General features: G+C 42.4%; 3 protein-coding genes across 3 annotated transcripts; 2 read left to right on the top strand and 1 right to left on the bottom strand.

The window, feature by feature from the left end:
• Positions 1-3174: 3174 nt before the first annotated feature.
• LOC137783509 (photoreceptor-specific nuclear receptor-like) lies at positions 3175-9312 on the top strand. Its single transcript, XM_068573517.1, has 8 exons — positions 3175-3265; positions 3821-3971; positions 4653-4756; positions 4901-5200; positions 5801-5979; positions 6869-7109; positions 8141-8246; positions 8907-9312. Exons 1-8 carry the CDS (start codon positions 3175-3177, stop codon positions 9037-9039), a joined length of 1305 nt encoding a protein of 434 aa, XP_068429618.1. The 3' UTR covers positions 9040-9312.
• A 2598-nt stretch (positions 9313-11910) lies between these two features.
• On the top strand, positions 11911-23620 carry LOC137784042 (receptor for retinol uptake stra6-like). Its single transcript, XM_068574464.1, has 17 exons — positions 11911-12020; positions 12482-12548; positions 14444-14529; positions 14617-14756; positions 15688-15854; positions 16882-16989; positions 17589-17656; positions 17740-17819; positions 17977-18038; positions 18124-18286; positions 18777-18852; positions 18976-19109; positions 19556-19673; positions 19782-19883; positions 20780-20943; positions 21214-21351; positions 22220-23620. The coding sequence occupies exons 1-17, from the start codon at positions 11923-11925 to the stop codon at positions 22507-22509; spliced, it is 2061 nt and encodes a 686-aa protein (XP_068430565.1). The 5' UTR covers positions 11911-11922; the 3' UTR covers positions 22510-23620.
• Positions 23621-24117: 497 nt separating this feature from the next.
• On the bottom strand, positions 24118-30261 carry LOC137782391 (immunoglobulin superfamily containing leucine-rich repeat protein 2-like). Its single transcript, XM_068571675.1, has 2 exons — positions 29990-30261; positions 24118-28300 (listed from the first exon to the last, which is right to left on the bottom strand). The coding sequence occupies exons 1-2, from the start codon at positions 29993-29995 to the stop codon at positions 26180-26182; spliced, it is 2127 nt and encodes a 708-aa protein (XP_068427776.1). The 5' UTR covers positions 29996-30261; the 3' UTR covers positions 24118-26179.
• Positions 30262-53110: the final 22849 nt, after the last annotated feature.

Here is a 53110-nt window from a genome sequence, read left to right on the forward strand (position 1 = left end):
GGATTTTGTTTATTCATAAAAAACAACGCAGATTTTGTTCGTTCATTAAATCTTTTCTCAGAGATGATAATCTAATCATTTCAGAAAAAAATAGACTTCTCCAATGAATGCATTACGCTTCTGCAGGTTGTCACCACTGTTTTTAAAAGTACTTTTTTGATGCATAAAATCAGATTTCCTGACTTTTTTTTTAGGCAATGCCTCCGTAGCCATCGGTCATGGTCAGTGTGTAATTGGGTGAATCCGCGCAGGAAGCCGGCAGAAACACTGACCCCAGAAGACTAATTAACTGGTAAATCTTACAAAGGTCAACAGTGTGTTGGCCAAGGATGAAGAGAGTAGCCACCATATGGCTAAAGATGCCCACAAGAAGTGTGTCTTCACTGCTCTTTTAATCTTTTGAGCTAATTGTGTTTCTTCCCCCCTCCTCCGTCTTCTGGGGCCCAGGCGGACAAAATGTGGTCAAACTCTAATCTACTTAACTGCTTTCCACTTTGTTTTTCCAATTATGACGGAGTCTTGTTATTCTGGAGCTGGAAGTCGCTGACTTACAACATTCATTTTGCCAAAGAACCAAAATCAAATGACAGTGTGAGCCGGCGCTTAAAGTCGGGATTTAGCCAGGATTTAAAAGGAAAAAGTCAAAAGGAGAACGATCTGATAAATTCATTTTATTCATGGTGATATAGTTATATTTTATATGAATGCATATGTATGCAATATGTATACCAATGTGACTTAATGAGAAGTGCATCACCTGAGCCAGAAATCTTTACATCAGTAGCTCTTCCATACAGACATTACACTTTCATTCATATCTATATTGTGAAGGCTTTGCTCATAAATCTTTTACAGCCTAATTTATAAAAACAAAATGGCTCATATATTTTTTAATGATTTTATTCTGATATATGATGATATAAATAGGGATATCTAAAAAAATCCTCTGGAAAATCGTTGACTTTGACTCCAATGTGTCAACAAAATGCAGAATTTTAAGCTGATATATTTTTCCGTTAACGCTGTGAACTCAAATCTGCATGGTTAGGTTTTTGGAAAAGGTCGTGATTTGGGTTCAAATACATTTTTTTTAAAAATTTTATTGGCACACATGAGTTAAGTAGCCAATGAAAAATAAGTCAATCGTTGACTTTTGGCTTCACACGAAACACAGCGCCCTCTCGGGTGAAAGCCACCGGTTCCTCATCCTCACGTGCACTTCCTCGCTCTTCGTCACCCGACCTGTCCGAGCACGTGCTCTTGAGCGTCTCTCTAGCCGTGGCGTGGAATCAAACACGCGACTTTGTGAGACGAGGCTGAGAGTGAATCATCAGCTGCACAGCTCCACTGCGCTTTTTTGTTGTTGTCTTTGGGCTCATTGTGTTGCTTTTCTGACCCGCAACTGGCAGCTTGTTTTCAGCCAACATTGGCCACCACCTGCCCGGCACCAAACAACAGACAGTGGACTGCTGGAGACCAAACACAAAAAAAGGCCCAAAAGGAGAGTGAATACATTAACGATGCAGCTTCATAAGCCGATGACATGTCAGATGTTGTGGTTCGAGCTCGCTCGGCGCTGAAAACTCAATTAACGCAGCTTAAAAAGCATTCCCATGTCCACTGTCAGATCGGTTATGAGCCAATAGCACGCACAGGACACACGGCAAACTGAAGAAAAAACAAACAACAGTGTGAATGCCAGCGCACAGATGTCAGAAACGTGGCAGCTTGCGTCCTTCTGTGGAATGAGAGGAAAGTTGAGCGAGAGGAGGCCGGCACACTGTCGCTAACAACGGGAGCATTGTTTGACACCTGCTTTGAATTAATGAACTGGAACATTTGATTTTTTTAAACAATCTTTCAGTATTTTTCTTGATTCTTCTCGCGCCAATCGCAGCGATATCGTACGGCGCTTTTCCTTTTGGCCCAAATGGTCTGGCGTTTTTTGTAAACAGCGAGGCGATGTCATCTGAAGATGACTGCGAGGCTGCTTGTTTCATATCCTCTGGTTGTCGTTGATCCGCCAGTGTTGACTGCGGCTTAACGCCGCTGCCTATGTAAATGCCACATGTATGATGATTCTAGCTTCTTAATAATAAACGGGAGACCCTCACGAATGAGCTAAATTAGTGTCGGCTAAAACATCAGCCATTCAAAACTCTATTATTCCCCCTGTGACCTTTTTCGTCTGGCAGCCAGAGAGGGAAGCGGATGATCTCTCGTTTGTACAACAAAAAAAACACAAAAAAAAAGAGTGAAATGGGAGTTAATAAGCAGCTCCTCAGCAAACACTGGGGGTCATTATGAATTGGAGGCAATCACGCAGATCAAATATACAGCGGGCGGAAATGGAGCTGGAATTTCGGAGGGGAAATACAACAAATTGAAGAGGCTGGTAAATATAATAATGTGCGCCTCGTGTAATCGTCCCTTTTAAATGCAGATACCGAAGAGGAGCGTTGACTGACGGATGCCCTCGTGGACAGAGGAGCCGCGAGGAGACGGAGCCGCATGGGAACCGGTCTAAAGTTACAACTCTTCCGGCGAGAGAGTTTCAGGAGCCGTCGTCGCCTCCGCGGGTTCTTCTAACATTTTTCTGTCGTTTTTTACGACGAAGACGACGACGACGACGTGAAGTCCGAGCCGGCACCAATGTTCTGTCAATGTGACTGATTGATCCAGTAGATGAACGGTAAAGATTAAGAGGATGACAAATAGGCACGCTGCTTACACAGCGCGTGGGGCTAATCCTCTCCCTCCACCACCTCCTCCTCCTCCCACCTCCTCCCACCTCCTCCCACCCCCTAGGGCTCCCTTTTGAGGCGCTGCCACCGAGGAAGCACCCACAGACAGTGACGGCCCCCGACAGGAACCTGTTGATCTGCCACGCGGGACCTCGGCCCATCTGCAGCTCCCCTTTACCAGAGGCTCCGACGCAGTAGAGGAACCATCTGCTCGCTGGGGACCGCCGGCGGCCGGGCGGCTACATAATTCATCTTTTTTTTTTTACCCCCCTGCAACAGAAGCCATAAGGAACTTGAACTTTCGGCGTGCGTCGACCCCTGGACATTGTTGTCGTGATATTTCACACACTTCAGAGGAAGAGGGAGTTAATAGTTTCCGTTCGGCGTCACTCCGGGAGACTTTTTTTTTTTTAGTAAAGGAGCAATAATGATGGAGGATCACCTGTTGAAGATCCCCATGGGGCCGTCCTCTTCTCTCAGCGAGTCGTCTGGGAGCGGCGGGACGGACGACAGCAGAGGAGGTGAGAGTTTCACATGACCGCCGGCAGCGACAGGTGTCAGTGAAGCCTCAGCGATGGGGCGATAACCTGGCCTGGAGTCAGGGAAAGAAGGAAAAAGTAGACTTGTGGAGGTTTTTAGATGCTCATCATCTTGTTGTTTCTTTTTAAATTACAAGTTTCCGTTTGAGTTTCTTCGATTGAACGTCTCAGATTACAAGAGTTTTGTTCCTTCTATCTGTTTAAAACTTTCTTTAACACACAAGCATGAAGTAAAGCGAGTTGATAGCTCTGAGTACCCTGCAGCTGTCAGCGATGATATCCGAATGTATGTATAATTAATGGGTTTATTTGGATTAATATCAATATCTCTGACTCGTTTGTGTTAGCTGTTATTCTGCCTCCGGCCATTTTATCGTTTTAATTTCACCATCAAGCACTAAATGAGCTTTTCAGACCCAAGCGGCTGCTGCTCAGTACACTGAGCTGACAGTACAGATGGCAGGCACGAGTGAGAAACAACACGGGACCAGATGAGCGGCACAAACCGACTGTGTGACTGTGTCTTTTGACCCGCAGCCAAGAGTCCGTCCCCGGGCAAAGCCCTGAGCCCGGCTCTGGTGTGCAAAGTGTGCGGAGACACCAGCAGCGGGAAGCACTACGGCATCTACGCCTGCAACGGCTGCAGCGGCTTCTTCAAGCGCAGCGTGAGGAGGAGGCTCATCTACAGGTGAGAGGGAACTGCAAACTCTGCTGCTGAGTTTGAGTCCTTCAGACATTGAAGGCCGGTTCCTATAAGAGGTGCAGTGTGTTGAAAGCTATGCTTTTAAGTGAATTGAGGTTAGGATTAAAGTGTCGGTTATGGTTTGAATGGTTTTTTATTGTCGTACAAAAAGAGTATGAAGATGTACTTATTGTTATTTAACCTTTTGTAAACCGTGCGAAAATCCTCCCACGCCCATTTTAAGTCCCAGCATGCCCCATTCAAACAATCTTTTGAAATAAAATACGTAATTTTTTTCATTTTTGAACCAAACAACACAGTTTTTTGACTGAAACTCCTTCCTAACAGACCAAGACTTTGTTTTATTGTGATTTTGTTACAGATTATGATTCTTTAGGTCCTAATATTTCCGAAAAGATGTCTTATTGACCGCTCCAGGAGGCATTTTTGGGGAATCTGGCTCATAGCTACGATCAAAATACCTTTTAAAAGTGATTTTTTTGCAGATGTATATTTTTTCCCCAAGACTTTGCTGAACAAATACATACAATAAACACAAGTACAGTAATTAATTTGAGGTTCCTACGATGACTCATTAATCGGTTGCACAGTTTTCAACAGGTTAAAGTGTCTGTGATTGTTTTTGAGTTGACCCTCCCTCTTAAAGTCTGGGTTGTGGGTCGACAGGTGCCAGGCCGGTACAGGCATGTGTCCGGTGGACAAAGCTCACCGCAACCAGTGCCAGGCGTGTCGGCTGAAGAAGTGCCTGCAGGCGGGCATGAACAAGGACGGTCAGTGTGTTTACCACGCAGCGTCGCACTCAGACACTCACGTGGGACCCACAGATGTATCTCATGGTCGTTTCCTCCCTCCTTCCTCCCTCCTCGCTCCTCCCCCCCCCCCCCCCGGTCCCGCCCTCCTCTTCCTCTCTGCAGCAGTACAGAACGAGCGGCAGCCTCGCAGCACGGCGCAGGTGCGCCTGGACTCCATCGACGTGGACCCTGACAAGGAACACTTGGCCACCACGCGGGAGCCCACCTCTTCTTCCTCCTCCTCTTCCTCTTCCTCCTCCTCCTCCTCCTCCTCTTCCGTCATCACGTGGCCCCACATCACCTCCTCCATGTCCAACACCTCCTCCGCGGCCCCGCAGCGCTGCATCAGTCCCCAGAACAACCACCGCTTCATGGCCAGCCTCATGACGGCCGAGACCTGCGCCAAGCTGGAGCCGGAGGACGGTGAGGAGGGTTTGGGGATCTGGGATCTGGGGTCAGAGGAGACGGAAGGGTTGCGTAAAGTTTAAAGGTTCTTTACGGCAGTTGTTGCATTCAATCCTGTGATAATTGGTCATTAAATCCACAGGAAAAGACAGTTTTAAGAGCATGTTGTCCTCGTAGATTTAAATATGTGTGGATGAAAGTGGGGGTATTGTGGTAAAACATCTTTTATATTAATTAAATATACAAGATGCAACATGCCTCCTGTAGTTAGAATACATATTAATACTTTTAGGATGCTTATAGGATGCTAACTCCCTTGTGCGTCTTAATCACAAGTTTATTGTAGTTATTGTGTTTTAGAGTGGATTTGTACTGTTTAGTGTTCTGATAAATACTCTAAAACAACCAATTATACCGTTGATGATAGAGCACAATAAATACAATCAAAATATGATAGAATATATCATTTTTAACCATTTTGCATGTGTTGTTCAGCATGCATCAGAACAGTGGTCGCATGCTAACAAGCTAAAGGACCAAAGTTAAATGTTAACGTGCATAATTAATGTGGTTCAAGGTCCGCACGAGCCTGACCGACCTCGTCTTCTCTGGTTTCAGTCGACGAGAACATCGACGTGACGAGCAACGAGCCGGAGCGCGCGTCCTCGGAGTACCACATGGCTCTGTACCCGTCCAGCTCCGAGAACGTGTACGAGACCTCAGCGAGGCTGCTCTTCATGTCAGTGAAGTGGGCCAAGAACCTGCCGGTGTTCTCCAACCTGCCCTTCAGAGACCAGGTGAGACCATGTGTGTGTGGGTGTGTGTGTGTGTGTGTGTGTGTGTGTGTGTGTGTGTGTGTGTTCGTGTGTGTGTGTGATATATATATATATATATATATATATATATATATATATATATATATATATATATATATATATATATATATATATATATTTTCGTCATTGCACATAATATATTTTTAAAAATATTTGTAATATATGTATCTATATAATATTATATATATCATAAAATATATATGATATATAAAATATGAAAAGAAAAAAAAAATACATATATATATATAATTATATATATATAATTTATTTTATTTTTTCATATATTTTTCTTTCAGAAAAAAGAATTAAAAAAATGCTGAGAAGATTGATATTTGACATTTTGAACTGTAATCACACTCAGGCTTTTAACACTATGGAATTTCATTCAAGTTAAGAAAATTAATTGTTAATTAAAATGAATGTTTTATTTAATAGTCCATTTCTAGATTTTCCATCTCATCATTCACTTTTTGACAACAAGCTTTGCATTTTTTTTTCGTGTATATTTTGTCTTTTTTTTTTCAAACGTTGCAACTATAATGAATAATTAATTGAAACACATTTTCTTAATACATTTAATTCAATGGATTTTAAATCGTTTAATGGAATAGAATTGACTTTATTCCATAAACATTTTAATTTAATTATTTTGAAATACTGTTATCCATAACTGTGCAATATTAATGACTACTGTTGTGTTCCTGCTTAATATATTTATTATTATTATGATATATTATCAGGATCGGGCTTCCATACAGCCGCTCTGGCCCCCCTGTGGCTAACCAGTGAAGCTAAACAAAGCGTCATGTCCTTCACGGTTTAACCTCCGGCCTCTCGCCCGTCCCGCCAGGTGATCCTGCTGGAGGAGGCGTGGAGCGAGCTCTTCCTGCTCTGTGCCATCCAGTGGTCTCTGCCTCTGGACAGCTGCCCTCTGCTCTCTCTGCCTGACCTCTGCCCCGGCATGCAGGGAAAGACCAGCTACACCAGCCTGGACCTGCGCCTCCTGCAGGAGGTCTTCAGCCGCTTCAAGGCCCTCGCCGTCGACCCCACGGAGTTCGCCTGCCTCAAGGCCATCGTGCTCTTCAAGCCAGGTGAGGACGACGGGATCGTGAAAGGTTGGCACTATGAATAATACAGAAATATTTCAGGTTGAACAATTACATTGTTGCCCTGCAGTATAAACTGTTCCCATGCACTGGCTGTACCACTATAACTACTATGTGACCCATTTGTATGTATCCACGTAATAACGTGCGTACAAAGAGCGATAAAGTCTGTAAAGAGAGGAGGTCGATGTTAACGGAGCTTCAGAATTTCATCCAGGAGAACGTTGATCTTGTCCCAAGTTGACGTAGTTATTTTAACCCGAACTTTTCATTATTTGTGACATAACTTCCAAACTTAAATCGTTATTTTAACCCGAATCAAGATCTTTTCCTCAACCTCACAAATTAGTTGTGTCGACTGAACACTACAGGGACTCGCGTTGCCTTTTCAGGCATGAAAAACAACCTAGAACTTTAATAAGATTTCACACGATTCATTGAATTATATGATTTTTAGAGCCAAAGGGACCTGGTTAGATCAATAAATCTGACCGCACCTCAGCAGATTAACTTTAGGATCCCGATCATTTCAGTTAACCCCGACCTTCCCTCTAGTCACTGTCCAACAAAATGATGAAATATAGAATTGGAAACAATTACTGAGCATATTCAGTCTCCACGGAGGAAGACCCTGCTACATATTGGATGTCTATAAACATCAGCACCGCAACTGAGCTGACTCTCAACATGTCGGCATTGCACACAAAATATCAACTAAAAGTACATTTGCCTCGAACAAGTTTCACACAGATGTGAACCTGAGAAACATCAAATACATGCCACCACACAAAAGATAACTTAAAACACACCACAGGTTGTTATGCTGAGGACATTTTTTGCGCTCATCAAACTGTTTACTTCATTTCTCGATCAATAATTCAGCTGTAAATGGGTGTAGTTATGTTTAGCGTGTGACTGACGCCAGCTCCCGTTACACAGATATTCTTTCAGGATCTGTTTCACAGCATTCGTCTGCGTTGGTGTGACTCAGGCTGGTGTTTTTCTCTCCTCCGCAGAGACTCGAGGTTTGAAGGATCCAGAGCAAGTGGAGAACCTGCAGGATCAGTCTCAGGTGATGCTGGGACAACACATCCGCTCACACTACCCCAGTCAACCAGCCAGGTACGCCGTCTACGTCACCTGCCTGATAACGTGGCCGCCGCAGTGCTGCGTAAACACCTTTAAACACTTTTCATCTGTTAAATCTCATTCTAATTGTTTTCTCTTCTTCGTTACTGGAGTTCATTTGGGATTGAAATGAACTTTGAGGTGTTGACCTGCTTCAGGTGTTACAGTAGAAACTGGTTTCTGTATCAAATTTCTCCTTTTTAATCTCGAAAAGGACATATTCCAAAAAAGATTGAATCAAAATGTTTTCTATTCAGAATAAATACATACAAGGACATTTTAAATTTGATTTGGGAGCACGACAACAAAAAGAATGAAGCGTACCTTTGCATTTTAATCGTAGTTACGCAAATGTGCACATGGCAAATTAGGTAAAAAAACACACCTTACAGGGGATAAAATAATATATATAATAATTAAAAATACAAATAAAAGTATCTGATTACAGAGGTGTCCAGCTATTCTCAAAAAAAAGCAGTTTTAAAATGAAACTTTAAGATCTGAAAGACATGCACGTTGACTGGCACTTCGCTCATTCGAGTGTTTGAAGTGAATTAAATCATTATTGTAATTAATAAATCATGAATGCATGCTTTACTGTTCCCCGTCATACGCATAAGTTGAACATATCTTTTGTTTCTTTTGTGTATTCAGGTTCGGAAAGCTGCTTCTTCTTCTTCCCTCGCTGCGTTTCGTGAACTCGGAGCGGATCGAGCTGCTGTTCTTCCACCGCACCATCGGAAACACTCCCATGGAGAAACTGCTGTGTGACATGTTTAAAAACTAACAAGTCATCCATGACCTCCGTGTCTGGAGGGATGATATCTGCTTTGTACATATCTGCGTGCTGTTATTGTTTCTTAAAGGACACTTTATATGTCGTGTTTGTTGTTTCCACATCAGGTCGTTCTGAAAATGCAATCCTCTTCCTGTCATCATGCTTGCTGTCTATTTGTATGATATTTAGATTTTGGTTTGTGTCTGAAGTGATCACACTTCATGATCACGTTTCATCCTTAGTGTTTCATTATGTTTGTGTTATTTTTTTGTGACATTTACAATGCAGATCTTTATTTGTTTGGTGATAGATGGACCGTGTATCCCTGCTGTCAATAATGTGATTGTTATATTCATGTTTTCATGCCTTGATAAAGTACACAAAAAAAGCTTGAAAATGTATCTGATCTGTTTTTCAGTGTCACAGAGATGATTTAGCCTTCAGCCTTTCACCAATGAGGGGAAATATTCCTTATGAATAAAGAAATACACGACACAGGACATATAGATGAAAAGTGAGTTAACTGAAGCCTGAACCCTCTGTAACACAGAGAATCAACCAAACAGCGCCCTCTGCTGTCCCTAAACACACACACACACACACACACACACACACACACACAGTTTTCTCAGTTCAGATAAAATCTGCTCAGTTTGCAGAAGGCCAATTTTCTCTTACGCTGAGAGTATATTCCAATTACTGGACAGACATGTTGAGTTATAGGTTCTTATTGTTAAAGGTTCTTATTGTTAAAGGTTTTTATTGTTAAAGGTTCTTACTGTTAAAGGTTGTTATTGGAGACAAACAGGACTTTTGTCTTTGGGTAATAAACCTGTCAAAAGAGGCTATTTTTAAGAGATGGATGGATACAGTGAAAGACAGTGGCTTTAAATAATAAACATAAATGAAGTTGTGTGGGTTTTTTTCCCGTTTCCACAGACATGCTGTCATGTTAAAATTCATGAATAATTCAAGAAATGGAAAGAGTCACCAGTTTAAGTCTTAACCTAACTCCTATTTGACCTGCGGATGGCGCTAGAGGGAAAGGCGAGAGATTACCAAAGCCATGAGGACGCTTCCTCTGCAGAGGTGGACTGACACTGTGCTGGAGGAAGAGTCAGAAACAGTCAAGTTAAACAGAAGCATCACACAGTAAAGGACCGCCTCGCTCTTGTCTTCTTACCTGAGTCTTGCAGCCCGTGTAAAGACAGAATTATGGACACATGAGATGTGGAAGCAGACGGTTGAAGCTCTTCCTCCTTTAAAAGTCAGTCTGATAAGAGGCGTCACTCAGTATTACTTTACCTTCTGATTCAATCATCAGAGGAGCGGCGCTGGACGCGTATAGTGGACACAACACACACTTCTTTTAGCTTCTTAGCAAGTGAAACTGCAATAGATGACTCTGGGAATTTAGCTTGAAGTGCAGTTATTTATCATTTTTAGAGCCTAGAGAGCTTTCTGCACATACATCTTTACATTATTTACATTATTTATGGCCTTTTTTATGTTGAAACAGCAGCAGTAAAGCACTGAAGGTCCTCTGTGAGGCCTTCCTTTGAGAAAATCCTGATCAGCTGGTCCTCTGTGGCCTCATATGTCATATGAGCGAGCTCACACATCCAGATTAAGAAACTTTGAACTCTCGAAGGAGATTCGTCTGATTTCACAGAAAAAGTGTGCCGCGGGAAGCAAAAAAAATGTGTCCAAGGCTTTAAATATTCTTTGCGATGCACACAATGAAGATTTAACTGGACCAGCGAGTCCTTCTTCATGCCCCAGTTCGGGGAAGTTGAAGGTTTGTGATCGATGTTCTGCTGCTGCAGCGAGACACACTTATTATATATTTCCTCTTCAGCTCTTATTTTCATAATTAAAGAAATAAAACGGGCTCTTACACGGAGAGGCGTGTCACGTGTCAAATGATCCACATTCTCATTTTGGCCTTTCCTAAGCTCTTTTCACACAAAGGTTGTTCCTGTTTAAAATGAGAGATTTTCATCTTATTATGAGATTAGTCTCTTAAGTAACAGGCAGAGGGAGGCAAACGGGTTGTGAGTCCCACAAAGTGCTTTCCTTCCATCAACTTTATTTGGGTGAAAGAGTTTAATTTAAGGCTGCATCTACTAATTATTATCATTATGGAACAATCTGCTGATTATTTTCTGGAGAAATTGATTGTTATAACATAGTTTTTTTTAAATAATTGCAATTAAGAAGCAAAAAAATCTGTATGAGACAACAAAAAATGTGACACTTGAGCATGAGATTTTTCTTTCCAACAATTTTCACAAATAAAAAAAAATAATAATAAAAAATAATTCTTACCAATTACAACACACCTAAATATTATAATTGATTTGTTCTTTATTTAAAATATGAAGACACCGTTTATTTGGTCAAATAGTTGTTAAATAAATGTAGTGGAATAAAAAGAAAATGTGTACACTACTCTGAGTAAATGTACTTAGTTACATCCACCGCTGTAAAAAATGTCCACATTACAAACATCCGCTGACAAATAATACACATCCATGCCTAAATGAATTATAATATTGAAGGTGAATAATGAAACCAGGTTTAGAAATTGAACGGTCACATTAAAGATAATTCACATCAGAGGTCACTGAAAGACATCTCTCTCTCTCTCTCTCTCTCTCTCTCTCTCTCTCTCTCTCTCTCTCTCTCTCTCTCTCTCTCTCTCTCTCTCTCTCTCTCTCTCTCTCTCTCCTGGTGTTAATCTGCTGCGTTGAGCTCTCAGTAAACTGGAATGTGTTCGGGCCAAACTGTTCCAGCACCGGCAGGTCACTGACTCCACTTGAAGGAGGAAGAGTCCTCTGGACCTTTTTAACAAACCGGCCTCGTCCTGTTGGACTCGACTGAACCGCTGCGATGAATCAGAGCCAGGCCGAATATGAGCCTTTTGAATATTCCTACGATTATTCAGACTGGTACTCGAACAACGCAGAGCCGACCAATCCCCCCAAAGAGTGAGTACCAAAACCCATGAGAACAAACAGGTGTCAGAGGGGCGTCTGTCTGTGAAATAATTATGATTCCTGTTTTAAATTATGTATTGATTCTATGTTATGTATTAATTAACGGAGCTCTGATGATTCATGATCGCTGGAAGGTGGTTGTCTTTGTTATTGTGCTTCGTTTGAACAATCTCAGACATGAAAGCAGCTCTGGTTAACTTCAGCAGCTTGAAACTTTGATATTCGTATGAACACAAAGAACCAATCAAATCTCTTGGATCAATAATGAATTAGCAATCTGAGTTATCAGCTGTGCAAATCTTAAAATGAGTGTAAAATGTTTGTGGTAGCCGTTCTCCAAAACAACTAAAACATGTTTTCGTCATTTCTTGTTTTACAGCATTTTTTGTGTTCTAACTTTCGCTAAGAGCGACGTTTTATTTATTTAAATGTGCGTCGCCTTTTCGTCACAGGGTCATTCTGCCATGTGACCCCACAGCGGACGACAGGATCTTCCACATATGCATGCTGTCGATATCTGTAAGTATACACGCGTTTTAAACAAAAGGGACTGTGCATCGTTGTTTTAAATATAAAAGAGACAAAACAGACGAGAAGAAGTAGTTTTACATTGTCTCTTTTTAGAATAAAAAATCAAGTGAAACATGGAGAGAAAAATACAAACCTAGAGAAAAGTATGAGTAGGAGTATACAGCTCCAATAAGGGCATCTGGGAGTAGATAGAAGATAATTTAATATTTATCAGAGTCACAGATCAGATAAAATGGCTGACAGACCCGGCTCAGGCCAATTCCATAGTGGCCAAATTGTTGTATTACAACTTTGGTTTGAAGTTGCACATTGACCTTGAATGGTTGACGTTGGGATGGGTCATTGAGCGACGAGTCTTGCAAGAGTTTTGGAAAGTCTTTGCAAATCTGGCCTTACCATTTAAACCACAACTGGAACCTTGAGGAGTAAACAGGCCCCGCCTCCAACACCAGTGTATCCAGTTCTATTTTTAGATCCATTGTCAGACAACACAATGAACTGGGGTTTCAATCCAATATGTAAAGATGTCCGCAGGAGCAGTATCTGGACAGTGGTGTTGGGTCATTGATCCCATTGATCAATCATTGATGAAGGAGAACTGAAGGGATATGAGGACCGGTTGATCCACCAAATATTATCGTGAACGCTAAGGTTCATTCAAAGCTGCGAAATAATTATTAAACATGCCTATTAACCTGTTAAACTGTTAACTGTTAATGTCAGATTACAAACAATTCAGGGTTCCAGATTATTAAAAGCTATAAATATATATATACATATATATATATATATCAGATGACCCCCAAACACAACAGTATGAGTGGAACACAGCCAGCATTTCATGATGTTAGCCAACATCTCGTTTTCCACCCAATTACTCGTGAGGGCCACTTCACCCGGTCAGAGAACTCTTCGTACGGTACACAGAATGGACACGGAGCGATTTTCCCGCTCAGTAAATAATGTGGATCATAAACTGGGACAGCCGGGTCACTGCAGCAGGTCAGAAATAACGAGACGCTGCGGTCTGAAGAATCTCTCGCTGTCGTTAAAACGAGCTTCTTATGCAATCAGCTCATGACTGATTGGTCGCTCGATCCCAACTTCCAACTTAAATCTGCTTTGCTTTTCGTGAAGTTTTATTGTAAAACTCGCATTCATTCAACATATTGTGCCATTAGGAGATGCAGTATAGTATTTCTTTTAAGTGATAGTGACACATGGACGTTTTTCTGAAGCCACGAGTTATAAATGCAGATATGCGGCAGTCAGCTGATGACTTATCGGACAAAAATGAAGATTAGGTAAGAGGCTAAACGGCATTTTAGTTTAGCACATGTTTTGTTGTGTTCTTTTTTCGTCACAATAAAATACCCCAAAACTCTTATTTTACACAGTGCCATGTGCCCTCTCCTCACACCTAAAAGCTTTCCAGACAGAGAATGTTTAAGGAGGTCGCGTCAATGACACACGACATGAATCAAGCAGGTGGCTAACTCCGTTAGCACCAACTGATAACCTCAGCAAATGCATCTCCAGCCATGCTATTTCTATGCTAATTTTTCGGACAAAAATCTGTGCTTGGTTTGAATCAATTCGAAACAACCACAACTTTATTTACACAACATGAACGTGAAGAAAATGTATTTCAAGGCCTTCTTTCTGGCGCTTGATCCTACAGCTTTAAACCACGTCACAGTCTGTCCTCGTTAAGATGTGAACACATGTCTGAACATGTTCAGGCAGCAGCTGAACGGAAAAATAAAGGATAAAACATTGATAATATTAATTTCACGTTTCAATCCAATATGTGCACAGATATACAGTTAATGTGGAAGTGGTGTTCAAGAGGCGTCCTGATGACTTTGCATCTTTCTTTGCAGCTGGTGGTCGTGTTAATCCTGGCAGTTCTCACCAGGAAACACAAACTGTGCCAAGGATTTGCAAGAGGATCCTCCAGTATCTTCAGGTGGGATGGCTCTAGATTAACAAAAAGGACCTTAGACTGCCGGTTTTGACGCATATCATATCAACCTTTCTGCTCGTGCTCTCACAGTCCGGCCAACTTCCTGGACCAGACTCAGAAAAAAGGCCTCGTCATGGCTGTTTTCGGTCTGGTGTTCAGCAAGCTGGCGATGCTGGTGATCACCCCGGACCCGCTGCCTTTCTCCAGAGACACTCCAGAGAACATCAAAGGTGAACAGTTATACAGTTTATTCTGTAATGATGACTGCAGCTGCATCCATGTTGTCTAGATTTGTTGTTTGAGATTGCTGTTAAAGTGAAGCCTTAAATGTTGCTTCTGGTTGTAGGACCGACACTACAGTATTGAATTATTAGGATGTTGCACTTAAAGCCACTTTGCATTTGATTTGTGATTTTAGAGCCCCAAGCAGTACAAAAAAAGACAATATTTTGGAGCTCTAATCAGAAATAATAAACAATTAAGTGATTTGAAGTGACCCTGAATAATGTCATTTTCTTTAGAAATTACTAAAATAATCATGTTACATTGGTACAACAGAGGTAGTTTGTAGTATAGCACTCTTTACAGACAAGGGTCACAAAGTGCTGGACAGAGGTCAGGAAAAATACATAAATGAATAAATAAGAGTGTTAAAACCAGATTGACAATTACAGGGCCAAACATTTCAACAGAAAATAGATAAGAAGATAAAAAAAGATAAAAAGCAGCAAATAAGGAAGAACTCCAGTTTTCTCTTTTTGTTAAACTGCTAAAAATGAACTCCCATTCGACGAAACTGCATTGACAAATAATTACATTTGTATGTGTTGTATCACAAACACATTGTATCACCTCACATGAGTCCACACAGGACTTTCACCCACGAAGCCACGTTTGTGTCACACGTGAAACCAAAAGTAATTTATCTTTTTCAACCCAAAACATGATCTTTTACTCAACATTTCCAATTAGCTTTGTCGCCTGAATCACAATGTAAACGAGAATGCAGTTTGAAATGGATAAAAAAAAAAAAAAAGCACCACACGCAGTTAAAACAAGTTGTTACACAAGTCTGTAGAAATGTAAAATAGGAAACATATTTGATGTGAGGTCACACATCGGGGACTGATGCGCTCGTTTCTTTTATCCCTTGTGTTTCAGAGTACATGAAGATAATTGCCATCTTCTACTACCCTGTCCTGTATTATCCTCTGTTGGTGTGTTGCACTCTGCAGCACAAAGCAGGCTACGTGTTCGGGACGCTGCTCTCCTTCGGTCACTTCGCCGTCCTCGCGTGGCAGAAGTTCGACTGCCCACAGACTCCAGAGGTGATGCGCCGACAGCTTGTTGATGTTTCCATCGTGGTGAATGAAGTTTTAGAATACAATATTGTGGCTAAGCCCCACCCCCTTCTGCTTTGGCGTCAAGCTGTCAGTGCTCACGAACTGCACACTCTCAACCCTTGAACACTAACGATTGTCGTCACGCTATTTTCATTGTGTTGCTTTTGTCTGAGATGCGTGGGTCTTTAGCTTCATGCTGCTCACAGACATGATTGAAGGTGGGCGTGTCTTATTGATGGTGGGCGTGTCATACTGAAGGTGGGTGTGTGTTATTGAAGGTGAGTGTGTTTTATTGAAGGTGGGCGTGTCTTATTGAAGGTGGGCATGTCATACTGAAGGTGGGCGTGTCTTATTGAAGGTGGGCGTGTCTTCCTGCTCTGATCACCGTTTTTTTTCGACAGGTACGTGTTTGGGTGATTTTCACCCGACGTTAGTGATAGTGTGACTATTTTTTTCCGGATGGGTTTTAACATTGAAGGGAGACTTTTCCTTCACAGAACAAGACTCACGTCTCAGGAACATGTGGACAAAATAACAAGTTCCTTTATTTATATTTTAAATCATTTTTTATTGACGATTCCCTTATTTTTCACTGGATTTTGAGCCTTTTTTCAGGGTCTCCCTGTGATACCTATTTTTCGTTTTATGAGAAGTACTTTAACTTGCCTTGTCTTGTTGTATTTGAATATATTCACCAGACGTTAGCGATTTTGTGACTATTTTTAACGTTAGTGTTCTGGGGTTAATGAATGACACATTTTTAGAGAAAGACAAAAACACACAATTCAGAGAGCAGCAGACAGAAGGGTCTACAATGTGTGTCTTACATCCACGATCCTTCAAACAGTTTAAAGAGATAACGAGAGAAGTGACAGGCTACAGATCACACTGGAGAAGTGAGCCAGCACAAAGACAATGATCTCTGGGGATAAAGTAATGAAAACTGATCCAGACATTTCCTCTTGTGAAACACTCGAAATGCAAACTTTTTCTCTCCATTTTCCTTCCGCAGATCTACAAGTACTACGCTCTGCTTGCTAGTCTTCCTCAGTTGGCCTGCCTCGCATATCTCTGTGTCCAGTTTTCTCTGCTGTTTGTGAAAGGCCCAAATACTGACGAGGTGAGACAAGTCAGAAGAATCGTTTTCTGCCTTCTGACGTGTGCAAACGCTAACATTCAAAGTAATCCCGGGCCGTCTAAGACACATGAATTTCAACTATGTAAAACATAACCGTGATTACTGTAAGCAGCTTGTGCAGAACAGAGTGGGTTTAGCTCAGCGTCCTCAAGCAGATTATGACGAGGGAGGTGAGATTTTTTTCCCCTTTCAAAACATATTAATACAACAGCGTTTTTGTTTTAACAGCAGGTTTTAAATCTGTTTGTGCCGATAATGATTTAGAGGAGAAATCTTTGTGGGGAGCAGGAAAAATACTCACTTTCAGTCATGAATCTTTTACTTTCCCTTCAGGTTTTTCTTGTATTTTCTTATTTATTCTTGTTAATTATTCTAGCTCATCCACTGAGAATGATGGTTTTCTTTTCATATCAGGATGTTTTTAACCAAACAGAACACTCAGAATAGTAAAAGAGTCACTCTGGAAAACTTATCCACTGTTAATTGTGACGGAAATCCAATCCATAAACCTTCTACTAATAAATATATTACTATAATACTATGTGGTGACTCATCACAAGTCTAATTTGTATTGCTCTTAGGACCTGGACAGCAGCTACTACACCAACTATGTGAAGTTGCTTCTCAAGAAGAAGTCCTCGTCTGCCAGGTGAATGGAGACAAAGTGATTTTATGTGTTTTTCTTCATGCTGTATGTGGCTGACATCATTTGACATCTATGTTCTATTGTAGCCCTTCATCTACAGACAAGCCAACGCTGGCAGAGAGGATACTGGAGGTGCCCAAGAGTTACGTTTATATACCAGAAAAAGGTGCGTGAACCCAATAGCGGCAGTTTTGAATTCATGTCACATTCAATGGAAATCTGAAAGAAGCTTTGAAGGGATGCAGTTATGTTGAGTCCTCAACTGCTGTGACTGAAGTAAACTCCATTGTAAGAGAAGTGACCTTAGTTATTTTGTCTTGCAGTGTTTCGTTTCCCACTAAAACTGGCTGTATCAGCGTTTGTTGCCCTTGTGGCGATCTATCATGTAAGTCTTTCCGCAGACCTCTTGAATCGGACGTAATGAAGTTACTCCTCTTCGTGAAATGACGTGCTATTCGTCTGCGTTCCAGACGGCGTTGCTGCTCGTCGTCCTGGTGGTCCCCACGCTCCACATCGTCCGCGCTGGTATCGATGAAAACATCGCCTTCCTGCTCCTGGGGTTCGGGATCGTCCTGTCAGACGACAGGATGGAGGTCGTCCAAATTGTGACCTTCTATACTTGGTTACTGGAGGGTATGTGGGGTTTCTTACTTACTTTCAACAGAAACCTGTTTCTCAATCCCAACTCCTCAAATACAGACGCTTTGTGAGTGCGCCTTGGCGTCTGCCTCCTCTCGTGGTTAATAAGACACCTTTTTTGGAAAGGTCACAATAAAACAAAGCCTTGGCCTCTTAGGAAGGAGTTTCAGTCAAAAGACTGTCGTTCGGTTAAAAAATTACGTATTTTAAGCCGAAAAGATTGAATAAATGGGGCATGCTGGGACTTAAAATTGGCGCTGGAGGATTTTCGCGCACGGTTTTCAAAAGGTTAAAGTTGTCTTCCTGGCTGGTGACTAGTTTTCTTGACTAAACCTAAACTTCCTGCAAAGATAGGAGTTTCTTTTAAGCATCGGTTGATTCATAAGTTAGATTTGAGAATGCGTTGAAATCTCGGTGCGCGTTATTATTATAAGATAAATGTCTCATTTGTTGTTTTTTTCTTTTCCACCATGTTGTTTCGCAGTGTGCTACCTCTGTGCTATGACCCTGTCTTGTTTGGTCAGTCTCGTCATGCTCATGAGGTCCATGGTACTTCACAGGTGAGTGCATTAAACCCTGGAGGTTGATCCTCAAGCTGTATCGACCCATTTAAACAGTTAGGCTTTAGGTTAGATTCCTACGTCTTCCTGTGTGAACCTCATGCATCACTGTTTATGTTTCAGGTCAAACCTGAGAGGACTGTACAAGGGAGACGTTTACAGCATTTATAACAGCCAGAAGACCATCCGTCCATCTAAACCTGGCATCGTCTGTTGGATGGGTTTGACAGGATACCAGGCGGCGATCGTCTGTCTCGGTAAAGCTCAAATACTCAAGAAAACCTTCACCGATTTGTACCTTATTGAAGGAAAATGCTGGTTTATATTGAGTGCAAAGAAGCCAAACAAGAGGCCTGAAGGAGCAGAGGAACAGATGAAGGCAGCTGTGCAATGAAAAAATGAGCCAATAGGCAAAAATAATTATAACTTTTAATTATAAAGAAAATACTTTTTTGTAGGATAATAAATTAGACAGGATGCAGAGACAGATTTTTTTTGACTATATATATATATATATACCCTGATTAATTATAGATATTTAGATTAGAAATCTGTAATAATATCCTAGTGGGGAAACTCCCTCACAGATTTAATGAGTGAAGATGAAGAAACCACTCTAGCTTTAATTATTTGAAGGAAAAAAATGATAAAACCTTTTGTCAATGTGTTTTAAAAATGTCCTGTTTCTGTGTTGTGTTTGCAGGCATGGCCGTTCAGACTGTCGTGTTCTTCATCTGCTTCTTGTTCCTGGTGTTTTTAATCATCATCCCTATTTTCTACGGTCGTAACGTCATCGCCTTCACGATCGCGGGGAAGGCGTGGTGAGTCAGCAACTTCTCATGGCTACATTAGCTCTTCATTTCATTTTGTGATTATTAACAGATCAAAACAGAGACATATATATTCAATCGTTTCTCTCGTTGCCTCAGGCCGGGCTGGGTCACGCTGACCCTGGCTACAGTGCTTCAACATGTGACGGCTAAGTTTGCTTTCATTAAAAAGGATACCAACACGAGAGACTTGAACAACAGGTTTGTAAAGCTCATTACGTATGCAACCAAACGAGTGGAAGAAACAATGCATTTCATCCATTTGTACTGTTGATCGTGGTTGTTGGGCGTTGCATGGGGTTGTGTCTACCTTTGAGGATACTGAGGTCACATATTTATTTATTTTTCCGCTATTATGAGAGACCTGAGAGATTTTATTAATGAATAAACTACTGGGTCATTTTTAGACTCCAAAATGTTCTTTTTGGCCCTTTGTGATATTTCTTAAAACACTGTGAAAGCTTTCTCTTTTGGGAAATAAGAAATACAGAACTCAACTCAAGTGAAAAGTTAAAAATGTGCCATATTGCAGTTTTTAAAGTGGGGGAACTCACAAGGGACATATTCCAAAATAAAGTTACGCCACAGTGGCCAAGGCCTGACTTCTAGTCCCTACGGGGTCACGCTCCAAAAATACTTCATAATGCAACTTGAAATCTTCTTTTATTAGATCCCCTCTGTATGGTAAAAACCAACACTATCTCAGCTTGAAAGCCACACCGACACATTGGTGCTGCTATAATATACAATATATTTCATATTTTTGCATTTGACTGCTCACATCTGTGGTGTGATGAGGTTGATCCAACATGAAGTGAACGATGGGGTTTATTAGCAAAATAAAAATCTTTTTTTTTCTCATCAACTTCTGACTTTAATCACAGAAAAGTTTTACCATTTATTAATGGTCTTAATATGCACTTGGAGAAAGCGAGGATTTAGCAAAAAAAAATCCAACCAGGGGACATTATCTCAGACATGACATCTCCTCCAGAGCCACAAAAGACAATACACAATTTATTTTTGCAGACTGAGTGGAACGAACCATGCCAGGAATACTTTTTTTTCTGAAATCTGTCACGGTGTTTTTTTCCCAGAGAGAGTCTGTTCCTCCTGACGTACCTGCTGTTCCTGATTAACATCGCCGTGGGACTGATAGTCGCAATATGGAGAATGGTGATAACAGCTCTGTACAACATCGTCCATCTTGGCCGGATTGACGTCAGTCTGCTGCATCGCACCGCAGAGTCCTACGACCCAGGTATATTTATTTAAGCAATAAGGTACTCAAAGCAGTACTGTATTGTCAATAATGTACTGTTCAAGGCCCGACACACAGCATTGAGGAAATATATTTATGAAGCGTTAAGTACGCATATAAGACTTGTAAGAGACTTATTTACTAGTTTTACTTTGCAAGTGATTTGTTTATGATAATACAAATATTATAAAAAGATCACCTGAAGATATTTTAAACAGCGGTCTCAGGCTGACAATCGCCGTGCTCTCTGTGACCTTTGACCCCCTCCAGCCTACCGACACTACGCCCACTCTCTGAAGGTGGAGGTCAGCCAGTCACACCCGGTGATGAAGGCGTTCTGCGGGCTGCTGCTGGACATGATGATCGAGGGCGGCAGAGCCGGGCAGAAAATAAGAGACGCGGAGGAAGGTACAGACTGAGCTGCGGACACGCGTACGCCATACATATACCCTCACATACGTGTAGCCCGGCCTCATGTGACCTGTCATGTGACCCGTGCTTTATAGATTTCAGTGAATATAGAAATCTCGAGCCGCCGTCATGCAATCCCCTGAGAAAATCTAACTGTCAGACAGACTTTAGACAAATTAAAATATAGATCAGATGATGGCACGAGATAAAGGGAATTTCTGCACCACATTTCTTGACAATGAAACTGGCAACTGTCTGACCACAAATTTGAACCTCTCAGTGTCAAGATGTGTCAAAATCATTCAATAGGTACAGGGTTGTGACGCCAGATGAAGGAAATATGTTTCAATTCAACATTCATACATACAGGTACATTAACGTGGCAGTGTTTAAACCACTTATGTTCACTATAGCCGTTTAAAACACAGATTGTCAGTTACGTTTATGTAACACAACTACTTGGTTGGGTTTAGGTAAGGATCAAAATAAGTACATTGTTTTCCATCGGACACAAACACTGGTGTCCTGAGTGAAAGTCATCCTCCCCCCAAACTCCTCCCTACAAAGACAATTCATATATGTGACACGTCAAGAACCAACTTCATCTTGACTCGGATGGCTATTTCTCAAAAAACGTGTTAACTAGTGAGATATTTAAACCCAATTGTCTGCATTGTCAATTATGTTCAGGCAACAAAACTTGAGAGGAACAATGAAACAATGGAAAGGATTGTTTCTCCAACATATGAATACACAACTCCACATGGTTTTTATGGGTTTCCCAAGTGTCAAAACATACTGTGCCTACGCAGCGATTTAATATTTTCATCATCCCCCCGTGTGGTGTCTCATTCTGCCCTGACAGCCTGCTCCTCCGTGCTTTCAGGGACTCAGGACAACGGGCCGAGCAAGCCGACGAGCCGTCAGAGGGTTCGCGCTCGCTGGCTGCTGCTGTACACGCTGATCAACAACCCGTCCCTGCGCGGCTCCAGGAAGCACTTCCAGACCCAGCAGACCTCGGAAACCGCCCTGAACGGGACCCCCAAACGCAGCCCCAAGAGGGGCAGCGAGAAGGAACCCGTCGAGCCCGCCGCCGCCGCCGCCGTGCCGGTCCAGCCCACCGAGACCCCGACAAACCAAGATAAAACCGATTGAGATCCCTAATATGCTGTCTTATTGGGTCCTTTTTTTTTTTTTTTTTTTTACATCTGTCAACGTTTGAAATCACTTTTTTTGCACTATCTGCACATGGCAACTATTCCTCATGGTTCAGGTTATGGGAATATGATGGTAATGACACATGAACGACAGTTAAAGGTCCAGTGTGTCGGATTAACGGGGAGGAAACACAAAGTGGAGTATAATCACTTGAAATGAAGAGTCATTGGGTTTTTGTTATCGTAGAATGAGCCGTATATTCAAGTGTGGCGGCGGCCATGTTGTCCCGCCTTGTTTCTACAGCACGGCTCAGAATGGACTAACAAACACTGACACTGGCTCCAGATGAGGGCTTTTTATGCATAGGCCATCATAGATTTTCATGCGCTTGGAACGCGGGAGAAGTTTCAGTTGGTTGCAATCTGCAACCTCACCAGTAGATGGCACTAAATCCTATACAGTGGATTATGAATTGAAAGTGTGGTTAGAATTAGGTTTAAGGTTAGGGAAAGATAGTGATAATGGGCTCAGGAAATTTAAAATGTCCGCAATACAAGACCTCTCAAAGCTACCAGGGGCACAACTTTCAAAAAAACAGACAGGAAATGTTACAACTAACATTAGATCCCTGAAGCTTCCTGACAATCATATTCATGACGATAGGACTGAGTTGAAAGTTAAACGTTCTGCTTTTGCAGGACCGCTGAGGCCTTTTAGTAATTGCATATTGACGTGCACAGTGCCAGTGCTGATCAATGGCAGGCAGTCAATAATGGTCCCATGGTCCCATTCTGCCTCTGGTTAATGCAGTTACGTCGACCCACGCCGGTTCTCTGTGTGTTCTCAGTCCGCCCTGCTGCCCGTGACGTTCAAGGGAGTTTGTAAATTGATCAACTAAGATAGAACCACGTAATCTCCCATTCAATGAAAAGCTCCAAAACTGGAGTCAAAATGATGTCAGACAAGAACAACAAGATGCTCCATTTTAACCTTTAAATTAAAGCTACTAATTTATGTTAATGTAACATTTTCATTATATTTGTTTCTGCTTATATTTCAGCTTCATAATTATTATTGGATAAATCCTATGATAAAAAAGGTAGATGAATCATACTGCATATTTTCAATTATACATTATTCGTACATGGTATTTTAATGAATATATACAAATACACTGTTTTCATAACATTTAACAAGAAAGTATTTATGTTGCTAAATTCATGACTTTATCCCTATCGTATTTTTAAAATGATAATAAAATGTATAAATGCATCAAAGTGTATAAGTCTATTTTTGAACAGTGTTAAGTGTGCATTATTCAGTTACTAAATACCAATATATCAAATTAATATATTTTCAATTGTTCTGTACTTGAAATTAATACATAGTTTATGTTTTTTATGCCTCTGCATAACATAAACATAATATCTCAACGCCATATTCTAGTTGTATCATTGAATTGGGTCAAATTGAAAGTTTTGAAAGTACATTTGTCTCCATTTGTCTTGATGTTACAAATATAATGATACTCTAATTACACTAAAAATCAACTATTGTGAATCTAAAGGTGTGAAAAAGAGACGGAGCGATCATTCAGTATCCCTTTGTCAAAACTTTATTGAGGCACATAGGATAAGGAGAGTTAGTCAATATATTCAAACACTTTGGTAAAGACCTATTGCTTCCTTTAATACAGGGGTATAAAACTGAAAGTAACATACTTTTTAAGTCAAGGATATGTACACGAGACACAGTACTCTGCGGCTCGCAGCCGCAGGCAGCATGCAGGTCTTCTACCACTGAACTCTGGGGAACGCGACGGGACGGACACACGACCCAGATACAACGAGGCGGTAACTTCACACACGCACTCAGAGGTGCTTGTACTGCTACACACAGTACGCAGTCGACTCTGTTGATAATACTGAACTAACAGTTTTAACTGGCGAGCAATATTGCAGTGTATAGTGTATAGTTTTCTTCAACAACAGTTATCCTCATATGTTTTTCTCCTTGAAACACAGTTTTTTCTAAACATTTAAACTCGTATGAGAGCATTACGTTTCTGTATTTTCAAGCTACTGCACTTCTAATACAACAGCACAATTATAGTATATTTGAGTAACAGTCAGCCCAGTTATACGTCCTACATCTAGTGTCACTTATCCTAATCATTTTGCAACGCAAGTCACATGACACAAGCTTTGTTACACATCTTTTCACTCATTAGCTTCTTATTAGGAACAGGTTTTTGACAAATAGGATCTTAATACATACACAGCGGCAATTGGTGTACAGTGATACTTTTTGTATGATTGTTTTTGGGCAGACAACTTTTACTACTACAAAAATAAACACATTTATTGTTTATTTCAGGTTTTAATTCATTCAAGCCAGCAAATTAAACTCAATGTCGCTACACAATAATTGTGCAGCTGTGAGATCGATATCTCACTGACAAACTCGACCAAAGGCTCAAATAAACAAAACAGACTTCATGTTTACTGAGTTGATTTTTTTTACTTTCAGCGTGATGATATTACATTTATTTTGTTACGCCCCAAGCCTGGATATTTCAATATTATTACTGACATTGTGCACTTTTAAAATTCTTTCCATCTTATATCATTAAAATAAAATAGAATGGTGCAGCTGTGGTAAAGCTGTGCACTTTCTGTGTGTTAACACAACTAATGCTGTAAGCTAGCTGTTTACCCGTTTCTATTCTTTGTGCTAAGCTAAGCTAACTAGCTGGAGCTGCATATTTACTTCACAAACGTAAGAGTTGTATTTATGTTCTCGTCTAATGCTTGATTTCCAAAGCAAATATTTATTTTACTTTATTTTATGAAGTTGCACAGACATTGAATGATTTGATGTTGTGCCACTTGTTTCTACTTTGATAGCCAGACCCCGTTTCTCTCTCTTGAACACAAGCTGGTCGTCGCAGTGATGTTGATGGAAGTTGTTTTTCAGAAGGGGACACGAATGCAGCCAATTGTCTATTTTGATCGGAGGAAAACAAGCTGTGATACTTCAAGCTCCCAGAAGATGTATGTAACAAGGTTAACGTGGACAGGCCTGCAGCTTTCACTGAAACGCTTCTCTGGAAAACATCCACTGACAATCGATGCAGCCGAGCTGCCGCTAGCCTGTCTAGTGACTGACTGAATAATGCAGCTCTGCAAAGAAAAAGCAAGTCAGTGTATTTCGAGTCTGATAAAGGTGGAACAAGACAATACGTCTGGGCTGCCTATGAAAGAATAAAGACAACCCAAACCTACAATTCTGTTTTACCCGAGTCTGAAGAGTGAAACCAATGCAGAAGTGCCTTAAACTTGCAGTCTTTCAAAGGACCACCAGGGGGCGGTTCCTCTGGTTGCCAAAATAAGTCTGATTGTATAGAAGTCTATGGGGAAATGACTCAGCTTCTTGCTGCATTTATTAACTCAGACGGCATTGAAAATATGAGTTTCTGGTATCAATCGCTTGTGTCAAGACTTCTTCAATACAGCATGGCGTTAATTTAGTAAAGTATGGTCCCATTTAGAGTAAAATAGACAATAAAGCAGAGTATGCTTAAGCGCCTGGCGATCTTGCGTCCCTAACAAACACAAGGCTTTGAAACCATATGCAAAAAGTAAACAGCAAATTATGTTAAAAACTACTAGTTTGGATATGTGTAGCTGCTTGTAATATTCACTGCTTCCGCTCCCAAAGGTAACCGGTCACTATACTCTGATCCGACCTCACAGTTGTCTAAATTCCCCCGACACTGAGACAAAGAGAAGGACTCAGTCATGATACTCTCTTCTGTATCCGCCTCTTTCTCTCCGTCCCCGCTCTCCGTCTCCCCCTCCTCCTCGTCCAGCTGGCTGCCATTAATCTTCCTCCGGGACTCGGTGTGCGGCGCGCGGATGTTGAAGTTGGCGGTGAGGTTCCTCTCCATGTGGTACTGGCCTTTGGCCTTCAGGATCAGCTTGTAGGTCTTGCTGCGGTACTTGTACACCAGGTGGAAGCATGTGGCGCCGAGGAGAGGCACGGTGGACACGGTGAGGAGGCAGATGCTGACGGAGATGATGATGAGCAGGTTGGGTACCCTCCTCCTGGTGGTGAACAGCACCTGGACCTCGCAGTCCTCCCCTCTGTAGGTCAGACACAGCGAGTAGTTAGTGCCGGGGCGCAAACCGCTGAACAGATACGTGTTGACTCCCTGCGTGATCCTCGACCACTGCACCGCCGAGTGTTTGCGGTCGCCAGTGACGCACAGGTACAAGCCATTCGAATTGACTTTCTCAGAGACGTCTGAAAGGCCGTCGCGCTCTTCACTGTCAGTGTTGGAGCGCTCATCCGATGAGGCGGCGTTGGGTATGAGATAAGGGTTCAGCCGGACGGTTGCCTCCGTTTCGGACACCGCCAATGCAATGACGCCAAAGTCAAACGTGTACTGCTTGATATCATCCAAACTCCCGTTAGAGATGCGGCTAGAAATGTACCTCGTGTTAGCCGTCAAGCCGCACGTGCTAGGTCGCGACGGATATGTTTTTGCCGTCTCGAAAGACTTGATCTCCTCAGTGGGCGGGATAGTGGGTCCAATTTTCATCATGTCTTTTCTCTTTAAATCATGGAGACGCACGGTGTCCAAAATAGCTGTTCTGTGTGTTGTTCGCTGTACAAATGATTTCATGAAAGTAGGCGTTGTGGTCTTTTGCTTGGTGGGTGTTGGTTTAGTTGACGCCACCACCTCCACTGACACTGAATCCTCTGCTCTTCCAAACTCGTTGGTGGCGGAGCAGCTGTAGTTGCCGCCGTCTTCCTTCCTGAGGTGTGAAATGATAAGAGTCCCATTATTAAAGACTTTGATGGGATTATAAGACGGTAAGTCCTCATTTGATTCTGCCGAGTCATCCTCCGTGAAGGACAAAACCAGCTCTTGCTTCTGACTCTTGCTGCGGATGCTCCACATGACCAGAGGGTTTGGGTTTCCTGTGAATCCACAGGTCAAGACCAGCGCGCTCCCTTCGTAGAAAGCCGTGCCGTGAACATCCGACTCGGTTCGTATCGTCGCATTTGCGCCTGTGCACTTTGACTCGGGCAATTTCCCGATCACTTCCCCTCTCAATTTCTGCGGAGTTGAACAGACGATCAGATGCTGCTCGGGGACTGAGATGGTAGTCATTGAGATCCAGTCTCTGAGCCAATCAAGGGAGCAGGTGCACGCAAAAGGATTCTTATAAATCTGCAAGTGGGACAAAGACACCAAACTGTCAAACGTCCCTTCGGCGATCGTTATGAATTTGTTATTGTTGAGTCGGAGGGACCTCAGGTCTTTGAGGTTGCAGAAGGCGTCCTTCGGCAGGTGGACCATCTCGTTGTGGTTCATCTTCAACAGCTGCAGGCGCGTGAGGTTCTGCAGATCCTCCCAAGGAAAGTCCACAATGAGGTTGTGGCTGATGTCGAAGTTACGCAGATGAACCAAAGGCGTGAGGGTCCCTTCTTCGATGGAGACGATCTCATTGTGGGCCATCCACAGCGACGTCACCCGGGTGACGTTGTCGAAGCTCCCCGTTGGTATCAAAGCAATCTTGTTAGCGGAGAGACTCACGGTCGTCACTCGAGGAGGCAAACCGTCCGGGACTTCCACTAAGTCCTTGTAGGAGCATTCAGCAAAATGGCGTCCGTCTCTATCTGAGCAGGTGCAGAGCTCCGGGCATCCGAGTCCGCTGGTGAAGACTGAGGCGAGCCACAGAGAGAGGCAGAGGACGTCTGCGGCCGCCATTTTCTGCTCCTGTAAAACAGAGTCACAGACCAGCGACCAATTAGTGGATTCAACTATACGCAAATAGAAAAGGAAAGGAATTGCAATTTACAATAAACAGTATCACACAGGTTTTGGCTGAAGAAAAATAAGCACAGATGCAAAATAAAGAACTTACAGAAGTGTCAGAACTAGTAATTTTAGACCTCTATCAGTCCAAGTGTCTTGTATTAAAGGAGACAAATCATTTTTAGATTCATACTTGGCTTATATTTTAGTTACTTAATGATTAGCTGGTCCCAGGGAGTTAAAACCATTATATACTCTCACAAATAATCAAACCAAGGAGCTTATGAATTGATTCATAGTCTTGCACCAGGAGCATTTACACAATGTGTAACATTCTGCAGGTACGTTGCGAGGCAGACTCGAGCATCAGCCAGACGTGGCCGCTCAGCTAAATTCAGAGAAACCAGCATTTTCAGTCAGAGCAGGAGAGAAATGGCACTCAATTCCCAAACATATCTGAGTATGAGTATCTCCAGTGTTTATAGGACAACATACAAATTACTGATCATGCTGTGAATGAACTCCTACTGACGAATCTTTGAAGGAAATTCTTGATTTCTTTGAGCCCAGGAAACCAAAATGCATCCCCTTCCACCACACTGAGGAATCTCCAACACAGATATCACAATACAAAGATACCTAGAACCAAACCTGGATGGCAAGTGGGAAGTGAGTTTTTTTAAAAACACTTTAGTCCATTTGATCTTTTCTCTGCATGATAAGTCTGACCTACTTACTGGAGAAGAAAGAGATATACAGCTATACTCTTTGTGGATGTAAAGGATGCAGAAGCTCCGCTGCAGCTTTTCACCTGTTTGACGTCTCCCCAGATCTTTAAATTTATCATACATGTTTGCATCTTTCCACTTAATATTATCATCCTGATTATGTTACTGTAGTTTTTTCTCCTTTGGACTGTCTGTCCTGAAAATAAATAATCTATTCTTGATGTTTTTTTAAAGTATAAAGATAGAAAATGTTATAAAATGCACAGATTATTAAACCTTTTTAGGCAATTTGGGCTACATGATTAAAGGATTGACTTCCAGTAATTCTTCTGTCTCTTCTACTGGCAACGTGTGCTTCTTGTCTGTCAGAAAGAGGAATACACCCACATACCCTGTGGTGTCTGGGGAAAGAGGGAAAACATCGGCACATAGATTCAGATTTGAGTTCAGCTGAAGCTCTGATGAAGCACTGGGTTGATGAATTCATACGAGTGCGTGTGTAATTCACAGGGTGTGTGCGTGTGTGTGTGTGTGTGTGTGTGTCATTGGGAGAAGCTTCTGGCATCACACTACGCAGCTGCCTCCGGTGCTGTGTCCTTGGTGCTGAAAGGCAGCCGCATGTCTGCTGTTTCTTTACAGTCTGCTGCGTGGCATGCAAACCGCTGGAACCCACTCTTTCTTTCTTTCTTTCTTTCTTTCCATCCATCCATCCATCCATCCATCCATCCATCCATCCAACAAACGCAAACATCACCGCCGGCAACGCAATCTGACGCGATGGCACCAAAGTTCAAACCCCCCCGACAACAAGAAGAAGGAAAAAGATCGACGCAGGAAATCATTGCGTGAATAATTGATGCGGAAAGGAAAGAAGATCCCTCACCTCCGCGTCAGGAGACTCACGCTGGGTGACGGAGCTTACCTGCATGTGTGTGTTGAAATCTCTGCAGAGAATATACGTGTGTTTCCAGTCAGAGCCGCTCAGGATACATGCTGGTTTCAAGTTTGAAGACGCAGAGTCCGTTGTCCTGCTCGTGTGTATGTGTGTGTGTGTATGTGTGTGTGTGTGTGTGTGCGTGTGTGTGTGTGTGTGTGTGTCCGCCGCTACATACTGAAGATGTGTGTCCTCTGCGGAGTTTCTGCTGTCGGTGATTGTTTGTCTTCCTGAGTTATCTCCCTCTCTCCTCTCCTCATCACAGCTCTGGACTGAACAACGTTGACGTTTCAAAAAAAAAAAAAAAAAAAAAAAAAATGAATTAAAGGGGAAACGACCATTAACTTCACATGTTTACTGTGATTAATAACGCCGATGATAATTTTAATAATAATGCTAACTTCAAATAGAAATATAACTCATACAACATAACAACAGCACCATGGATTACAAAGTAAAAATACAACATATATAAGAGTTAAGTCAGTTGGTTTAACCTGCTTCTTGGTAAAAACCTGTTACTCCCCATATGGATGCTAAAATGCTGCAACACATGGCATATTTATACATATTTCATGATTTCTGCACAAGAGCAGAACTGTCTTAAAGGGAACATGTCATGCAGAACTTGTTGAGAACTTATATTTGAGTGTTTGGAGTGACAACCAACCCACACATTGTGAAATAAGACTTTTATTTTGTGTGCACCCACAACTTGGGTACTATACATTTGCAAAGGTGCACCATGTTGTGTCCTTGCAAGCTAATCAGAGCAGACTGAGCTGATTCAGGGAGGGAGCTTAAAGAGACACTACAACTAAGAGAGTGACTATAAGGACATTTAGACAGACAGTAAAACATAATGTTGCTTTAATGTTTTTCGTTTAACATTAAAACATGTAAACACTTTCAAGTAGAAACCCCAAATACAAAATGTTGACACTGGGACCGCACTGAAAAATACAATTATTCATCTGTCTGCAGTACAAAAGGCTAAACTGTCCTTTCTTTGAACTGATGTGCGATGCAGCGGCAGGCGGTTTGACTCGAGATGATGGATTACAGGACATGACATTCTACGTCACGGTGAGCACATATTTGTGGATAAGTATCTTTCTGTTCGCAGGACGAGAGGCTCTCTAAGCTTGAGACATGGTTGATGGTTGACTGTGCCCGTTTGCTAATGACATCATTAAACTCTTTGCATGTGAGCTCTTTATTGCCTCAAGAAGGGTCCGATGTAAAGTCCGTATCCCTCAGCAGATGTTGTGCTTCAGTTGTGCATATGAACAAACAATTTAGCTTAATAAAGCTAGAAAACAAGACTGAGTTAAGGCCTATTTGCATTTGTATTACATTTTGAAGGCGTTCATGTTATTGTGTCCTCGTTTGACCAACAATCTTCATTTTCTGCAATCTGACAAAAGATGAAACAGGTTCATCAAAGTGTGAGAGTTCTGCAGGAGAACATACGGAGCAGAAGAAACAAACAAGAAACACACACATTTAGCCTTATGAGGCCAGTGTGTGTGTGTGTGTGTGTGTGTGTATGTGTCGTACTAGATTAGATAAGAGAAACCTCTGTAGAAATCTGGATTTATTTAGTTTAGATATAGTCGTCTTCATCATCCAATAAATATTCTTCTCCTTCATTCCTCGACTCAGATGTGAATTTTTTTTTACACAATGAATCATGAATGTTATTTCACAAGATCTATTGGCAGAAACTGAAAGGATAATCATAACCATTTCCATTAGTGTAATACCAGTTGAAACTAAAAACTGTTGTTGTTTTGTTCTCTTAGATTAACCCCTTCATATCTACACATGGGAGCATCATGTCTACATTGCAGCTTCTTCTACAGAGGCCCAGAACGGACAAACATACGTACACAATACATAGGCCGCATGTACAGTAGCAGTGTGTCCCTCAGGGGGCAGCAAAGCACCAGTGAGATCCAGAGAGAAATGTGAAATACGTAAAATAACAAAACATGTCGGGTGATGAGGCCACTGATGTTGTGCACCTCTTCATCTTAACTTGCAGCCTGTTTACCGGCTGAAACAGCTGTATCCTTCATGCCGAGGCTTCAGTACAATATGAGGAGCAACGTTTATGGTGGAGCCAGACTTTGTCAAATCATTCAGAGCTCAGCCGAAACCTCGAGGGTCTGGGTGAAGGGAGAGGAGGGGCAGCGACCTTTTTCACGACATGACCACCTTAAAGAGCTGTACATCTTTTTAATCGACGCCACGCTGTTGGAGGCCCGGGACGTATTTCTGGGCTCGCTGGCGGGAAGGGAAACACCGAGAACCAGGAATGTGTGAGTCAGACTGTTACACAATGCTGCAGTAGAAATATGAGTTTTTCCAAAGGACAGGGAGACTTTTCCACTTTCATTCACAATAACCACTAAAATCAACACAATTTTAACATTCCTTGGAATAACTTTAAGTTACATATCATAGGTATCATTATAGGTATGAACATATGTACATATGACGTATGTACATTACATACATACTATATGTATATACATACAATACATACATAGGTATTAACTTAGGCATATGTACAACATATTAACATATGTACTTACAATACATAATTATAGTTATTATTATAGGTATTATAGTATTATCATGTTTTATCATATCATAGCAATACTATTATCATATTTCTGTGCAATACTGTTATTTCTTTTATATTTTGTGCCTTATTTTTCATTTATTTATTTTGTACCTTAAGTTTATAGCAATTCTGTGTTAGGACCGAGCAAAATAAGCTTTCCATTGAATAGAAGAACTGTCTGTTATCTGTGCATATGACAGCAAAAACCTCTTGAATCTTGAGTAGGTAGGATGTGAATTCAGTCCAAAAAACATCACTAATCTATTAAAGTACTTTTGTTTCACTCTGCTGGAGGAAGAGTTCACATAATGAATGCTTACGTTTAGTTGAGAGATCTGGAATATTTAAAAAATGAAGTCTCCAACAACGCCAAGTAAATGGTCTTCAATACTCTGAGGTGAATATGAAGCTATCAGAGGAGGATTGACTCCATTACGCTAGATTTCGTGAGGAAATGACCGAGGCGGAGCAGCATTGGAATAACACGCCTGATGAAAATGTTAAAGCCGACGTAGCTGGCAGCACACGAGGCGTCTCATTTCCTAAGCAGAGAGGCTCTGGCTGCAAATCTGACGTGGCACCCGAAATCAAAGCGGAGGCATGTTTCCAATCAGCAGTCCGGATCCGGAGGATCATCAGACGCTCGGGTCCTTTCTCCGGGCACGTCTCACTCCACCCGGGCCCGTCACGCTGTTCCTCTTAATTGTTCAGGCTTGCCACTATTCCCGATCTATTCTCCAGATGCCCTCAGACTTTTAAACCGGTCCCTCCCTCATTCACCTGCTCATTGTCCAGTTTGTTTTCACGGTTTCGCACTGCCACCGCCTTATTAAATGTTCCTTCATCCTCCAGGAACTGCTGTGTATTTACCTGTAAGTGGGATCCTCAACACTCCTTTGACCCCGTGTTTCATTTTCATCTAACTACTGTTTGATAAGGTTTGCACGCGTCTTCTGTTAGCATCTGTTTGCACTTAATTACACTTTTACCGTTCAGTTAGACTCATTGGGTTGATAGCTGCAGGGTTGTGAAGGAGTACAGGAGGAAAAAACATGTAATTGTTGGACACATTTCAGCCACCAGTTTGTTGAAATCCATTTAAAATAACGGTATTCTTTACATTGACCATGAAGTGTGACAGACAACGTTTCTTTTGTAGTGGTGCTACAGCTTTAGAGCTTTAACAGTTACCAACACTTCTAAGTTCAGTTTTTGCATGAGGATTAAATATTTATTCTAATAATAATGTAAAACATTGCTATAAACAGTGTTTAATTCATCGTCTAGTTTACCTGATATAAGTAAATTACCCATAAGACATTAATGCCATTTCAATCAATGTCACATCTATGTCCTTATTAATGTGAGTATTGAATTAGTACTATAATTATGATATTCTTCACCGAATAGCATGGTCATGTATGTGCATGTAGTTAAAACTACTCTTAGTGGGGACAGACTGGAATTAATGGAAATCAATGGCTGTCTAAAGGATGGAAACAAAATGGCGTCCTCTAGTTAGTTGGCGGTAATGCAAACATTAGTAACAAGGAAGGAAAATGTAAAATATCACTGCTATGGTCCTTTAAAGTAACTTCATCTGATTCTGTATTACATCTGCTTTTCCAGCAGGTGGCACTACAATCTCTGAAGAAACATGAAGTCACATCTTTCTTCAAGGTGGTTATTGGTGATTATCAGCTGAAAGGACGTAGAGTTTTGATACCAGTGGTTGACTACATGGGATTAACAGGTTGAAGTGATTTGCCTGCTGAGATGAGACCAATTTTGGTCAAATCTGAGATCACTCTTGTCGAAAAGCTCTCGTGTTGTGCATCCAAAAACTGCGTAGTTGATTCAAACAGCCTCTTTGACCCACCAGGGGTCAGTCTCTGCAAACCCAGACGAGGTGGACAAACCTGGCAACCAGAACTTTACTTAACATTCAGGCTCAAATCTCCAACTTTTCAATATCCAATACATGACAGGGTCACATTATAAATGTGTATGATGCACTTGTTATTTATCCATCCAGCAGATACATTAGCATTCGTTTTGGTTCGTGTCCACCTGATGAATGTGAGTCCAGTATTGAACACACATCTGACTCTCATGCCGCAGGCTCCACTTTGTTCATCAGTTACTCGTTTGCTTTGTCTGCTGCTTGTCGCCGGGCAGTTTAATGTACAGTACGTTGAATTTATCAGAGCTACTTGCGACACCGTTTACTTGCTATTCAGTGCTCTGACCTCCACACCCTGACAGTAGCTCTGCCTCGCTATACCTCCAGTACTCACAATAAAAATTGTCATTGGACGTAAAATCAAGAGCCGAGGAATCCTTCAACGTGACTATGACTCTATGGGTTTGGCTGAATTTAATGTGGTTTCAAATCTGTGATTGTTTGTCTGTATGTCAGTATGCTAACGTGAACTTGAATCACGGTGACCACGCTAACATGCTAATACTTTAGGTTTAGGTGTTAACATGTGAGCATTTGTTAATGTGAATAAACATAATGTCCAGCTGTGGCTGACAGGAATGTCGTATAGTCGTCATTTGTAATTCTGACCTGATGGCGTCGATGCTTTTACTCACTTTTCCTGGTTTCCTGCCATATTCTGTGCCACATTTACGAGACTCCGTTGATTGACTCACACGTTAGAAAATAATAACTCTGGAGACGTTAATTTCATTTCCATAATTGTAGATTTATTCCTCTTGAATCGAACAAACTCAATCATGAGTCTAACTTGAGTTTCTAAAGTAAATTCTGACGAGAGGTCAAAGACTGTGCCGGTGTCCCCGTTCCACATGAGAAAATAAAACCTGATATTCTGTCCCGCCCCTTCCTGTTACACCAGCTGATCCTCATCAAATTAGTATAAATAATTCACAAAAAAAGGCATTATTTCAAATATAAGATTCATTCATATGACAAAGAAACGTCTTTAGATAATACAGATAAATTATATGTCAGGATTTATAATCAAAACCAAATTTATGGCTCCAACACTCACTCTTGAAACATGTTGCATTAAAACTATTCGCACCTGCAACCCTTTAACTAAACTTTTTCAATGAACTATTTGAATAGATTTTCGGCAGATAGAGCATCAACTACCACGACGCTATAGCCGTCGAGCGGTCCGGCAGTCCGTCTCAGCCTCGGTTAAATTGTTGTGTTGGAAGTATTGAGTTTCCTTTTAGCAAAATGCCCCAAGTGAATTTGAGTTTCCTCTGGTAAACAATCAGGCGGTGTATATGTCGTTGGCTTTTATTGTGAAAGTAAGACCGAGGAGAGTGGCTCTGACAATATTATAAGGAGAAATATAGTTTGCTGTCTTCAATCAGACCATAAAACAAGGGAGTTCAAAAAATTGTAATTGACATCTGAATTAATAGCCACAAAAAAAGGAAAAACGCCCCGTAGAGCGTAAGGGCCTTGAGAGGGAGAGCAAGATAATCATTATAGGTATTATAATTCATACAGAGAGGAAAGTGAATCGTGAAATTCATGACAATCCATCAAAACCATTTCACTCAAAACCTCTCGGTGCCACTCGAAAGGAAAAAGTCTTGAGATCACCAGTCAGTGAGAGCCATCCTCTGGGGAGCACGACAGCTGTTCACAACGTCTCGGCAGTAGCCGTTGAGATATTTCAGTCCGGACCAACGTGATGGACAGGAGCCATTACGCCAGCACGGCTAAAAGTCTCCCGCTCGTCGCCGAAAGCCACAGATTGATGATAAAAAACAGCGTCGGAGGGTCTGAAGGAGCCTTTTCTCTCCTTTTTGACACACTTGAACCTACAAAACGCACCAGACGCGGCTCCACAGCCGGCCAGCGTGCGAACGCTTTGCATCAGAATCCCGCCGAGGCAGAATTGAATCAAGTCACCTTCCATATTTCTCACAGCCAGAAAATTAAAAAGAGATCACATGTGTCAAAGAAAATTGTTGAGAGGCACTCACCCCCACCACCTCCCACCACCTCCCATCCCCCTGTGTGCTCTGTGTAACTTACACCCCTCAGTGGCAATGTGATTTCGTCAGTAATGTGTTTCTATTGCTCTCCCTGAGTTGCCACCGCGGTCTCGCTGCACCGCTGCATGGGAGAGCTTGGAGGGCTTTGGAGAGCCTCATTTACCTCCATAATCTTTCACAGTCATCGACGTGCTACAGCGTAATGCACTCACGCACACGCGACGGAGAGGTGGAGTAAGTCTTAACACAGGAAGAGAGAGGGAAAAAAAAGGAAAAGAGAGTCCGCGTCCATGGCTGAGTTGAGGGTGAATTAACATAGTGAAGACGCTGCATTATGCAAATGTGTTATGGTTCCTCTCTGACAGTGCTGGTAAATTGGATGATGTTTTATGATGATGTAAGAGTGAGTTAAGGCACGACGGATCGGTGCGTTTAAATACCTCTTTGATATGCGTATTCCACCCCGAGCAAACCCCCGCCCCCTCCCCCTCCTCCTCCGGAGTCGTCCCACTCCGAGATGCCTAATTCGCCGGCTTGCCTTCGTGACGCTTCCCACAACTTGTTATGATTCTTGGCGTTCGGTCTCAGAGAGTCAATAAGACAATAAAACAGTGTTGGATTAGTCTGTTGGATGAACAGGGGGGACGAGGCTGAACGCAGGAGCTGAGAGTGTTAAACCTCACTAAAGGGATAAAAGGATTGGAGATGTGTTTCGGCTGCCGAGTGGCTCAACCGGCAGTTGTTTTATTTAGTTCAACAAAAAAGAAAAAAGAAAAGAAAGATGGGGCCTTTTTCGGTGAGGTTTGCAGTCAGGAGGAGAATAAAGGATAAAGGGATCATCAGGAAGGTCAAAAGCTTGGAAATAAACAAGAATTAATCCTGTTACAGCAAATAAGGCTGAGGGAAATAAAGAAGTCAGAGGATTGCAGTAATGTACACAAATACAGCGACACACACACGGGGCGGCGGCCTTGGCTTTGTTCTGAAGCTCTTAGCCGTTTGTCTAGTGTTACACAGGCTCCATTTACTCCTGATTGCCTGTGACTGGTGACCTCTGAACCCAATCCACACAGGTGCTGCAGGACGAACCATCAATACTGGCAGCAGGTTGTTTTTGCCTCTGGGCTGCTGGATAAATGATGCCCTTGGTGGACACACACTCAATTCAAAAGACAGACACAATCACACACACGCGCTCGTACAAAGGCTAAAATAAAAATCATGCACCTGAGGTTGTGCAAGTTTTAGTGCATTTGCTGCGACGTAAGCGCACTGCTGTGTTTGAGTAATTTGGATTTTTATTTTTCAAGCAAGTGATTTTTTTTATTCATTTGAATCTGATGTAAAAAATCTTAGTAGAGTTTTCAAACTCAATCCAAACTTAAACGGCGTTACCGCAGAAATTTATGCAAACATGATGTTCAATCGAGCTTCAACAGTTCAGGTAGTTCAGCTAATTCAGTGTTTTCACAAACCTGGAGGACGGGAACCCTCCAAAGGGTTGCACGAGGAACCTGAAGGGGTTTCAGATGATTTAACTCGCTTAACCCCAGTTGAGCCCCAGACATTTTTCTAAAATATTCCGAATGGTTTGCACACCCGCACTAAATAGATAATATCTTGTCTACCACAAGGGCTATTTGAATCATTTTAAAAGGTATAATACAAAGAAAACACATGTTAAGAGGTTCATATAGCAGTATATGTGTTGCTAGTTTATTGGTTGATGATAGAACGCAGGAAAGAAAAAAATAAAATAAATAATTTCCGGAAAAAAATTCCCGATGTATTTCCTCTTTTTAATTGTGCATATCATCGCTTTTATTTCTACTATAAAATAGCACTTTATGAAAATACTTTCTCTTCAAAGTTTGATTGTTATTAAGTGAAGTTAAATATTTGTAGTAATTCATTTAGTGCGGATTTCGTGAACCGTAGGTTTCGGTCCGGTGAGAGTCAAAAATGCCCCAACTTTCTTCCTGGACCTTGGACGCCTCTGGTTCCACAACAGAGGGGCTCTGCTCAAGCAGACGCGCCAATTACATAGCAAGCACGTCAAATTTCAAAATGCAATGTGGTTGATATCTTGCTGAGGGTTTGTCTGATTCCGTAGGTCGTAAGCTTCCCAGAAAAGTACGCCATTCATGTGTGGCATCAAGCTCGGGATAGAAAGACTTCTCATAACTTGGAGAGCTCTTTCGAGCCACTTTCAAGACCATCAAGTCATATTTATGGTTCATGTTAATATTTATGTTTGAATTGTGTTACAAACATGTAAAATGGACTTATATGCTCTTGTAAGGCCAAGCTTTGCTGCGTCACATCAGTGGCTCTGGTATCAATTCATGGGAGTACGAGCACTTGGAGAGTGAGGAAGACCTCCTGATGAAGAATTCTGGCCCTCAGTTTTGGGGTACCTGGAGTTTAAGAGTCAAAACATACACATACATTTGTATTTTTTCTAACTTTTCTTTATATTATTCTTGTTTATTTTGTTTAACTACTCATAATGCATTTGCATGTCCATAGATGCATAATCATTTCATGAAGTTTATATCATAAAAAACATTGACATTGAATGCACCTTTCAGGAAAAATGCTCCCTGAACTCTGCGGATGTGACGGTTCATCGACTGTATCTCGAAGCCTCTGCGTTACTGCTTTAATTGACAGCTGAAATAAACTGACATCAGTGAAACACATCTGGTATGAGTCTAAAAATGATCAGCAGGAATATTAAGTATATGCAGTTTTTAATTAATGGGCAAAATAATGAAATTACACATTAATATAATCACGCTTCTTTTTTCAGGTCATCTTGTTTTCCTCCTTCAGAGGAAGACATCTGCTGTTTATTATGTTTGTTCATTATTAAAAAATATGAATATATGTTTAAAACTCCAACTTGACTGTATTTGTTTTTCATTTTACTTCCTCTCAATCACCTGTTTGCTCTCGTCTTCACATCCAGAAAACATGACGAGTTACAAAAGTTCTGATCACACCTCTTTCCTTTAAGTGTTTTATTTTTAAATTGTTCTAGTTTATTTCTAGTTTTTAGGTCTTAAAAATGACAAATAAGAAAGACTGGAAAATGTACTTACTGTTACAGTGTGTGTGTGTGTGTGTGTGTGTGTGTGTGTGTGTGTGTGTGTGTGTGTGTGTGCGCGTGTGTTTGCGTATGTGTGCTGAAAACAGAAATGCAAACAACATGCAGGCAGACTGTAAAAGACAGTGGCACGAATAGCACACACATACATGGTACTGTGCCGCGCACACATCTCACACACACACACACACACACACACTTACACACTTACACACACACACACACTCACTGTTCAGGGTGATGAATCGTGGACTGGTGGCAGGAGGCCTTGATTTTGGGCCATCATCCAATATCAGGCCTTGGGGAAAAGACAAGACGATACACACTAATATATATATATATATATATATATATATATATATATATATATTAATATATATATATATATATATATATATATATATATATATATATTATATATATATCTCTTCCATCCACTTCTCCCCTCCCTGCTGTCTGAAGCCCTTGTTACACATATAGCAGATTTAGTAAGGAGGTGGGGGGCGAAACACATACTGCCCCTCCACCCCACCCTCCTACCCCCCACCCCCCCCACCCCCCCACCCGGCCTCCCATCACACAGGGAGTAAATGTATTCATCTCATCCTCCCCGGCCAGAGAGGTCACAGCCTTATCGCGCCCTCTGCTGTAGTGCTGTCAGCCAACCAGCCACAAACTATAACTTCTCTCACGGCGAGCAAGAGCGCCGTGCGGTCGGAGGCCGGAGAGGAAGACTCGGAGGCAGTGACGATGGGGCGGGCGGGGGGGCGGGGGGAGTTAGACGAACAAAGAAGATGGAAGGACAGGGGAGAAAAGCATCGGAAAAGAAGAGAGGAAAAGAGAGGAGAAGGGTGTTTCGAAGATAAAAAGGATGGAGCATGAAAAATGAAAAGCGTCCATAAAAGACCAATTATAGGAAGCAGAAATGTTTCAAGCCAACACTGGGGGGAAATAATAATGATGTTGAGCAGCTATTTAGACTGTTATTGAGTCCAATAAACAATATAACACATCAATCAATACTTTTCTGAATATCACGTGGGGGTTACCCTTGTTCTGGAACAATTAGCAGTATTTCACTAGCGCCGTAGTATCTCATCGAGGTCTGTGTAAATGCTCTAGACACTGACAGGGTTGCAGAGAATTCAGACTTTCAGGACAGGTAAACATCGTACGCTGGGTATTTACTTGGAAAACTTCACATACTGGCTCTGGGCATTTTCTGGGAAAGCTTCACATTTCCCAGGCTCCCTGAACGTCTCACTGAACGAGTTGCACTTGTTCCACATTTGCTCAAATCTGTACTGGAACGCCGACGCACAATTGTGATTTTACCAGTTTGGCAAATACACAACCTCTTCTGTCTTGAGTGACGTTGTAAGCTTCAGTGTAATGTCAGTGTAACGAGGAACAAACCCCCAAAAATGGGGGTGAAAAAAATAGAGGTTTGTGCAGAAGAACACGCGTTTTACGATGTTTCCTGTAGAAGCCACTAGACGTTACTAAAGAGCCATATGGAGTCTTAAAGATACCGACGTTTCTAGGAAATTCCTTGAACAAGAGACATTGAAGCGCGTGCAGTAATCCTGTTAGGAGATTTCTTTTTCTTCCCTTGAATTAAGAGTCTTGAAGTCTCATGGACTTGTTAAGACGGGTGAGACTTGCAGCGAATTTAAAGAGGAGCGAGGAGCGAATGAAGAGGGGGAGGGGAGAAGACGGAGGGGTTGTGGCGGTATTTCATTCAGCGGCGGAAGTGTTTTACAATGCAACCCGTCAGATGTAGAGGAAGCCACTTCCACCCAGAGTCCAGTTAATTAACCACATCAGTTTCTTAATGTGATCAGTTTTAATTAAAACGGAATTTAATCGGGAGTAGTAACAGGAGGGTAGCGGCGGTGACAGTCTGGGGGGGGGGGGGAGGTCACGCCACAGTAGGCAGGTTGCTTAAATGTGCGTGTGCGTGTGTGTGCGGCGGCGGCGGCGGCCTCGCTTTTCCCTCACTTCAGATTTGTGGGCGTCTAATTAATATGGATGGAGCATTAAGCCTTTTGGACTCTGGTGCCTCTCATTTCATGACTATTAATGATTTTAATGAACTGGGCTAATAAGGCCGTTTTTCTCCGCTGAGCTCTGGAAGGGCTATCCGACACATGCCAGGGTCAGGAGGACGGGCTCCCCCCCGGCCTCCACATGGGAAATTAAAACAGCACTCACAAACCCATTAACGCGACACCGTGCGTGCGTTCGTCAGACGCTCAAACACTGAGGGCACCGTGTGAAACTCTGGGTTTGTCATGAAGGAGGACGGAGGAGGAGGCAGGTCACATGGTGCCGCCGTGCAGAATAGGAATGAGCAAAGATCTACGTGGATGTCCAGTGGAGACACTCTATGCAAAAAACATGGACTTCTTTGAGACTATTGGAAAGAAAACATCCAGAATTCAGGTGTTTATTTTTTCTGCATTGCCTCTGCGCAAGTCAACAAATGTTAGCAGAAGGTAACGCCTCGTGTCATGATGTAAGTCAGGGGTGTCAAACATACGGCCCGCGGGCCGGATCCGGCCCGCCAGGGTGTCCAGTCCAACAGAAGAAAAAAAAAAAATCTATATATATATTGGGATTCAAACCTCTGATCCGCTGCTTGTAAGACGGCAAACCATTGATCCACAGTCACAATTGATGTGAGCACTGATATTATTGTATTGGAAGGCGTTAAAAATGGATCACATCATGAAAGCGACGTCACAAAGCGAGGGACTCTGCAGAGGAGGGCAGATACACAGAGATACACAGAGGGCTGATGTCTGAATTTTTGGTCTTTATGTTTCTGGTTAATTGTTGACAGACCTTAAAATAAAGTTTATCATCCAAAAACCTTCACCAATGATTTAAACATAGAGAAATATTGTCGTTATTTATGCGTTATTATGCTGTGATTTTACTGGTCCGGCCCACTGGAGATCAAAATGGGCATCATCACTAAAAGGAGTTTGTAAGTAATCAACTGGGGATGGCATCTCCACTTTAGTCGCAGTTACACACACCAACCTGTTTCATTCCCATCTATATTCTGAAGGCGTTGACAGAGGGGTTTGTTCATATATCATTCATCGCCTGATTTATTACACAAACCAAGGCGCAAATAGCCAAATGTTTTTTTTAATAGCGGTTTTATTTATAGAGTGATGCAGAGAGATAATCAAATAAAACATATTATTATTATTTAACACTGGCTTCAACCAGTGTTACCATTTATCTCCTGGAAATGTATGCAATCAATGAGGCGTATTCCCCAAAAAACTTTAAGACAAACACAAAAGTCTCTGTAAGAAATCAGCTGGGAAAGAAAGTTTCCCGGTGATATGTATTATATATATATTTTACCCTATTCACCCGTGTGTCCCCTTAAGCTATCTGAGTGCATATTCAACCTCGAGATGCTGCAGCTTCCACATGAATAAATTCAGACTTGTGCTGAGTTGAAAGTGTTATGGAAATTTTACTAGGTCAGACCTACATGGATTTTTTTTTTTTTTTTAAGATTTTTGATTTCAAGTAAGGCTTTCACATAAAAGTTACTTGGGCTCTTTTCCAGCTGTGAGCCCAACAAGTAAAACCGAAGGCAAATTCAATAACGGAGTCGAAACCTCCACTTCAAATTTCCAATAAACTCCGGATAGAAATACAATCTGATTTGATCTAATAATGACAAGCCATTTTTTACTCGAGCGGAGGAAAGAAACCTTGACGCATGAGGATTTTCTATTAATTTTTCTTTTTCTTCTGTTGAAGCTCCCAGTCAGTGATTCCACTCTGGAGAGCTTTTGTCCTGTCCTGCGGGAATAAAAGTGTCTCATCTCATTGTAGTCCATTGAAACAGCGATAAAGTGGCTGTGCTGCGGCGGCGGCGGCGGCGTTGTGTGACTGAGGAGTGTGTTCTGTTCGCGAGCGAATAAACGAGGTGGATTCTTTTCTTCTTTCATGTCTGCGATCATGACGCGAGAAGCTGTGTCGACTTTCATCATCGACTTCAAGGTCCGGGTTAAAAAAATTTTTTTAAAAGCCACCGTGACTTGTTTCCCGTGCATGAAGGCCTCGTGACCTCGCTGAATCCCTGAATGGGCCTCAGAAAAGTCTCACGCCGATAGACACACGTTAATTATCGCTTCGCTGCGGCAACAAACAACGGCGTTCGTCCGATTGCTGCTACCAATCACAGCTCCGGGCCTAAACTGAGCGAGGAAGCACGTTCTATCCTTGACTTCATCCTCTTCCTCTCACTCGCGCTCGGGCGGCAGGGTCACGTCGTGGCAGAGTTGCTCGGCCTTGATGTGAGGAAATTTACAGCCGGATGCGACCATCTGTTATGTAGCAAACGCATTACGTTGGAGCTCCTTCACCTTCTGGAGCGCTCTGCTTTACATTGTAAATGCGCCATTAGCATTCATGAAGGTATTTACATGCATTCACCAGCCACGCTGCTGGTATTTATATCACACGTTGGACACTGCAAAAGTTATGGCGTTCTCCCCAAGTTATGATGGCTCTCCTTAAAGGGACGACGCGCCAAATAGCTCTCTGGCACTGGGTGGAAAAAGAGGAGCCGTTTATGGAACTGTCAATGGTGAAAAGTGCATTTCGTCTAGTATTATATATTTTTTACAATCTTGAGTATTTCCAGTGTGTGTTACTTTACAATTCTACCCATTGGTCGCCTAAATCGAGACCGTCGTGACCAAGACCAGACCAGTCCGAGACCCACACTGCATGAAATGAGGTGCATTGCCAAGCGGCCCTCATTCACCCGAAACACACACCAAAACAAATCAAGATTCCTCTTCAGACACACACATGTATATATATGGTAACAAAGAAAGGTGAATGAAGTCTGAAGTGTACGCCACTATCATCTCTAAACCACGAGTCTATTTTTTTGTAACAGGATTTTAAACGTTTGTCCTCGGCTTGAACGGGGAACAAGGTCAAGCGTTTGACAATTAGCGTCAAAGACTCAACGCTTGACGATATTACAACCATCTGATGCCGCTGAACTCTCAAATCTGTACATCACAGAGGCGGAATGAGCATAATTATGGACCTGAAACATTACGGAGAGATGAATGACTGTGGCCCGTTGGCATTTAGCTGGATGCTCCTCTGTATTCTGGAGCGGTGCCTCCTCTCCTCAAGGCCTTTAGTGGATGATATTCTGCTCGGCTCTTGATGGGTGAGGGAGGAGAGCTAATATGACCACGGTAGCTTTTACTGCCACATCTATTACAGCCACTAACTATCTCATTTGTCCTCCTGACCAAACAACAATGGCGGCTGGGTGAGGGTTTTTTTTTTGCAGGTCCGGCTGCAGTCGAGGTGGACGACGGCATGTCGAGGATCTCTAAGTACAAGCGCAAGTATTTCATTTGGTCATTACTTTGTCCCTCACTGACATGGTCATTATTTTCCGTCACCATTAAAGGCTTATTGCCTCTTTTTTAATTAAGCAAGTTCCTTAATTAGATGTGCGGCATTCAGGCCTACAAACGGCCTGTCGAGGTAATGAAGTAAAGGCCCAGGTTTATGGAGGGAGAACGTGTGTGTGTGTGTGTGTGTGTGTGTGTGTGTGTGTGTGTGTGTGTGTGTGTAGAGGGATGGCGGGTTCCTGCTGTAGGGAGTGATGGTGTTTGTTCTCTTATTGTGTTGCAGGGTGATGAATGCGCTTGCGAAGGCGAATTGAGCCCCCGCACACACACACACACACACACACACACAAAAAAGAAGCTTGGCCACGAGGCAAATAGTTTCTTCATATTAGTCACCATTGACATCCTATTTTAGTGCGGCTTGATCTAGTTAGTGCTGCTGCAGTCAGACGTTTGGCTGCCAAACATGAGCCTCATCCGTGCGCGAGGCGTCGCACGCCGAGGACGTGCCCTGAACGGCAACAACCCCGCCGCCGCCGCCGCCGCCGCCGCAAATGGAAGGACAGAACTTATCCGTTCCTGCGAGGCGCTTTTTGTGCGCGTGCATCTTTTAGCAGGGTAATTCCCGGTGCGTGCGTCAATACATCACAGGCCTCTCTAAATTGAGCTTCGCAACACAAAGGGAAGGGCAAACAAGATGGACACAGAAATCAATCTCCCACCTGATAACACAAGAGTGAACGCACATGCTGCCGCTCAGACAATTGACGAGGAGCCGGCATGCGGCGGTATCTGTCTATCTGCCTGTGATGTCCTCCGAAAACAATCGTCTCTGACACGCCGTACACGAGGCAGGCTCAGATAAGGCTATTTAGTCCTGACCGAGTGCGAAGAATACCGTACATGAATTGCCTCACAGAAATTGAAAGAGGGGAGAGAGGAAAAAAAAATGAAGAAAAGACAATCAATGTGGAGATTTGAGAGAAAATATGTCACGACGAAAACCGTATCAGCAAATAGAAATGCCACATATTCCCGGAGTTTCTTTCTTTCTGCAGCAACGGTGCACTTTTAAGTATTATACACCCGTTTTAAACTGAGATTAAACAACGAAAGTATGAAGCATTTGTCTGTGAGAGAGAGAGAGAGAGAGAGCCGGGGTGGCATGGTGAGAGCACTGTGGCCATGATTCTGCTGCCGTTGTGCAGACTTCATCTCAGCCGTGCTTCTGAGCACTATTGATCTGAAGCACATTAGTTCTGCACTGGGGGACTAAACAAGGCCTACAGAGCTCTGCCACAATCACGCAGCAGGCTAAAGATAGGCTTTTGACCGGAGACCTCTACAGAAAAGACCAAAGCGCTGGCACAAACACACGCAGGTCTTTGAAGAGGAAAACTGGTTTAAACAAAGCTTTATTTCATGTGATTCTAACAGACTTCAGAGACCGGGACTTCACTCTTTAGTGTGAAACTGTGTCTTTTATTGTGGCGGTAACATCAACTTTTTACTGTAATTATCTAAACCGACTGCAAACCAAGTATTTGCATTATTAACCTTCATCTCGTGTTAGCTTTCTGTTAGCATCTCTTGCATTAAATCAGCTGTAAAAACAATTATCTATCATCCAAGTTGTTATTAGAACACAGCTCTTCAAGACACACATTTTTAATATCCATGGTGTTACGGGTCAATTTTGACATATTTACTTCAAGAAAAAGGATAAAAAGTATTTCTTTCAGCAATATAACTTTAATACAAACTCAAAGTGAAAAGCAGAACGAGTCATAAACACAAAATATAGATTTGCAAGGTCAAAAAAACAACAACAACCAAATCTTATTTTTATAACAACAGAAATGTCATCATTTCAAACAAAGCATTTTATAATTCAGTAAAACATTTTTTTTCTTTTATTTTGTTGAAATAGAGGTTCCCGACAAAGTCAAAAAGCCTTGATACAATAAACAAATTTGATGTGGTTCTTTTGTGTATTGAAAACCTAAAATGGGTCGGCAAAGTTAATTAGTCGCAGAGCATTGCCTTCAAATTTCTTTTTCTGTCTCGCCAACAGTCCAAAATGTGCAGGCTGCAATGTGCGATGTGTAATATTCGCCTCTAACTTTAGTTCAAACCATCAAGTTAAATGCAGGATAACTGTTTCCTCCCGCTTCATCTTAAATAAGATGCTGGAAGTATCAGAGAGCTCATAGGGATAGATATCCGCACACTTAAATCTAAGCAGAGAACACTTTTGCTCGGATGAAGGTCCTTTAGACCGAAAGCTACAAAATAAAGTGCTCTCTGCATAGATTTAAGTGTGCGAATATCTATTCAACCCGTTTGAAACATTAAAATATGTAACAAACCTTAACGTCTAATCCTACTTGTATGGAGAGGAGATATCGAGTCACTGCTGAGTTCTGCTCTCAATCAAACACCAGAGGAGTAAAGCGGCCCAGACGAGAACTTGCCAATCTTGTTGAAGTTACGGGGTCGTTGTACGTCCTAATAGTACGTTTTTTGTGTTAAATCCAAAGAGGCAGGAAGAAGGAAATGACTTGTGTTTTTGTTTTCACCACCAGGCGACATCTTTTCTTTCTTTTCAACAATCTATCAAAAGGTACACTGACTACACGCAGACCCCCGTTAGCAGGGTTCAATGTTAATGTGGATTTCACTTGCCCCAGAAACCAACTTACTTGTGTATTTATTAGACAACAAAGTGAATTTTTCATATTTACTCGTTGTTATAGGAATTAAATCGCTCCTGGATTTACTGGTGGCATTTAACTCTGAGAACATTCAAAACATTTTGCCCCAGTAGTGGAGGCTGAATGCTAAAAAGCCAGTGAACAGATCTTACCAGTGGCGGGTCGTCAGGACCTGCTAAGCCTTCTCCGCTGGCCTGAACAGAATCACAAAGTATTTTACATTGCAATTGTTCTCCCACAAATACACTACATGTGTTATAATAGCTTTTCCCTATTAGCTTATTTTCTCATTGCACAGCTTCCTCTGTTGCTCTGCCTCAGACAGCTGACTCTGACTGAAGGTGCAGGTATAAAATCCACGGCCGGCCACTGGATCTTACACAATGCACCATTAACTATGTCGTTATCTTCACCCAAATCTTTCCTCAACCCTAACCAAGTCGTTGTTGTGCGGAAACCGAACCGAGGCGTCCAATCAGGTGATTTGTCACCGTTTATGAAACCACTGACAAATTATGTCGTTGTGCCAAAAAGCGAGACAGTTACAAACATCTTACAATTTTTTTTTTTAATATGGGGACTTGTTCAGTACAGCCAGGCAGCAGAAAACACAGAATTAAGTTGAAAGAACCGGGTCGAGAGGCTTGGTGTTGATTGCTTTCATGGCTGTTGGTGTAAAGCTGGACAAAAGCCCGGTAAAGCCCTTGTAGGTCAAAATGTTACATCAATATTTTTTCTGATGTTCGTGGTCAACCCTCCCGTTTCCTTTGAATGCAGTTTTTTGTGTGTGTGTCCTGAACCTGCAGCCGGGGTTGTACTCTATCCTCCTTCCTGCCGCGTACAGAACTAGAGAAATATGATTTTGTACTTTCACCACGTTCTGCATCATGTAGAGACCCGCCGCTGCCGTGCCTTGTTCACATGTCACTGTTCCTGACCTGAACGGTATAGTCTGAATGTCACAGGTTATGTTGGGGGCTCTTCACTCCATACAGACACTTTCCAGGCTGGATGCTTGAACTCGGCCTCCATTTTTTTTTTTTTTTTTAAGACTACGGATGCCTTCCAGAACCAGATTCCCTGAGTGTCCCCGGAGAGAGAGACCTGACAGAGAAAAGCCATAAGACAAGCTTCAAAGGACACACCGAGATTGCCTGCCTCTCCTCCACCACATCATCCTTTCCTCATCTCACCCCCTCCTCCTCCTTCTCCTCCTCTCCTGCTGGTACATTTGCAAGCCATTCCCTTGAGGGGCTGTAAGATTGCCTCTATTTGGATGGACTGTCAGCGGCCAGGGGGCTCTTCTCCCAAGACGGCCCACAGTACCGTGCCCACATCGCTCTGATTTTCCTCACCAGCTCCCGCCCTCGGGCCTCCAGCCTCGCTGTGTGCCATCTGTGCCCAGCGGAAACCCCCCGACTCTCTGGGTAATCTTTCCGACCGGAGCCCCTTTGATCAGACTCGATACGCCAGGCGTGGCCACGGGGAGACAAGAGCCGAGTTTACACTGAGCTATTATCTAACTCGGAAAAAAAAAGCCCCGGTCAGCACGTTTCAGACGTTTGGAAAATAATCTCGTTAGGGATGAGAGACCTCGCTAGACCTTTTGTATGAAACTCACTGCATTCAAAAGCAGTCATGTAAATGCGTCTTCTAGTTGCAGCTGTATTTGTTTCTATAATACTTTGGCCAAATTGAGGAGAAGCCATCATGAACTGGGAGATTATCTTCGAGCTTTCGAAGCTAAGTTCTAAAACACTAGGTTGTTGCTGCGAGGCTCGCAGTGAGGAGGATATGAGGAGACGCACCGCCCCTAAACTACACTCAAGATGATGATTGGCCAGTTGAAGGATCACTCGTATTTACAGATCCTACGCTCCTCAAGCTTTCTGTTCCTGCACTGTGCCGAAGCTTAGGAGTTTTTACTCTCAAAACCTGCAGTATTCTTTGTCTTTGATTGCTCCCGGAAGCAAAAGAAAAAGCAGTCTTCCCATTTTTAGACGACGGTCGTGGATTTTCAAGACCGAAATGATAACTGTCGCTAGCAAATTCGATCAGGTGCAGTTCAATCTCAATTCTGATGACTATTTCGCCCTTTTGGGTTGTATTTCTTTGTTGTCGTCAGGCGCAAAGTCCCAAACGAAGTAATTAAGAAAGGACATTCGCAATAAGCTATCATTTAGCCGCCTAGAGCACAATCGCTATACTGTCTCATTATTCATGTCTCCTTTGTTTTGCAGCAATCCTCAATTCCCAGCTACTCCAGCAATCGCCTGCCACAATCCTCCTTGAATTCTCCATCTGCGTATAATTCCTTTATTGTAAAGGACAAAGTGAATCAGATGCCATTGTGGATGATGACGTTGGCTTTGAGTGCTCAAACGACTGAAAAGCCAACCTGTTTCTATGTGTGTCAACCCAACTGACAAAATATGAGGTCAGATTTTTGAAAGTGCAAGAATACCTGATGAAAAATGCAAAGGCTTTTTTTTCTGAGACGTTTTTTATTGCATTCTCACTCTTCCTAAATCATGCATCTCTGTGAATTCTTTAATTATCTGCAGAGCGGTTCAGTTTTGGGTGGCAGATATATTTTCAACACCTCTCTTTCTCTCTCTCTCCCTCCTCAGCATTGGCCATGTGGTTGGAGATGATCTCAGCACTGGAGAGGATTTGGTGAGAGGAGACGAGGCAGTGCAGATGCCAAAATACTGCATGTGATCTTCAGTCTCACTTCTTTTTCATGCATCTTACATTTTCCCTCCAAGGAACCACAAAAAAGGGAAAGGAGATCCAGGCTTGTGTTTGTTTTACACTCTCCCACTCAAAGGGAAATATTCATTAGGTCCTTCCTCTGAAATAGCGAAGCTGAGAGGGACGAGGAGAGGAGGGAGACGCAGAGACAGACAGGAGAAGGGGAAATAAGAGAGCGTGTGTCTCCACATGTGAGTGTTTATCTGCCTGCACATTCCTCGGCTACCAAACACGATGAGAAAACATCAGTATGCTGGCCAATAATGGCCGTGTTATGAAGCAGCATGCAACATTAGGGCATGAAGTGTACTATATCTGGGCTGGGTGGGTACATTAGTTTGTAAGTAATGCACGCCCGGAGCACTGGCAGGCTTTCCAGTGATGTAATATGAGAACCAAATGAGAGTTATAATCACTGCACGGACCGAGCGAGGGGAAATGCATCACCATCACCGATGGATGCCTCCGATTTACAATCGCTCATTCTGACAAATGGAGAATCATTCACGAGTCCCCCCGCTGTTCTTCATCCGAAGGGTTTCGACGTGACTTTTTTTGTGAAGCAAAATAGATGGAGCGAATTATTTGGCATTAAAATTGTCCTTGTTTGGGAGGTGGATCAGTGATTCAGTGGCAGGAACAGTTGAGGTTCAGTCTCCTCCTGTGGGGAGGGTGTAGATAAGAAGTTGGTAACTGCCAACAAAGTCATCCAAGGCCACATGAAAAGAGTACTTCACCCTCAAAAGGACCATTTCTTTAAAACGTTGTCTTTCCCGCCTCCACACTAAGTTCAGGTTGAACAACATGAATACTATAATAATACATGTATCATGTAATTCATGCATGAAACCTGCAATTCTTTTGACAGGTTTTGCCGAGTGGGCAGATTTGTCATATTCTTGAAATAACTTAATATAAAAACAAACAAGACTAAGCCACGCTGGCGACTCTGTCAGGTAGCATTTAGAGCTAAATGCTAACATCAACATGGTAACATAATCTCACTCATAATGCTAACATGCCGATATTCAACAAGTATCATATAATTACCATGTTCTCCTTCATAGTTTAGCGTATTAGTATGCTAGCAGTAGCTGATTTGCACTAAACACAATGAATACGAGGCTGATGGGAGTGTGATCGGTTCTGCTGGTGTCTGATCATAAAGCAACAAATGAAATCTTTGACCTGATGATGAAGGAAAACATCTGAAGGTAACATAAGTCATCCTGATGTTTGAACACAATGTCCGTGCTCCATCCCAGGTTGAATAATTGTATTTTTAGCATTAGAGACCCTCGACGTTAGCCTCAATCAGAAAGTAAAAAACCCATCTAACTGTCGACAGAAACAAGCAGTTAAATAAAATGAATCAATCACAGCTTCTTTTTTTTATCCTGCGATGAACAAATGGCTTTTTTTCCTGGTCTGTTGGGGAAGTGACTTCCCACAATAGCCGAGGACACTAGACGGAGCGAGAAGGACGGACAGATCAAGTTGTGTTTCTTTTTTTTGTGTAGCAGACTTTGAAAAAATAAATCATCGACAAAGTGATCGTCCGCCTCTTTCTTGTGGACAATGAGGCGGACGGAGTGTCACAATCGCTGGAGTTGCCGAGACATGTTTTCAGATCAGAGGACGGGGGAAGAGATGGACGTGTCTCAATAACAGGAGAAGACTCTGTCCGGCAAAGTCGGAAAGCTCTGACCCCCAAACGTCTCCGCCGCCACCGAACTGGCCACCTCCGGTCGCCGCCGTCTCGCGTCGCCTCCATCGATGCATTTTCAGCGATGCTCATCACCCTCAGCACCCTAAGCTACTCCGCAATCTCTCAAACGCCACCTCCTCCCCCGCCCCCTCCAAATCCCATCCACATCATCCTTCAATCTTCATCCTCCTGCTCCCTCCCCGACTTATCGATTTTCTATTTTCCCTTTTCTCCCCCCTCCTCCCTTCCTCCAGCTCTCTCCATCTTCTCAAACACTCTTCCTACAGCTCCGCCAGTCTTCTCTGAGGTTTTTTCCCCTCCGTCTCTCCTCCCTCATTCACTCTCTTACTCAATCCGGTCAGAGTTTCTCCTCTTTGACAAGGTCGAAGCCCCAGTCGTGCTCGGAGCTGCTTAAGGTTCGTAAATGGAGATGTAATGTAATATAGTGGTCGGGTAATAGAATCTATGAGGGCTGGGTCTGATCTTGTTAGAGAGGGCCGGCCTGGAAAGGCTCCGTCGGGATCCTGAGGCATCAGTGGTCTGGATGGAGGCTTTTGTTCAAGACTTTCACACCGAGGTGTACTGAGGAACTAGCAGAACGGTTGAATTTCTACGCTGTGATTCTAAATTCAAAGTACTTTATTCCAAGTTCACTCCAAGTGCACGCAGTCTCCTTTGTTAACTCAGAAAAAGTTTTGACATTTCCAACTGTTTAAGCTTCTTCAAACAGGTGACAAAGGCCATCAAAAGAATCCACGGGTATTGAAGCCAACGCGATCGCTCAG

The sequence above is a fragment of the Clinocottus analis genome, unplaced genomic scaffold (genome assembly GCF_023055335.1).
Source record: "Clinocottus analis isolate CAN_PGR_092001 unplaced genomic scaffold, fCliAna1.0.p SCAF_1, whole genome shotgun sequence".
Classification (NCBI taxonomy): domain Eukaryota; kingdom Metazoa; phylum Chordata; class Actinopteri; order Perciformes; family Cottidae; genus Clinocottus; species Clinocottus analis.

Coding starts and splice junctions, on each gene's coding strand:
- LOC137784042 (XM_068574464.1), top strand. CDS start 11,923: ATGAATCAGAGCCAGGCCGAATATGAGCCTTTTGAATATTCCTACGAT. Junction 14,757..15,687: donor CACTCCAGAGAACATCAAAG/GTGAACAGTTAT, acceptor CTTGTGTTTCAG/AGTACATGAAGATAATTGCC. Junction 18,039..18,123: donor CCCTTGTGGCGATCTATCAT/GTAAGTCTTTCC, acceptor TCTGCGTTCCAG/ACGGCGTTGCTGCTCGTCGT.
- LOC137783509 (XM_068573517.1), top strand. CDS start 3,175: ATGGAGGATCACCTGTTGAAGATCCCCATGGGGCCGTCCTCTTCTCTC. Junction 3,266..3,820: donor GACGGACGACAGCAGAGGAG/GTGAGAGTTTCA, acceptor TTTGACCCGCAG/CCAAGAGTCCGTCCCCGGGC. Junction 7,110..8,140: donor CATCGTGCTCTTCAAGCCAG/GTGAGGACGACG, acceptor TCTCCTCCGCAG/AGACTCGAGGTTTGAAGGAT.